Source organism: Phascolarctos cinereus, unplaced genomic scaffold, assembly GCF_003287225.1.
Source record: "Phascolarctos cinereus isolate Bilbo 61053 unplaced genomic scaffold, phaCin_HiC Scaffold_2;HRSCAF=192, whole genome shotgun sequence".
Lineage (NCBI taxonomy): Eukaryota > Metazoa > Chordata > Mammalia > Diprotodontia > Phascolarctidae > Phascolarctos > Phascolarctos cinereus.
Window position 1 is genome coordinate 225,916,521 of NW_027555625.1, and position 72,089 is coordinate 225,988,609.

At 39.3% G+C, this 72,089-nt stretch overlaps 2 protein-coding genes, 1 long non-coding RNA gene and 1 other non-coding gene across 5 annotated transcripts in view; 1 reads left to right on the forward strand and 3 right to left on the reverse strand.

The window, feature by feature from the left end:
- Positions 1–2,613: 2,613 nt before the first annotated feature.
- LOC144455861 (uncharacterized) lies at positions 2,614–10,988 on the reverse strand. Its single transcript, XR_013484672.1, has 2 exons — positions 10,149–10,988; positions 2,614–10,032 (listed from the first exon to the last, which is right to left on the reverse strand). It is a non-coding gene; the product is annotated as an uncharacterized LOC144455861 (long non-coding RNA).
- Positions 10,989–11,169: 181 nt separating this feature from the next.
- H2AZ2 (H2A.Z variant histone 2) lies at positions 11,170–33,139 on the forward strand. 2 transcript variants are annotated; one of them, XM_020984029.2, is made up of 5 exons: positions 11,186–11,285; positions 15,771–15,848; positions 21,382–21,495; positions 30,046–30,175; positions 32,810–33,139. In XM_020984029.2, the coding sequence occupies exons 1-5, from the start codon at positions 11,274–11,276 to the stop codon at positions 32,869–32,871; spliced, it is 396 nt and encodes a 131-aa protein (XP_020839688.1). In that variant the 5' UTR covers positions 11,186–11,273; the 3' UTR covers positions 32,872–33,139. The 2 variants fall into 2 exon arrangements, with proteins under 2 accessions (XP_078005962.1, XP_020839688.1); XM_078149836.1 differs by lacking the exons at positions 30,046–30,175; positions 32,810–33,139 and adding an exon at positions 22,638–23,051 and having other exon boundaries at positions 11,170–11,285.
- Positions 27,731–27,833, reverse strand: LOC144456024 (U6 spliceosomal RNA). Its single transcript, XR_013484933.1, has one exon. It is a non-coding gene; the product is annotated as a U6 spliceosomal RNA (small nuclear RNA).
- Positions 33,140–71,423: 38,284 nt separating the features above from the next.
- The window catches only part of PPIA (peptidylprolyl isomerase A), a 4,604-nt gene continuing 3,938 nt past the window's right edge, over positions 71,424–72,089 (reverse strand). The window contains exon 5 of the mRNA XM_020984031.2: positions 71,424–71,767. Within this exon, the coding sequence (XP_020839690.1) occupies positions 71,632–71,767 (136 nt within the window). The 3' untranslated portion in view covers positions 71,424–71,631. The remainder of the gene's footprint in view (positions 71,768–72,089) is intronic.

Consider the following 72,089-nt stretch of genomic DNA (forward strand, 5'->3'; position numbering starts at 1 on the left):
CCCTCTGCACTTGAAATTCTGTAAACCCAGTATGTCCAAATTACAGGGAGAAATTTGGGCTCCTGAAAGGGAAGGGAATCCAAGGTTCCAGCATTGTACTCTTCTTACCATACCATGATGCCTTAGGAAAAAAGAATCATGCCCTTTCAATCCCTGAGCATGTGCTTTGAGAGAACGCTAAGCAAAGTCCTGGGATTATTAAATGGGCTTCAGAAATTCTGCAGAATTTTCGTATGGATATTAAAGAAAAGAGACCAGATGCTGAAAGCTAAGATCATTCCTCTAAGGTCTTTAGAATAAAAAAAGGAGGGAAAATTACAGAATAAATAAATCTTGATCACAGAGTTCTGTCCTAAGAGGGGCAAAATGTTATATTCTTAGGAGATTATAAAGGCATTGTCAGTTATTATTATAAGTCAAGGTATAAGACTCTCCTTTGGATGACTGACAATGGTAGCCCTTCTGAGAAGTGAAATTAATTTTTCCCATTAATCTTCCTATCTTGTACTTATGAAACTGATTTTCTGAACCTAAGTACAAGCTTTTACTTTCATCTCTTCTATATTTCATATCATTAATAGACACATTTTCTAGCCTGTACCATCTTTTTTGAATCTTTATCCCAAGACCTAGACTTTCTCCTCTCTTCCACCCTCAAAATTAACTTATCTACCTACCCTATTTCCTATTCATGCAAAATCATATATTATAATGTGTGATGACTATTACATTGGGCATCCCTCCAAGGCTCTATCCTGGGTTCCTTTCTCTTGATGAGATTAACTTCCACAGGTTCACCTATATGTAGATGACTATCAAATCCATATATCCAAGCTCTGTATTTCTCCTGAGGTCCAGTCCCACATCACTTCTCCTATGAGATATCCCACAAGCACCTCAAATTTAACATGTCTAAACCAGAGCCTTAAATCTCCTGTCGCTCCAAATGTCACATTTATGCTTTTTTTATTTTATTTTTAAAAATTATTTATGTTTAGTTTTCAACATCCGCTTCCATAACATTGAGTTTTAAATATCCCCCCCTTTCCTCCCCAAGATTTCGTGCAATCTGATACAGGCTCTACTTATACATTTATATTAAGTATATTTTCATATTAGCCATGATATAAAGAAGAATTAGAACTAATGGGAGGAACCATGAGAAAGAAGAAATAAAACAAAACAAAAGGAGAGCAAATAATATGCTTCCATCTGCATTCAGACTCCATGGTTCTTTTTCTGGATGTGGATGACATTTTCCATCGTGAGTCTTTTGGAGTTGTCTTAGATTCTTGCATTGCTGAGAAGAGCCAAGTCTATCAAAGCCAGTCATCACACAATAGAAATAGTTAGCAATAACTGTGAAAAAAAATTTGAAGCAAGTTTCTCTGATAAAGGCCTCATTTCTCACACATATAGAGAACTGAATCAAATTTATAAAAATAAGAGCCATTCCCCAACTGATAAATAAGCAAAAGATATAATGAGTTTTCAGATGAAGTAATCAAATATTCTAACTCATTATTGATTGGAGAAATGCAAATTAAAACAATTCTCAGGTCACTCCTCTAATCAAAACCTCCAGTGGCTCCTTATTATTGCTAATAGAAATGCCTCAATTTGGCATCCACCTTCTGTCCTAGGCCTACTCTTCCAGAAATCCTTCATAATACTGCCCTCCACACATTCAGCATTCCAGCCAAATTGGCCTATTTGCCATTCAACCAAGCGCTCCTTCTCTTGCCTCCCTGCCTTTGTCCAGGTGCACCGGGGCCTGTCATTCACCACTTCCTCCCCCTCACCTCTTAGGAGCCTTTCCTTCCTCCAAGGCTAAGCTCATGTGCTCCATCTAATGGAAAGCATTCTTGGTCCCCCTAATTGTTCTCTTTCTTTCTCTTCAAATAATCATGAATGTACTTATCTGTTTATAGAGTTGTGTCATCTAAAAATGTAATAAGGATACCATCTATGGTATATATCCACCAAATCAGTGATAAAATCAAGCTGCAGAATCTTTTCCACAATGACCCTGAACTACTAATGACTATTCTTTGGGCCAGGCCATTTCAACTAGTTCCAATCCACCCAGCCTACATTTCTTCAACTTGTCCATAAGGACAGCCTGAGAAACTTTAGTAAATGTTTTGCTAAAATCTAGATAAAGCATATCTGTAGCATTCACTTGATCTACCAGTTTAGGGGTTACTTTTTAAAAAAAAAAAAGGGGAAAAAAATGAGGTTAGTCTGGCATGACCTGTTATTAGTGATGAAGCCAACCCTTTAATAAAATGTTTTAGAATTTTGTTAGGAATTAAAGTCAAGTGAAGTCACCAGCCTATAGTTTACAGTCTCCAATCTCTTTCCTTCTCTCAAAATTGGGACATTTATCCTTCCTTAATCCTGCTCTCCTTGTTCTTTCAGAAATTAGTGACAGTAGCTCAGTAATTATAGCTGCTAGTTCTTTGAGTACTCTGGAATATATTTTGCCTGGACCTGGTGACTTGAACTCCTTTCCTGGGAAATCGAGTCAAGTAGCAGTTATTAAGTTCCTACTATGTTCCAGGTACTGTGCTAAGTACTAAAGAAATACAAAAAAGGCAAAACCAAAACCAGTCCTCATTTGCAAGGAGCTCACAGTTTAATGGAGGAGACAACATGTAAAACGCTACGTACAAACAAGGTATATACAAGATAAATTGGAAATAATCTCAGAATGAGGGTACTAAGATTAAGAAGAGGGGCCACTAGGCGGCACAGTGGATAGAGCACCAGCCCCGAAGTCAGAAGGACCTGAGTTCAAATCTTGCCTCAGACCAAAACACTTGACACTTAATAGCCATGTGACCCTGGTCAAGTCACTTAACCCCAATTGCCTTTTAAAAAAAAAGATTAAAAACAGGAAACAATCTTTTTTTTTTTAAGGCAACTGGGGTTAAGTGACTTGCCCAGGGTCACACAGTTATTAAGTGTCAAGTGTGTGAGATTTGAACTCAGGTCCTCCTGACTTCAGGGCTGGTGCTCTATCCACTGCACCACCTAGCTGCCCCTAGGAAACAGCTGCTTTTAGAAGGTGAGACTTGAAGGTATCTCCAGAAGCCTGGAAGTAGAGATGAAGAGGGAGAAAGTTCCAGGTATGGAGGACAATACATATTGCTACCTGTTTTGTCACTACCTGTTTTTTCCACCTCAAACTCTCCATCTCTTTGCTCCAGGCACAATAATCAAATCAAAATCACTATTGAGTCTATAAAAAGCATATCAATCAATTGCCCTATAAAGGAGTTCAACATTGGACTCTACACCAAAACTTTCTTCCCAGGCCACCGCTCTCTTCTGTGTGTTGTCTCCCTTATTAAAATGTCTTCAGGGCAGGAACCATCTCATTTTTACATTAATATGTCCAGTAACTAATAGGTATCCATAGGTACCTCCAGTTCTTTTAGCCTGGCACATAGTGTTTAAAGGTTTTTTCATTCATTTATTCAGTGAGAGCAGAAATATGTTTACTTAATATTTTTTCATTCATCTTAGATTTCAATTCCTGTTAGTCATTTTGCTCTGTCCTTTACAATGTAAACATCATTCTCTTTGACAAAGAAATACTTTAATAATTAAAGTATATGCCAGGGGTGGAGAACCTGCAGCCTTAAGGCCACACGTGGCCCTCTAGGTCCTCAAGTGTGGCCCTTTGACTGAATCCAAACTTCACAGAATAAATCCCTTTAATAAAATGATTTGTTCTGTAAAATGTGCTATGGTCTTTTTTCTGCAAAAGGGCAGCTAGGTAGCTCAGTGAGTAGAGCACTGGGCTTAGAAACAGGAAGACATCTTCCTGAGTTCAAATCTGGCCTCAGACACTAACTTTGTGACCCTGGGCAAGTCATTTAACTCTGTTTGCCTCAGTTCCTCATTTGTAAAAATGAGCTGGAGAAGGAAACAGCAAACCACTCCAGTGTCTTTGCCAAAAAACATCCCAAATGGGGTCAAGAAGACTCGGACAGGACTGAACAGCAGTGATGACAACAACAACAAAAGTACATGAGCACAGTGGATAGAGAGCTGGCCCGAGTCAGGAAGACCTGGGTCCAAGACCTACCTCAGACACACACTGGCTGTGCTCCCTTGGCCACTGTCCAAGACTCTAAATTTCAGAGAACAGCCTGATCTTGGCAGGTCAAGTTCTTCACAAGAAGCTCCCTGAGAACACAGGTCTCCAAAAAAAAGTAGATGAATCTTCTGTGCCTTAATTTCCTCATTTATAAAATGGGGTATTTTTGAATATATATCCTTTACCTCATTATACCTTAGAAAAGGTCTGAAGACAGACTACCAGAGTGATAGAATATTCACCAGAATTCTGAAAGAAAAGTTTTACCTTTCAAAACCAGGGCATGTCATAGCTATGCTCTGTATTATGAAGGGCAGAGCTAATATTATATACCAACAAAAGTGACCTGGTATAAACCCTAACCTAACTAAATGGGAACCTAATTGGTTCCAGGCCACAGCTGCTCTTCTACTTTATATGACTGGTATAAATGTTTCTCTTCACAAACATAACTAATGGAGAATTTTCTTCTCTTTGGTGGCTGGTTATGTAGTATACTAGTGTCTTGAACAGGAAGACCAAAGAGCAATAAAAATTTTCATCAAAAAAAACCCAACTAGAATTAGTTTCTCCCAACCCAATTCTGAGAGAGGCATTGTGGAATAGTGGATAGAGGACCAACTTTGGAATGGGGAAGACCTGAATTCAACTTTTGATTTTGCTACATATTAGATAAGTGACCATGGGCAAGCCACTCTTAATGCCCCACTCAACTTTCTTCAGATAAATTTCCCATCTGCATCAAGTGGAAGAAGTTTCCATACCTGGAGTTCCCCAAATGAATGAAATCTCAAAGCTAGATTTTTAAAACAAAGACTATTTTTTAGGATTAATTTTTGAACTTTACAAACAAACATTTTCAAACACTAACAAGAGGAAAAAGATTGTATATGAAACAAAAAAATTAAACTTCAGTCTTGTTCTGCTGGATAGTTCCCAACTTGATCAGGATTCTCAAAGTGTTATCCCTTTTCCTAGACATTAGTTTCTAATTGGAAGTACAGTCAAAGGTTTTTCAATATAAAGATTTGTGTGCCCTGCTACAAAGCAAGGCAATGTATGGAGGCCAGCAATAACTTAGGGTTGAAAAATTTACGTAACAAGAGATTTTTTTTTCTTAGGCCCTGAAAGTATCTCAGTTTGGGAAAGGATAAATCAGCACCTACGTAGAAATCACTTCAACAAACATTTACCAAATGTCCGGAAGACACTGTACTAGGTAGACATACAAGAATGAAAAACAGCCCTAGCCCCTAAGGTAATATAATAGGGGAATGAGCAACATAGGAGGTAGACTGATAAAAGGATGAAAAAAGCATATAGACAAAACTACTCCAAGAAACCTTCGGGAAGGAGGGGGGTAAAACACTTTCACTTCTAACCCAATCAAACAAGCCTATCCTGCTGGATATTGTGAATGCAGAGACAAAAATGAAGCAGTTCTTGACCTCAACGACTTTACATTTTATTGAGGGAGAAATGTAAACATCTAATTGTAACTATTAAAAAAAAAACAACTTTGAAAGACTTTAAGAAATTTGGTTAATGAAAAAAAACAAGCACAGCCCCAAAGATACAGAGAAGACACTTTCCTCTAGTCCTTTGCAAAGGTAGGTGGTGAGAAAAATGCAGGTCTTGGGTGTGAAATACTGCATGTTAGGTTTTGTTGGATGTATTGATAATTTTGCTCAACTTTTCCCTCTCTCCTTAAACAAACAAAAAAACAAAAAAACCCTCCAAAAACCCAACCTTTTGATACATGGAATAAATTTCTGTAAGAGGGAGGGGCAGGATATGGACACAAAGGAATCTAGCAAAAAAAAAATTTTTTTTTACAAAAATGCCCAATCAGATTGCAGAGTACCAGTGATAAAAAAGAATACTACTGACAGAGAAGTAATGGACTCAAGATGCAGAATGAAACATGTAGTTGGGGTTTTTTTTGTGAGGCAGTTGAGGTTAAGTGACTTGCCCAGTCACACTGCTACTGAGAGTTGCGTGTCTGAGGTGGAATTTGAACTCAGGTCCTTCTGACTCCAAGGCTGGAGCTCTATCCACTGTGCCATCTAGCTGCCCCAAAACATATATTTTTTAACATGGGAAGATGAAATTTTGTTTGGCATATTTGTTTCAAGCAAATTTTTCTTTTTCTGTTTTTGCTCTTTTTTTACTTGGGAGGTGAGACAGGAGTTAGGGATATGGTTTCGCCTTCCTTTCCCCCCAAAATGAAAAAGGACAGAAGGAATCAGAGACAAGCAGGGTAAGGTTGAAAGTTACATGTTGAATTTATTATATACTGTACTATTCAAAAAAGTTCAAATTATATTGATTCATAGTTTCATGTATAATCCTCACCCTGTTCTATAATATATATGGAAATACTCATTTATTGTTAAATTCAGGATAAAAAATTTTTTAAAAAGTGTTGCACCCCTCTGGGGCTACTTTCCACTCATTTTGGTAGGTAGGGACCCCTACCTGCAGGAAGTGACTGACTTTTCCCTTCAAGATTCTAAGAGTAACCCTGAAAGGCTAGAGGGTTTCTAGTACTGTTGCTCATGAGTCCCCAACAATATGCTCCCCATTGATTATCCAGTTGTGATATTAATTTGCCAGCCAGAGTTAATTAGCTTTTAATACAAGATATATTAACTAAGGTGGCATAGTAAGAACTGAAGGTATAAATGTGGTGTTCCCCCCTCCCCCCAGCATGGCACAATTACATACCCTACAAATACATACATAGTCTAGGAAGAAAATAGGTACATACTCAGAGAGTATAGGAAACAAAGGAATAACTCACAATTCCTAGATCGATGGAAATCCTTTTCTCTTTTTTTGGCTTTCTCTTCAAAGCACTCCCAAAGCTTAGAAGACTTGCCTCTTGAAGCAGTTGCTAGCATGTCCTCACTGGAATCATCTTCTCTGATATACATAAGCCCAGATGTGTGTCTAATTCTTTCAACCAATCCCAGTACATTTCATCAACTCATTTCATCCAACAGATGAAATTCATTCCTTCTAGTTTACATGTTTGACTAATTCATGTGTAGGAATTGCTCACACTTCATTTAAACATCTGAATGACTGATTGGTTCTATAAGTCAAAATGACTTCTGACCAGATCAAAGTATCAGGGGTTGGGAGCAGTAAAAAATACCCTTTACCTAAATATATACAAAATAAGTATTTCTTCCAAGAAAGGAAGCATGGCTTAGTGGACAGAGAGCTGACTTTAGAGCCAGGAAGATGTGGGTTCAGGACCCACCTCAGACACAAGGGGTTTTTGTGACTCTGTGAAAGTCACCCAGGCTCTTAGTGTTCTAGGAACTTTGTAAATTTATAAGCTAACAAGAAGGTGCCAACTTGCATTAGTGTAAAGAGTTCCCTATGCCAATGAAATAATCCAGTACCTGTCTTTCTTCTAAGAAAGACTGTACAGAGAGGGAGCTATGCCTTGAAAATAATTTCTATAGGCAGAGATGGAGAGTCTGTTTGAAACACAGACTAATAACAATGGCTAGCATTTATATAGCACTAAGGTTTCCAAGGTGCTTTACAATATCTTATTTAACCTCACAATCTTGGGAGGGAGGTGCTATTGTTATCCCCATTTTACAGATAAGAAAACGGAGGCAGACAGAGGTTAACTTGTCCAAAAAACTAGTGAGTTTCTGAGGCAGGATTTGAACTCAGGTCATTCTCACCCCAAATTCAGCACTTTATCTACTCTGCAAATGGATGAACATGGAAGAGAAAAGCAAAAGGTAATCCAACAATTAGTAGATACACACTGTGTGCAGGGTAATACTGAAATAAGCCTGAAATGGAAACTGAGCCAGACTAATGAAAGTGGTAAATGCCAAGGTGAGAAGTTTATATTTTATTCTTTAAACATTTTCAGTATGGGAGTGACGGTTAGAATTGTAAATTTAAAAAATTTAGCAACTGGAGAACAGAGAAACTGAAGGCAAAGAGGCCAATTAGGAGCTCATTATGATTGTCCAGGAAAAAAAAGTGGGAAAGAACACATACAAGAACAATTATGTAAATTACAAATTTAAATAACAAAACTCACATCAAAGACAATAGACAAAGCTGGCAACTTCTATTTTATGTTGTCTTGCTAATCTATTTTTGGGGAATTATACTGTGTGTAGGGTTTTTGGGGGGAGGGAATTTTCTGTCAAAACAAAATTTATAGATACTGTAAAAATGAAGTCATGAGGGTCTCAGGGGTTGTGGAAGTGTGAGTAGATGTAGGGGTGGAAGGAGGGGAGCTATATTGTAGAGTTAAAAGCAAAAGGACTAGGGTCAGCTGGGTGGTGCAGTGGATAGAGCACCGGCCCTGGAGTCAGGAGGATCTGCGTTCAATTCCTGCCTCTGAAACCCTCTGAAACGTAACACTGACTTAGCTGTGTGACCCTGGGTAAGTCACTTAACCCCCTTACCTAGCCAAAAAAAAAAATTAAAAACAAAGGGCGTAGCTACTGATTAAATGTGTGAGGGAGGAAAAAAAAAGTAAAAGAGGTCATTCAACATCTGAAAAAATGGTGGTACCATTACCCCAAACAGGAAAATTTGGAGGAAAGGCATATTTTGAAGAAAAGCTCTGGACATGTTGAATTTGAAAAGCTGGTGAACCATGGCTGGAATAACCCAGCAGCCAGTTGGTTCTGTGGATACTAATGCCAGACTGATAAAGCAATGTGGTATAACAGAATTTTATCTAGATTCAGAAGTTATCAGGTTTTCAATTACAGCTCTATTACTTAGTAGCCTACGACCCTGAGCTACTCACTTCATGTCTTTAAGCAGTTTTCAAATCTGTAAAAGGGGTTGAATATTTGCATCAGTGCCTGACACATAGTATTTAACAAATCCTTGTCGCCTTGACTTGACCTAATGGTAAAGCTCTAAAGAAAGTCCTTTGTCGAACTTTTAAGTGTTATAAAAAATGGGTAATCATATGATTTAGGAGTTACCTCTACGACCAAATATAAACTCTTTTAAATGGCGTTTAAAAGCTTTCCCAACCTGGCTTTAACCTTTCCACTCTATCACATGCTGCATGGGATGTTCCAGGCAAACTGGCCTTCTTGCTATTCCTCAACCCGGACATTTCATCTCCTGTTCTCTGTGCTTTGATGGAATGCGAGCCTTCCTCATCTCGGTTCTTAAGACTCCCTAATTCGCTTCAGAGCTCAGTTCAAACACCACCTCCTTCCTACACAACAAGGCCTTTTCAAGCCTCCCAAAGACTGATACCTACCCCGCCCCACCGATTACCCCTCAAAGAACGAACAAAATAGACACACGTGATCCTCCGTGTAAACTTCTCCAAACGGTCCTTCCCCAGGGCCGAACACATTGTCCGCGATAAATAAATGCTCAATGAGAGATCCGCAACAGGTGAGAACTGAAGAAAGGGAAGGGCAGCAGCAGGAGCAAGCCCGGAGGAGCCCTAGGGGGAGACTGACTGGTGGGAAAGAGCGAGGCCCGAAGGCGGAGGGAGGGCGGGGGGAGGCCTAGGCCCAGGCTCGCCGGTGACCTCACACCCGGAAGTTTCGGCGGGGGAAGGGGTCAAAAAGCCGAGTTAATAATAAACAAATCAAGTAGGAAGGATACCCCGACTGGGAGGCTAAGGCGGGGCGCTTCCCTTTAGAGGAGCCAGGCCTGAGCGTGTACCTCGGGGCAAAAGGCTACGATGACTCTGGGTGGGTGGCTGCGGGAACAAGGAGAAGGAGACTGAGGAGCGCTAGCGGGGCAAGGCGCCGCCGGACAGAGGGAGCCTGGGAAGAGGAGCGAGCGAGGAAGGAGAAAGGGGCAGGACAGACGAAGAGGTAGAGGGCGGCGAGGCCCGACAGGCCAGTCCCCAGATTCGCGCGGAGCCTCCCCGGCAGCCGGACGTCTCTAGTGCAGTCCTGAAAGGAGAAGAGGAAGGCCTGAATGGAAAGTGGAGCTCGACCGCCATTTCCCTCCCAAACAAGTCAAGGAGTGGGGGGGGAAAGACCCGGAGAATGAGCGGGAAACCCACAACCTCCTCAATTAGCCTTAGCCATTGGACAGAATCTCAGTCCGTCTGGACAGCCCGCCTCTTTGCTCGCGGGCGCTGTCTTCATTGGCGGCCTTCCCACCAGCGTTAACATCCATTGGCCCGTCCTCTTGTCCGTTCCACTCTGGCGCTCAGAGGCAGGTGGAAAGTGGCTTCCATTCGCACCGCCCCCGTCCCGCGCAGAAATCTGTTGGGTGTTGGGCCGGTAGGCCCCGCCCTCGCGCGCCGTGTGCAAAAACAAACAGCCGTTAGCTAGGAGGCGAAGCGAGGCGGAGCCGTGTTAGAAGAGGACGCGCGATTGGGTGGCCGAGAGGGTTCAAACCAGCAAGGCGCGCGGGTATTGGCAGGGGTGAGCGCGCGGGGGGAGGCGGCTTATTGTCTGGGGCTCCGGTGGTGGCGGCGGTAGTTCCAGCGGCTGGAGCTAGGGATAGTGGCGGCGGCGGCGGATCGAGACTGCTGTCAGGATTGGTGCCGAGCACTCGGGCTGGGGTGAAGGAGATCGGGCGCCGCGTCCTAGCGGAGGGAGCGACAACTACGTAGTGTCAGGAGCAGCGCCAAGACCATGGTGAGGGCCGGGCTGGGCCGAGCCGGGCCGGAGGCGGGAGCGAAGCCGATCGGGGCGGGGCGAGAGCGAGTTGGCGCTTCCCCTCCCCCGGCGGAGGGCCGGGGCGCGCCGGGACGCAGGTGCCGGCGGCAGCCCGGACGGGTTGTGTGGGTTGGAGAGGGAGCCCCTAGAGGGCGGACGGGGACAGCGGAGGGTTTGTCCTCGGCGCTCGCCGCGCCAGACGGCCAGGGGACGCGCGCGTTACCTGTTGAGCCTGGAGTTTGCTGAGAGTCCCTGCCCGCCTCCGGGGCTGTGCGCGGAGCCCCAGCGGCCGGTCAGGACTTGGCCCAGGCCACGCCCCCTAGGGGGAGGGGGCTCCGGGAGCAGCCGCGGGGAAGAGCTGAAGGGCTGGAGGGATGTGACTCGGCTGTTAAATAAGCAAGTTGTTTTGAGTCAGTCCCAAGTGCTGGGGACGGATGCACTTTGTTGTTTCCCTCAGTCCCAGAGGTCCCCTGCCAAGCATTTGAAAAAGGCGCAGACTTGTAATTCACGCCTACCTTGTCGTCATGATAAATCACGTAAGCAACATACACAGCCTTTTTCCAACCAAATTCAGTCATTCTGTTTACATCCATGATCAGAATAATTTTGTTTTTAATGAAAAGTGAGGAAATGCAGGATGCGTGATTATGATCGAGATTTCAGATGGTTGGTTTTTTGTTGGGTTTTTGTTTTTAAGGAAACTTGGAGTTTGGACAAGGAGAGGATATGCATTTCTTTGCTCTTTGCCCGAAATTGAGCGTTTGTTTTTCAGCTGACAGATAACATCCTTTAAATGAACAAAACCACATTAGGTCTGTCATCAGAAAGGTGCTTGTATGCATACTGGCCCAGTATGGTTGGAGCTTATTCAGTGTCATTAGAAGATTTTTCTTGCAAAGGTGGAGGAAGGTATTGAGCTGGAAAAAGACATATGTATTTTTAAGAAAGGGAGAAGTGAATCTTGACCACCAAAAAAATGTACCTAAATTGATTTTATGGGATCATCAGATGAATTCTAAAAGGATACTGCTTTAGAAAATGAGGCCTCACACTTTTGTATTTTGATTGCTTAATTTTTCAAGAGTCCTTTGTGGAAGATGTTCTTTTCCTTCTCTTCCCTCCCCCCAAGACTAGAGGTCATGACTTTCTTTCAAAGCCAAGTTATTTTGCTTCATCGATATACAGAAATTACCCATCTCTTGAGTCCAAAAGCCATATCTTGGCAAGTGGTGTATGGTTTTAAAGTTGTCGTTTCAGCTTTATTAAGAAGCTAGACAGAAAGACTCTAGGGTAAAGTAGTTATGGCTTTTCAGTATTCATTATGTTAAGTAGTTACGGCTTTATGTATTCATTATTGTTGAGAATAAGTTTTTAGAGCAGCAGTAATAAAATATGCTGAAGCTACTAGCAGAGTGTGAGACCCTGGGCAAGTCCCTTTACTTCTCAATTACAAGTTGCAGAAAAATGCTGATCTGCATTGGCAGATGAAATTCCACATCAGGAGCTCTGTACACAGATGAAATCATAGATTTAATATCCTCTCCACCCCCAAATTGTAGTAGTGTTCTTACTATTTATATTTTAGAATCTTCTAAATTATTTTTCCATTTTGATCCTGGGTTGGAAAAGGAACTTCAATAGTTTCATTATGTTTGAATTTATTTTGAACAAATACTAAATAAGAAAAGAAAAAAATTGCCACGTACACAGCACATAGAACATAAGAGAGGATTCAACATAAAACAGTGAATTTCCATTTCAAGAAAACCTATATAATAAATCTGTAGGATTGTTTATTCTTAATGATGTTAGGTGACAGACTTATATGAGAATTTTGGAATATAATAAAGACAATTTTCACTATACAGAATTGATAGGGGGGAAGTATTTATAGTAATCATATACTTTTCGACCCAGAAAGTACTTTATTCCAGCTCCCTTGATGTTAGATATTTATACTTTATATTGACATAGCACTTTACTTAGTTTTCACAGAACTTTCATCGGTAGAAACCAAGGCCCAGTTTATATTAATCAGACATATTCAAGCTAGTAGTTTGGGTGATTATCTGACCTTTTTAGCTGATCTCTAGAGATGTAGGGTATATTGTAGTAGTTTATCAATATCAAATACATTAGTATTGCCAAATAATGAGGACTGTATTGAGTTGTCACTCTTGGTTTGGGCCATTTTTTCAAATCTGTGCTGTTTTGAGTTCTGAAACTTAAGGGAAAGAGGAAAAGGAAATCTAATATTTACAGTTTATTACCTGTGCTTTCTTTGGGATATGACTATAGCAAATTAAAACATCTTGGATCCTGTTTTCATGCTTAGAAGATCATATTCTGTTCAGTTTAACATATGAACTGTTTTGTGAAAAGGATCTTGTACCTACCTTAATGTTGGAATGTAAAGAAGCACAGTTATTGCAGAACTGATGTTCTGAACTAATTGCTAAAGTATAATTTTGTGTGCCCTTGATAATATAAAACTTCTTATTAGTTTTTCTAAATTTTTTAGGTTGGAATTAATATTCCATTTAACTTAGCTTTTCTCAAAATTAGCATTTGAGTGATACATAGTTCAACTAAAATGAGTTGTGTATACACCAAAATGTGCTTATTTAGTCTTAAGATAAAAAATTCCCTGTACTATTTTTGCAGCCATAGTAATCAACCTATATAAAAAGAGGTTTGAACAAAATAAGATTATACTGAGATTTTTGTAGCTGTTTCAAAATAAAAGTTTTACATATTATATAATTTTTATGTAACTTTTATGCAACTTCTAACTTTAAAAAGTTTGTATGATAATGTGGTGACGATAACTTTAAAATAAAAAGTTAACTTCAAGCAAATTTAGTACTAAAGGGGGGTCCCTTTATGTTTTGAAGTAGTAAAATAAAAATCAGTATGTGAGATTTTTACTAGATCTCTGACTCTCCAGAACTGATGAATCACTACAAAAACTTTATGAACAAACTTGCCTCCATACTTTCCTGGTACTAGAAAAAAATTAATGGACATTTTAGACACATCATACCTTGCCATCCTGTTGCAAACATAACAAAATAGGTGGCAACAATAGTTAATGGAGTCTCTGAAGGCACAGGTAAGCACAATTATCCAGGTACCCCACTGTACAACTTAAATTTATATTTTGTTAAATGGATACTTTGTGGTACAAATTGGGAAGAGAATTTGAAGATCAGTGCCATGAGTTAGTTAGTAAGTATAAATGCAAGTTTGTTGGATTCCTGTGCTTTGACAGTTTGAAGTTAATGCAGTTTAAGTTGTTCATTTACTTTGTTGTTGTCACTCAAATAATTTTATTACCAAAACAATAGGGTGACTCCTTTTGATTAGAATAGTAAAATTGCATTTGAAAGGAAAGTTAAAAGCTTTTTTCAGCTACAATAAAATAATGGTTTTGTGTCATATAAGGAAGGGGTGATAATATGTCATGTCCATGATAGTGTATAGTCCATGAGGTGACCTTAGATACAGGATGTTTTAAAGTCTTAGTGGGGCTTTAAGCTATTAAAGCATAAAACCTTATTAAGACTTTGAGGATAGTATATGTATATGTTGCAATTTCATTTTCATATGCTGTATCGCTTCAGTTTTAACAGTGGGATTTCTCCCTAATGGTACCCTAGTTGAAATTTTAATTAAATGATGGAACAGGATTGGAGGGGTGGAAGGAAGGCAGTGGGGCTGTAGAGACAGGGAAGAAACTTATCATAGAAGCTTAAATCTACCTGAAAGCCAGCCAAGGTTATTCAATTTTGGTAAGAAAATATGAATTAATGTTTGGGTTTTTAATTGCATCTGATCACAACCTCAACCTTCAACTCCCAAATGGCTATTTCTTTTGCTTATGTTAAGACTATAAACCTTAATTTATATTAGTGTAGGCAATCAAGATAAGCCAGACACTGTTTTGACGGATTTGCCTTAAAGTTTGATAGAAAGACATTGAATAACTTATATGAAATGAAAAATTCATGTATAAGTACAAAGAAAATAATAGAAGGAACATAGGGAGTAACTGGTAAGTTTTTATTTGTGTTTTGTTCATTTTTGAAAGTATAAATAATTGTGTATATATTTAAGTTTATTGCTTAAAACTAACCTTTTAAAAATGTCTTTTTTGTTTTGTTTTTTTTTTTGGTGAGGCAGTTGGGGTTAAGTGACTTGCTCAGGGTCACACAGCTAGTAAGTGCCAAGTGTCTGAGGCTGTAAAAAAGTCTTTTTTGAAGAAAGTATCATAAAGTAGTTTCAATTTTTATCTTAAGATTTAAAGTTCTTGAATGTCACGTATAATTAGTTACTTTAATATATTGCACCTTTTCTAATTTTGATTCTATTTTGATGATAGTTGTGTAAGGTAACACTTTAATAGAAATAGAGCTGCTTTTAGCAAGGAACACGCTTTTAGAATGTTTAATAATATTGCTTATTTTGGTTTTTGTTTTAAGTTTTTTTTTTAGTTCTTCAAGTCAATAGAAACATTTAAACAGTTTCTCTATGTAAATCCATGAGTTTAGTAAAACATTCAAGGAAGGATAGACCAATATTTTGAAATAATTTTAAGATTTAATCTTATTTTTGTCAAATTTTTAATCTTATTGATAACCTTTTGTTTTATCACCTCCATTTCCACATGTGTCCTTCCCCCCCCCACTAAAATAATCCTTGTAACAAAGAATAAAAAATAAAGAATGGGCAGGGGAATAGAGGGTCAGCAAAAGTAATCAACATATCACATGAGTATGTGGAATTTTCCATCCCTACCTTTGCAAGGAAGTGAGGGAAATAATTTGTAACTTTAATCTTAATGCAAGGTAGTTGTAATTTCATATTATCTAATATACCACTGTAAAGGGGATTGGGTGGGTAGGAGGGGAACGGGGACATTGTTTTAATAGCATAGAGTAAAACTATGTATAGGAGTTTTCTGCTTTAAATATTCAGAAACCATTCTTTCCAAGTAATCTTTACATTATTTTCACTTTTAGGCTGGAGGCAAAGCTGGAAAAGACAGTGGGAAGGCCAAGGCTAAGGCGGTGTCTCGCTCACAAAGAGCTGGACTACAGGTAATGTATGCAAAATTATTTTATTTTGGGCCAAAATTTTTTTATATTCATGAATGGTATAGTTATGAAACTTAATAAAGATGTATCTCTAATAATTACCCAGCAGACTTTTGGAAAGTCATGGTTGGAGATAATAGATTTGGGAAAATATTAGGGTATGATGAATAAGAGCATTGGACTTAGGAAGGCCTGGATTCTAGTCATACCTCAGTCACTGAGTCACTCAGTTATCACTCAGTCAATGCAAGTAGCATTGTGATCCTGGGATGTTACTGAACTTCAGTTTCTTCATCTCTAGATCAGAATGATAATAGTACCTATCTCATACATAGGGTTGTTGTATATATAAATGTCAGCTAATACTTTTTTTAAAAATTTTATTTTTAGGCAATTGGGATTAAGTGACTTGCCCAGGGTCACACAGCTAGTAAGTGTCAAGTGTTTGGTCTGAGACCTCATTTGAACTCAGGTCCTTCTGACTTCAGGGCCAGTGCTCTATCCACTGTGCCACCTAGCTGCCCCAAATGTCAGCTAATATTGCTACCATTATGAATTTAGAAGTAATAATTGAAGCCATGGGAAAATGATGAGAGCGCATACGTAAAAAAAAGCAGGAGGACAAGCATGGTGCCTTAGAGAAATTCACTTTTACGAGGAAGAAGAAAGAAGATTCAGGGAAGGATACTAAGACAGTAGGTCAGAGAGGAAACAGAAGAACCAGAGTGGTTAATGAAACCCAGGGAAAAGAATTTCAAGAGTGTGGTCCCATTTCTTTTTAAATCTTCCTTCCCTTAGTCTTTTTTTGAAAAAAAATAAATAAATAAACAAAAAACACTGTTTCTGAACTAAGGTAAAAAGAGAATTGATGCTCAGAATATTGGACCAGATATTGCAAAGCCATTGCAAGGCGCAAGGCCTGGTGACAGAGAGAGAAAACAACATCTAGAGCAGAGATGGGGGACCTGTGGTCTTGAAGCCATATGTGGCCATGTAGGTCCTCAAGTTTGGCCCTTCGACCGAATCCAAACTTCACAGAACCCTAACCCATCATTATATGCTAGATCCCTTAATAAAAAGATTTGTTCTGTGAAGTTTGGACCAGTTGACAGAATAGAATTGACAAGTTATAGAGCATGGGAATCTTATTTTAAAGTATCTTTAAACTATAAATGCCCTGCGTAACTTTCCAGACTGGTTCCTATTCCTATTTAACTATCATCTAAACCTGACCTTGACCATGTAGAGTTGGAGTATTTTGTTGGTTTTGGTTTGTTTATTTTCAGTTCCAAATTCCCTCCCTCTGGCCCCTCCCACGCCCCTTAAGAAGGCAAGAAGTACAGTACAAATTACACATATGAAGTCATGTAAAACTTTTCCACATCAGCCATGTTAGGAGAGGGGGAAGGGGAGAGGGCAAGAGAAAAAGGGAAAAAAATATGCTTCAGTTTGCACTCAAGAGTTATCAGTTTGTGATGGAGCACTATTGTGCTATAAGAAATGTTGAGCATGATGTTCTTAAAAACCTGTAAAGATTTGCATGAACTGATCCAAAGTGAGCAGAACCAGGAGAATATTGTACACAGTAACATCAGTATTGTACGATGATTAACTGTGAATGACTTAGCTATTCTCAGTCAAACAATGATGCAAGACAATTCTGAAGGACTTAGGATGAAAAATGCTGTCTGCCTTCAGAGAATGAACTGATGGACTCTGGATGAAAATCTAGGCAAATTTTTTTTCCTTTTATTTTTCTGGCCTCTGTTTTCTTTTACAATGTGACTAACATAGAAATATGTTTTGCATGACTGCACATGTGTAACCTATATCAAATTGCTTGCCTTCTCAATGCGGGGGGGAGGGGGGTGCACAAGGGAGGAAAGAGGAGAATTTAGAACTCAAAAATTTTTTAAATGAATGTTAAAAATTGTTTTTATATGTAATTGGGGGGGTTAAATAGTAAATTTTGTTTTTATTAACAGTTTCATTTCTCTCCTTGAAGTTTGATAGCATTTTTCACCATGAGACCTTTGAAATTGCTGTGGATCACAGTAGCCAGATCTTTCACAGTTAATTATTATAATATTGCTCTTACTATGTACAATGTTCTCCTAGTTCTGCTCACTTCAAAAAAAAATCTAGATTTTTCTGAAACCATCCTCTTCGTGATAGCGTTCCAACATAATCAAATACCACGACTTGTTCAGTCATTCACGAATTGATAAGCATCCCCTCAGTTTCCAAATTTTTGCCACCACAAAAAGAGCTGTTGTAAATATGAGTGCTTTTTCTTTTTTCTTTGATTTCTTTGGGGTACAGAACTAGTATTGGTTTTTACTGGGTCAAAGGGTATATACACAGTTTTATAGCCCATTGAGCATAGTTCCAAATTGTTCTCCACAGTGGTTGGACCAGCTCACAGTTCCACCAGAAGTATATTTATTTATTTATTTATTTGCTTGTTTGTTTATTGCTTTTTGCTTTTTGTTGAGGCAGTTGGGGTTAAGTAACTTACCCAGGGTCACACAGCTAGTAAGTGTCAAGTGTTTGGTCTGAGGTAAAATTTGAACTCAGGTCCTTCTGACTCCAGGGCCAATGCTCTATCCACTGTGCCACCTAGCTGTCCCACCAGCAGTATATTAGTGTCCCTGTTTTTTCCACATCCCTTTCAGCATTTGTCTTTCTTTTTTCTGTCATGTTAGCTAATCTGATAGGTGTGAGGTGGTACCTCAGAGTTGTTTTAATTTGCATTCTGTAATTACTAGTGATTTAAAGTATCTTTATATGACTTGACAGCTTTGATTTCTTCTTCGAGAACTACCTGTTTATATCCTTTTTATTTTCTATCAATTAGGGAATGGCTTTTTTAAAATAAATTTGGCTCAGTTCTCTATTTGAGAAATAAGGCCTTTATCAGAGAAGCTTCTATAAAGAATCCTTCTTTCCTTCTAATTTTGGCTGCATTAGTTGTGTATAAAACTTTTAAAATTTTAGGAAGTAAGAATCATCCATTTTACCTCCTGTGATCTTTTCTATCTCATTTGGTCATGAACTCTTACCTCACCCATAGATCTGACAGGAAAATTTTTCCGTGCTCTTCTAATTTGCTTATATCCCCCTTTATGTTTAATCATATACCTGTTTTGAATTTATTGTGGTATCTACAGTGAGATGCTGGTCTATGCCAGACTGCTTTTAATCTTTCCCAGCAGTTTTTATTGAATAGTGAGTTCTTAGCCCAGTTTTGTTTTTTTAAAGGAAGAGAAGAACCTTGAGTAGAATTGCATTTGGTATAGCTGTGAGTTGCCATCCTCTCCCTACTTGTCATTTCTTGATAAACTCTTCTTCCTCTGATGTAGGGGGAAAGACAGAATATGTGAAAACAATTCAGGCTAAAAAGGAGAGAAATTGAGAGGCCTTGTATGTGAGAACTCTGCTCAAAGAAACAATGTGGCAGAATGGAAAATGCACTAGATTTGCGATTAGTACAGCTGAATTCAGATCCTGGCTTTGCCTCTTACTAACCATGTGACCTTGGACAAGTCACTTAACCTCCCTCTGCTTTGGTTTCTACATCTGTAAAATTTAGAAGTTTGGACTAGATGACCTCCAAGATCCCTTCCAGATCTAAATCACAGATGCTGTGATATCTTCTAATATTAAATATATGTTCTCAGTGAAATATGTGGGAAATAAATAGGACAGGAAAAGCTTGGAAATGGTTACTCTAGAGTATGTGTTAGGGAATCAGTGAGAGATGACAGGGTTGTTGAGTGGTGTTCAGTGTCCTGTTTTCTGATAGCATGAATTTGTTCATGCATGTATGGAAGTCAGTCAACGTCAAGAGAGGGACAGCTAGGTGGTGCAGTTGGATGGAGCACCGGCCCTGGAGTCAGGTGGACCTGAGTTCAAATCCGGCCTCAGACACTTGAAACTTACTAGCTCTGTGACCCTGGGTAAGTCATGTAACCCCAATTGCATCACCAAAAAAAAAAAAGTCACTCAACAAATATTTGTTGAACACGCTGTGTTTGTCAAGCACTGTCCCAAGTGCTAGGGATATAAAGAAAGACTAAAACAGCCTTTGCCCTAAAGGAGCTTACTATAAAATATACATATAGAGTAAATAGAAGGTACCCTAGAGGACAAGACTTTTGTATTGAAAGGATCTAGAAAGGTACAGAAGGTGTCATTTACTCTGAGTCTTGAAGGAAGCTAGGGGCTTTAAGAGGCAGAAATTTGCAAGGGGGCAGCATTGTAAGCATGGAGGACAGCCAATTTAATGGCAGAGAGAAGGGAGATGGGCTGTCTTGTGAGGAATAACAAGTTATAGACTTTATGGGAGTAAAGTTTAAGACTAGAAAGGTAGGGGGGCCAAGTTGTGATGTTTAAATGTTAAATGATTTAAATGTTAAATGTTTAAATGTTAAAAGATTTCTTAGAGGATCCTGAGAAACTAAGCCGCTAGAGTATATTGAGTAAAGGGTGAGTTTTCATGATCAGACTAATCGTTTAGGGAAATCACTTCTAGCAACTGAGTGGAGGATGGATTGGATCAAGGAGAGACTTGAGACTAGGAGACACAATCAGAAGGCATTGCAGTAGGGGAGAAGTGAAAAAGGCCTGAACTAGAATAGTGGCCGTGAGAGAAGGGGGATTGGATATTTGGGTCACTGTGAGAGGTAGAAGATGGCACCAAACCTGAGTGGGAGGATGGTGGTACCCTTGGCAGAAAGAGGGGAGACTTTGGGCAAAAGAGAATGAATTCTGTTTTGGAGATGTTAAATTTGAGGTGCCTGTAGGATATCTAATTCAGGGTATCCACTGGGCAGTTGGTGATTTGGCACTAGCGCTCAAGAGAGCTGAATGTTTCAATCTCAGAATCTTCTACATAGAAATGATCACTGTACCAATGGAAGCTGATGAGATTTATTTCAATTCAACAAGTATTTATTGAACACCTAGTAATACACAGGTGCTAAAGATACCAAGACTAAAATGAAACTAGTCCCTGCCCTCAGAGGTCTTATAGCCTACCAGGCAAAATAGCATTGTTTCACAGATAAATAAATACAGAATAATTGGAAGAGAGAGAGAGGAAGAGGAGCAACAACTGAAGTGGTCAAGAAAGGCCTTGGTAGAAGAGGTTATTTATTTAATGATTAAAACTTTAAAGATTCTGCTCAAGTAATACTTACTTCTTAGAGCTTTACTACTTGTTAGAGAAATGTGGAACTCTCTACCATATGACTTTTTTTCTTTTCTATTTTTTTTCCTGTTCTCAGGAAGAAAAAGGTAAAATTTGTTCTCTTCTTGCCAGGAATTCAGTCTCTAGTCCAGACCTTAGGAGTTATGGTTCTAGGAATAATTAATTGCTGAAGAGATTAATCTGAAATAGTTAACTTTTTATAGCTGAGCTGTTTTCTCTTTTCATATTTTATTCCAATTATTGTTCTAACAGTTTATTCTAAATAAAATATTTAGTAACCTAACTTTTTAAAGTGCTTCATAATTGAGATTATTTCTATTTCAGTTCCCAGTGGGACGTATCCATAGACACTTGAAGACTCGTACCACAAGTCACGGACGAGTGGGTGCTACTGCTGCAGTATATAGTGCTGCAATTCTGGAGTATCTCACTGCTGAGGTTTGTGAAGGTTTTCTCTAATATTACTAGTTAGTTAATAAATATTTTTAGGTACTATATACTCATTTCTGGTACATCTGTAGTCTCTAAAAATGTTATCAATTAGGTGTTGGTAACCTAGAGCATATCTGCCAAATAAAGCATACATACAAGCTGATCTTCCCATTCCCCAATCATCAGAATGCTACCCACCCCCCCATTTCCCATGTGTACCCCCATGCAGACGTATCCCTCAGAACCCTCTTGCTCGAGCGTTGTTTGCTGCTGTTGTTGTTTGTCCTTCATTCTCTTGAAAAGGACCTTGACATCAGGGAGGTGGTGCCATGGCATGCAGATGAATTGGAATTAAGTGAAGGAAGGTTGTGCAAAGTCACCAGCCTCACTTTCTCCTCTGGGTCCAGTGGGCAAGGTATAGATCAGGATGATGGGAGATGGCCCTGGATGCAGTGGACCTTGGCCTTTTAAGTTAAGGTATTTCCCAGGTCTCAGTTTGACTGAGGCATTGCTGTTCAGTGATTAAAGCTAGGTAAGAAATGAGGCAGAGAATGGCCTGTTTTCCATACTTCAAAAAAAAATAAAATCTGGGAGGGGAAGACCCTTTGGGTTTTGGCCAAAACAGAAACAATTGCTATTTATATTCACTCTGAGCCAGTCAGGGCCCAAACAATAACCAAGTGGGGTTTGGCCTGGCACCTGTTGTTGGCCAGTCAGTGAGAGCCAGAGTGATTTGGGTTTAAGGCATGGTCCTTAAGGAAAAAAATCTATCCCATAAACCCCAAGATATATTGCAGGTTTCAGTGATCAGAATTTACCTTCCTTTGGGCAGAGTGCTGGCAAGTACTACTCTACTAAAAAGACCCCCAGCTCACAGGTGTTTCTGTTTGTTTGTAAGTCATTTGTTAGGATGTCATGAGATTCCAGGTTGCCCTACCAGATAGCTAATAACAACAACTACTAATCTTTATATAACACTTACTAGGTGTCAGGCGTGGTGCTAAAATACCTGTTTGGTTCACAGTTTAATGTTGGTGCTGTACATTTGTGATGGGGGGAAACAGTATTAAAATTGTTTTGAAATTAAATGTGAGGAATTATGTTTTATCTCAACCTGGTGCTTGAAGAAAGATTTAATTATTTTGCAGGTCAAATTCTGGGTACCTTCAATCTGCTGGAACATAACTATACACACTGAAGTGATCAAAGAAAAGGGGTTGCTCCTTGAGTTGATGAAATAGCTGCACTTCCTAGTACTGTTTCTGAGTCTGTTATTTAGGACTTTTGGTGGTTGGATTCTAGAGAAATGAGAGCTTGTTGTATAGCGTTTGAGACAACTATATTTGTGTAACCGTATAAGTTTCATAAATAGGGCATCACAAGCCATATTTTAAGGTATTCAAAGATTAATCCCTAGATTATTTTAAAGATTACAGATCACTCTAATCAGTATAAGGATATGTATGTTTGTGTGTAGTTTGATTTAGCTTATTAATCCCTTTTAGTAATTTCTCTTAAGTGTAACCATATTGTTGGATAATAAATATTTTTCATAGCTCAGATGTAGATGTTATCTTTAAAAAGTATTCACTACACTTTTTACTTAAGGAATTTATTTTGGTGAGCTTCTTTCCCACAAAATATATCTTGCAACTATATTAGAAAGTTAAGTTTGTTTATTTTGAAAAACTCTTTAGCGTAGTATATAAGGGCTGGACTTGGAACCAGGAAGAGCTTGAATTCAAATGTGGTCTCTGATGCTTGCTAGCTGTATAACAATGAGTAAATGAATCATTTAACCCTACTGACCCTTAGTTTTTTCTTCTGTAAAAAAAGCTATACCTATAGTATCCACCTCACAGTGTTGTGGGATTTAAATGAGGTAAATTTCTTAAGTGCTGTATAAATGTATAAATAATAACTATTACTGAAGCTTATTTAAGGCAAATGTGTATATGTGCCTAGAAAATCCAAAAAGTCATCTCACCCCATTAAAATTCACTCAACAAACATTTATTAAGCACCACTATATGCCAGGTACTGTGCTAAGTGCATGATAAATAAATTCAGTAAATCATGTAAAATGAACCCATAGAAACACAAATTTATAGTCACATTTACAGAAGAAGTTTTAGAAAGAGATGCTGTTTGTAAAAATGATTTTAAAAGATTATATATTTTAATATTAACCTAATCATAAATACATAATACACAAAGTGAACTATAAAACTTCAATGGCAGAAACAAAAGAAGGCCTGAATAAGTGGAGAGTGATTTCTTTTGTGGTTGAGAACATTAAACAGTAAAAATGACATTACTCCCTGGGGTAATTTTTGGCTCTACTACAGTACCAGTTAGAATAATAGAACCATGGAACAGTATAGAAATATAACTCATATAGCTCTTGAAGCTACATAAAATTTGCCTTTGCTCTAAGTTTTTTATACTTCAAAGTAACTTCCTCACAACAACCCTGTGAGGTCCAAGAATTACAGAGTTTTATACCTATTTTATAGAAGAGAAAATGGCTCAAGAGAGGTTAAGTGACTTGCCCAGGTTCACACAGACCTGGCATTGAACTCAGGTCCATCTTTGAAGACTTAGGTTCATCATCTATGCAACATGGTAAGAATTAGAGGGATTCCAGAAATAGATTCATATACATAGAACATCTTAGTATATAATAAAGCTGATTAAATTAGAGAAATGAATCTCATTTGAATTGTATTTTTGTGTTTTGCTTTTTGAAATTGCTTATGAATTTTTCCAGATGTAAATTTGTTAGCTATAGGCCACCTGCCAGCTCTAATGCTCAAAACTGAGAAACACAGGTTTTCCCATCTCTGCCCTGCATTAACCTTCTGGGCACCCCAGGCTTTCCTAGTAGGCCAGTGGCAAAGCAAGGGAGAGAAGCATAGAGGGGATCACATCTTGCTGGGGAGGACAAACACAGATCTTTTTATGTTTGCCATAAGCATTGCAGAAAAGGCTTAAAACCAGTAAATAGGCAAGTCCTTCCTTGTCCATGTGAAAGTAGTGTTATTGGGCTGCTTGCCTCAAATGATCATAGAGAAGAAATTATTAATTACTATAATAAATTCCAAGTGCAATTATTCTATGTGTGTATATGGGAAATTTTTCAGCATTCATTTTTATAAGATTTTGAGTTCTAAATTTTTCCCTCTCCCTCCACTCTCCACTCCCTAAGGCGGCATGCAATCTGATATAGGCTATACGTGTACTATCATTATTAAACATATTTGGGAGTGGATTTTTCACTATTGAAGCTCAGCAAAAGAAGTAAGGATAAGTTTTATTACGTGGAAAGTAATTGAACTAAAAGCAAAAATAATGTCTAAAAGCAAAATGGGAGAAATATATTTCCGATAAGCATGACTTAGAAAAGCATGTTTTCTACAATTAAAGATGAACTATTATAATTGTAATTCTAATAATGAGTCTGTAATGATCAAAAGTTGTGAACAGGCAATTCATAAATGCAAATAATAAGTAAACATTTTGAAAAATGTTTGTGGTACCCAGTAAATTGTCCCCCCAAAAAAGATATGTAAATTTCTGAGAGTCACTTTAATATAATGGTTAGAGTTCTATCTTCAGAGTTAGAAAGACCTGAGTTCAGGACCTGCCTTGGATACATACTGAGTATATATGACACTATGAAGATGTCCTAACCTCTTAATGCCCCGGCAGCTCTCAAAGAGTAGTTTTGAAGAGCCCATTGTTCATTGGTAGAGGGAGCTTAATTCACTTGGAGGTCCCTATACCAATGAAATCATAAGTCCAGGTCTTTCTTTCCCCAGCCTCTCCTCCCCGAAAATGAAAATATGACAGCCTGTGATTCAGATAGCTATGGAGAAAGAGGCACATTTACGTTGTAGTGACAGGTAAAAAAAAAAAGGTGGCACAGTCTTTTCAAAAAGCAATTAATAATATGAAGTAAGATCTGTGAAAACTCATTCTTTTTGACTGAGTAGTCTCACTATTGGAAATATAGTTCAAGGAAATAATTGAAAAGGATAAAAGACCTATTTGTACAGACATATTTATAGTTACTCTATTTATAATCATCAAAAACTGGAAACAACCCGATTGCCTGAAAGCTTGGAGATAGCAAAACTGGTATGTCAAAGCTGTGGAATATTTTATGATGATAAATAACAAAATATATAAAAACTCTGTGGAATGCAAAGTGGAAAAATTAGGAGTATTACATATACACTAACTTTTAAAAAAAGATTATTTAAACATTAAGATTGGATGAATTTAAGTTGGTTGTATAAAATTGTCTTAATTTTTATTTTTAAAAAGAGACTTTTTCAAATGTAGGTTATCAGTGAAAAGACTTGTATCATATTGCCTTATCTGACTAATCTTTGCCCCTTTCTATTGCTATTTATTCATAAATTGGAAAAGAAATTGTCTTGCCCTTCCAATTGGAATGGACTCATTAAAGGACAGAAAAAGTATATCTTTTCTACACGTGTGAGAAGAAAGCTGATTAAAAGCTGGATTATCTCCCATAAGAAATTCAGATGTTTGTGACTTTATTTAAACCCTTATTCATGAACACAATTTTTTTCCTTAAATAGTTCAGGTAGCCCTGATACTTTGTAGTTGGTATTACACTTGCAGAGATTGTATACTCAACTCTTCAGCTATTGAAGATTGACTCTAGATCCAGATATTGACAAGTATTACCAAGACCTGTGTTCAAATCCAGCCTCAGACACTTACTAGCTGTGTGACCCTGGGCAAGTCACTTAACCTCTGTTTCCCTCAGTTTCCTCATTTGTAAAATGACAGTAATAATAGCACCAACCTCCCAAGGTTGTTGTAAGGATCAAATGAGATAATAACTGTAAAGCACTTACCACAGTACCTGGCACATAATAAGCAACTATATAAATATTACCTATTATTATTAGAGTAAATCAACTTCACATATATAGTTATAGATCTTTTAGAAAGCTATTATGTGAATACATTGTCTCAAATAATGTATTCAGTTTTAAAGTCTTTAGCTTCTCTATATGCCTAGCAATATTCTGTCTTCTCTAGGGCTAAGCAAAAGAAAGCTATGATAAGACCTTATTCCTACTCTCAAGTAGCATACAAATTCCTTAGGGGTGGGGGGAGTTGTTTGTTTTTGTTCTTGCATTATCAGGCAGTGTATCATTGGATACCAGAAAGTTATAGGAGGAGTTTAGATTCAGAGTTAGAAGGGGTTTCAAGGCCTACCTTGTCCACCTTTCCTCTTATAGATAAATAAACTGAGGGGGGCGGGGGGAATGGAGGGAAGCAAGTGCCTTCTCAAGATCACTTGTGTATGTAGTGTCAGAGGGAGTAGATGATTTGAACCTGTCCCTAGATTTCATTGTATCATGATCCTAATATGATACATTTTGGCCAGCATAGTCAGACCTTAGACAATATGGGATTTGAATTAGACCCCCTTGAAGTTTGAGAAGGATTTGGGTAGATAAAGAAGGCATTTTAGAGGAGTTGGATGAGTGCATGTAGGTCTGTATGTGATTGAAATGAGAAGTTCAATAGGGAATAATCACTGGACCTGGGATTTCAGTAGTCTAGGGAACTTGTGGATGAGGAAACTACTTTTACTTATGAAAGTTGGTACCTTCTCTGCAACTTAAGAGTCTTAGGAAGTTGCCTAGAGTACTGAAAGGTTAAGTGACCTCCAGGGTTACACAGCCAGGATGTATCTGAGCTAGGACTTGAAATCAGGTCTTCCTGGCTCCAAGGCCAACTCTCTGTTCACTACAGTACCAGAGAGTACATATTGGGGGATAGTAGTGGAATGCTAGGTTGTGGGAGCATGATGGGACCTTGAATGTCAAGATGAGGAGATTTGTAGGCACTAGAAGAATCCGTGAGAACCGTGAGAGGGCTATTGTGATGATCCATATGTGAAGTGCTAGCTTTCGGTTAGGGTTGAGGTAGCAATAAGAAATGGACAGAAAAGAGATGTTTTAACAGAAAGAAATCAGCTAGACTGTGCAAGTTATTTGACATAGGCAATGATAGGAAGGCACCAAAAATCATTTTAAAGCTTTTAAGCTGTCATCACTGAGGAAATTAAGATATTAACAGAATTGAGCAAATTAAGGAGTTTGTGGGGCTATAGATTGTGATCTCTATTGCCTGATATAACACACCGTAAAACTCTTTATGTAGGTTCTCTCACACACATACAAATACATTTTTAAATGTGGAACACTTCACAAATTTATGTCAAGCTTGCCTAGGAGCCACGCTCATCTTCTCTATTGTTCCAATTTTAGTATATGTGCTGCCAAAGCAGGCACCAAAAATACATTTAAACAAGTTTGTGTGTATATATGTGTATATATATGTATATAATTTTTTAAAAATTAATTTATTCTTATCTGTGCTGGTACTAAGTCACTCTGGAAGATGCTATTAAGTTTCAAAGAGATGCTTAGTTCAGTTCAGTGGATTTATGCTGACAGATGTAGTGCTTGTTTAATATTATGCAGATAAAGAATCAACCTTATTGTCTCCTTGCAAGTGCAGAGTAAGTCTCTTATCTCTAGAAATTCAGAGATTCAAGTGAATAGAGGATTGTTTGGAATGGAATAGATCTGGTCAAATGGGTAGAGTGAGATAGGCTAGTGCACAAATTCCCCATTTGGAAGGACAGAAACCATTCTGTGTTCAGCGAGCCAACCCAGACTCTACCCAAGCAGTATCTCTCATTCAGTTACAGAATTCTCTTTAGTCCAAGTCCCATTGCTCTCCTTCCCTTTCTCTGTTTCCTGTCAATGAAGTACAACCAAAGAGCTCATACAATTACATTATTTATTGGTTTTTTGCTTTTTAAAGAAAAACATAATTAAATCCCACCACAAAGGTCTCTTCAGTTGAATGTAACTTCTCTTGGCAAATCACACATTTATAATATTGCCTATGGCAAACACTGCTTTCAGTAATTTTTCATCTAAAACCCTGTTTTATTGAAGGCACTGACTGTTAATCTGGGATGATGGTGACAGTATCAGGGATTCCAAAGGTCTGCAGGAAGTTCTATATGAAGTTAACAGACATTCATTTAAAATGCAGATAGGGCAAGGAAAAAGTACATCATCTGATTGTCAACTTGAAACATAAGAATTTCAGAAGATTCAAAACACATTTATTTAGCACTAAAATAATTGTCCTATGTTAGAGCAGAAGACTTTAGCAACCTCAATAAATAAAAAGAAATCATTGATATATAGCTTAAAAGAGCCTAATTTGGTTAACCAAAATTATTACAAACCAAATGGGGAAAATAGCCAGAGACTTCTAATTAAAGGTGATGTTTTTGACATGACTGTTTTAGTGTAAATTATCTATATGCCAAGAATTTTTAATATAGAGAATGCCAGTCTCCAGGATGGAGCTCAGCTTGTATAAGACAAATAGATACAACCTAGGGAATTGCCTGAAATACAGAAAGATTGTGACTTGTCCGGATCATACATCTAGGAAATAAATATCAGGAGTGGGGCTTGAGCCCAAGATTTTCTGATTAAATTTCAGTGTTCAGTCCACTACTCCTATTTGCCTGTTGTTCAGTAGTTTTTCAGTTGGAGCCAACCCCATTTGGGATTTTCTTGACAAAGATACTGGAGTAGTTTACCGTTTCCTTCTCCAGCTCATTTTACAGATGAGGAAACCAAGGCAAGCAAGATTAAGTGACTTGCTCAGGGTCACACAGTTAGTGTCTGAGGCCAGATTTGAACTCAGGAAGATGAGTCTTCCTGAGTCCCAGCCCAGCACTTGATCCACTGTGCCACCTGGCTGCCTCAATTTGCCTCAATGATGCAAATATGGAAAATAAAAAAATCTAGTTTGTCCATTTGTACTGAGTGAAAATAAACTGAATAAATAGGGGAATGAATATAGGCATTCATTTTAAAACATTGATCTTTAAGGTTGTTGAGTTAAAGGGATGGTAGGGTTTTTTTCCTTTTATTTTCTTTGAACATGCACTTCTTAGTTTTGCTAGAATTAATTACCTAGAGACTTAGGTGTTCTTTTTGTTGTTGTTGTTATTTTTGTGTTTTTTTGTTGGTGTTGTTTTTTTTTTTTTGTTAAACAACTAAGCATAGTGTAGTGGAAAAGGTGATGAAGGAGCCTGAGGACCTGAGTTCAGATTCTGGTTCTGCTACTACTTTGATAACTTCTTTGGGTCTCAGTTTCTTCATCTGTAAAATGAGAGCATTGGACTGGATGGCCTCTAAGGGCCGGCCCTTTCAGCTCTAAATCTTATTATTCTGTGGTTTTTCAAAGAATCAGATGAAATAATACATGTTAAAGAACTTTTGAAAGCATAAAGCCCTATGCAAAAAATAACAAAGCAAAATTTATTTTCTTAATTATGATTTTGTATTGTATGTCCAAATACTGTCATGATTTTTTTCCTAATATTTGTGCAAGTTGGCTTGTATGAATTGTTATAGCTGAAACTCTTGTTCAATTTTCCTTAAATTATTTCACGAACATTTTTTATAGGTGCTGGAACTGGCAGGAAATGCCTCTAAGGATCTCAAAGTAAAACGTATCACTCCTCGTCACTTACAGCTTGCAATCCGTGGTGATGAAGAGTTGGACTCCCTTATCAAGGCTACCATTGCTGGTGGTGGTATGTAGAACCTTTTTAAGTAGAGGAAGTTTTGGGGCATGTATACATAAATACATATATATATATATATATGACTGGCCATTAATCTAGTTGCATTTGAGTGACTGGTTGGAAACTCTAATCTAAGCAGCCCATTATTGCTGCTATTACTATTATTATTACTTCCAGAATTGGAAGTAATTTCATCTACATGGGGATTTTGTAGTAGAAACTCCCTTTAGCAATACCGATAAACAACTTAAAATCTTTGTTCCTGGGGCACTCAGAGGTTAAGTGATTTTTCCTGTGCTACATAACAGTTTGTCAGGGGCAGAGCTTGAACTTAATAAGTCTTGCTGACTTCAAGCCCTGCCCTTTCTCTGCTATGCCATGCTGTTCCTCACAGCCCATTAGGCCGAGCTTCTAACTAGGCACTGTTAAATCATTTTCCTTAAGTGTGGTTATATGTATGAGATCCCCTACTATCTAATCCAGTTACTTTCTGTTCCCTCTAGGATAAAATATAAATCCCTCTGTTGAACTTTTAAAATCCTTCACAACCTGGTACCACATATATCTGCAACCTCTTGTTTAGTACAGCCAAATTGGTCTTCTCTCTGTTCTTCATATGAACCCAACACTCCTCTGCCCTGAAATTTCTCATCTCTGTACTTTGCTTCTGGCTATGCCTCATGCCTAGAATTCATTTCCTCTTTACTTCTACCTTATACACTCTCTCTTCCTTTAAGACAGTTGTACTATTTTTTTTTGTTTAGGCAGTTGGGGTTAAGTGACTTGCCCAGGGTCACACAGCTAGTAAGTGTCAAGTGTTTGGTCTGAGGTTGGATTTGAACTCAGGTCCTTCTGACTTCAGGGCCGGTGCTCTATCCACTGCGCCACCTAGCTGCCCCCCTTTAAGACAATTCTTAAGCACCATCTATTGCATAAAACCATTTACAATCCCTTCTAAATACTAATGTCCTGTCTCCCAAACTACTTTCTACATAATTGTACTTTTTCACATTTATGCTATATGTTTATATATAAGTACTTATCTCCCCCATTAAAAAGTAAGCTTGTGAATATAGATTTTATTCTCTATATCTAGCACATAGTAGGTGCTTTAATAAATACTTCATAATCTTAGACTTTGGAACAGACCACACACAGCTATGCCTCACTACATCTCAATGCCTACAAATAGTGAGTTAGCTATTCAGCACACTTGCTGGAGAGTGTCTTCAGTTCTCTGTCTAGTGTTAGGGTAACTTGGGGTCTAAAAAGAGGAAGATTTAATGGTTATACCAGGACAGTGATGAGTGCATGAATGATGAATGACTATGAGGTGGCACATATACCACTCCCAAAATTCCCAGGCTTATTTTCGTGTTCTAAGCATTGATAGGCTGTGCCCTGCCTTGATGATGGTTAGAATTCTACCATCTGATGGTGTTAGTCAAATAACACCAGATGAAAAAGTGGAGCGAACCACTAGTCTTAACATCCATGCCACATGAGACATTGAATACACCATTTACAGAAATAGAGTTTGCATCCATCCACAGAATTGTGATACTCCATATGGATTGGAGGCAAAAATATCCTCAAAACCATAGACCCAGCATCACCACATACACAAACTATTTAAGACTTGCAGGTGGTAGAGAATATTCACATATTTGATGCAGCTGTTAAGAATGTCAGAAACTTTACTGGGAAAAACTTGGGAGTGTCCATTGGAACAATAAGATACCCAAAAGCAATAAATCTAGTTCCACTAAGGTCACTAAACAGTGACTAACTTCTAGAATAATAAACATAGTCTATCCTTCAGTACAAAGGAGCAGAAAAGGCACCAGCTTACTCTTGTCAGCATGGAGAATTGCCCAAAGGTTATCAAGGTTCCCCATCTATGATTCTTTGGATTTATACTTTGTGTGTACAGTTTTTCATAAAAATAAACATAACTTTGCTTCCATAAGTAAACATTCCTCTCTTTAACCTTGCCTTGTGGCTATATAATGATTTTTGTCAAATTGCCCAATTAATCAAATAGCAGTGTGACATAGTATATATAGGGCTAGCCTGTGAGTCAGGAAGTCCTGGGTTCAGGTCTCAACGCTGAAACACACTGGACTGCCACTTGTCTCTGGGACAAGTCATTTAAGCTGTCAATGTCCCAGGCATTTATTTACCTAAGACTAAAAGTTACAGAATAATTATTGCTCCTCATTGGTAAAGTGAGTTCCCTACACAGATGAAATCACAGGTCTGAACAACAAAAACTTTAAAAGCCCTAATCCTCAGAAGTGTGATAGAAATTTTAACTTACATAAACTATTTGTGTGTTTTTTTAAATAAATTTTTATTGATGTCTTTTGTATATTGCCTAAATTTCTTCTTGTTTTTCTCCTCTCCCCTCTTTCAGAGAGCCATTCCATATAGCCAAGAATAAAGCTAAGGAATTTTTAAATGTTTTCACTTTTATAAAGTATTTAAATGAAAAAGGTGTAGAATGACAACTTCAGAATAGAGAAAATAAAGTGACTAATTTAATAGTTTCTGTAATGTAACCACTTATCACTGAATTATAGAATAAAATTTATAAATACTAGAGAAGTCTTACCAATAATCTTGTTTTTTCTTTCAATTTAGGTGTGATTCCTCACATCCACAAATCTCTGATTGGAAAGAAGGGACAGCAGAAAACTGCATAGAGTGTTGTTTTAACCAACCCTCTTCCTCCCTGTCATTGTACTGTAACTGGGACAGAAGAAATAATGGGGATATGTGGAATTTTTTTAAATAGTTAAATGGAAAAGCATAGACAATTGACTGTAGACATGATAAAACATTTGTATGTTCTTTAGATTCCAAGTTTGACAAAGTATCTTGTCATGTGGCAGCAATTTGTGTGTTGATTGGCTAGGTTTCTTCCCATGTGTTTTATACAAAAATGGACTGATAAAACCATTTTTTACAAAATTGTCTCAACTGTTCTATTCATACTATGTTGACTTTGATCAGTTATTTAGTAGGGACTTTTTTGGTTTATTTTTAACAGAATCTCAAATGGACTCCCCAACCTAAGATGGAAATTGTTTATCTTTAAGACCATCAGGGCAATGGATATAGAGATATCCTCTGGCTTGTAGGAAAACTCTTTGAAGCTTAGTTTATCAAATGTTCTTATTACAGCTTCACTGAATTTTGAATGAAGATATGAGTTTAGACATAATTAGGCAAAAATAGTAGTCATAAGATCTTAGTGCTGAAAGATTTTAAGGACATCTGATCCATTCCCCTCATTTTACAGATGAGAACATTGAGCTTCCTAGACTTTAAATGAGGTCATCCATTTGATCACTGGCCTAGATTTAGGTAGGCCTTGGCTTCACGTGAAACTAACACATCATCCTCTCTGAGCAACTTGAAATGGTAATAATAATAGTGCCTAATTCATGTGGTTGTTTTGAGGCTCAAAATAGTTGCAAAATTCTTTGCAAACTATTTAAGTGTCAGCTATTACCTAATGCGCAATCTTTCTGTCCTCATTTGCTACGTCATAACATGGTCGTTTTACCTTTATTTCTTCAAAATTCTATCAGATATTCCTGCAGCAATCTCTATATACATACAGGGATGGATTATATAGGCAGTCTGTTTGTATGTCAGGGAGTAGGAAATGAGAATTCTCTACTTAAACTATACTTAACTTTAAAGCTTGTCTCTATTGCCTTTGATCTGCCTTGTCAATTGCAGAACACATTACCTAAATTACTTGTGATGCAACTGTTATACTTCAACATTCACAGTGTCCCAGGTATCCCTTTTTGAGAAGCAATTTTCTCAGTATAGTAATCTTTGACATTCTTCTCTAGTCCCTCTTAAGACTAGATAGTGTCTCAAGTGACCTTTAAATTTTGTCAGCCATGATGTAATTACTATCTAATAATTTGTAAAATGAAATACATTTTTTCCCTTTTTATTTCAATTATTTCAGTTCTTCAGTAACTTAAAAGAGTTGAATTAAGCAGATAGTTGAAAGCAGCAAATATTTACTAAGCACTTCCTGAGGGGCACTGAGTTAGGTGGGAGGGGTAATACAAAGTAAACTATTTTAAGCTGTCAAGCTTACATGCTACTGAAAGATACTATGGGTACACAGATAAGTAAACACTAGGTAGTTTGAGAAATGTAAGCAAACAAACTAGGAGGAATCAAGAAAGGCTTTGCAGACAAGAAGGTACCTGACCTGAGCCTTAAAAGAAGCTACGGATTCAAAGCCAAATGAGATGGGGAGTGTTGTATTCTGGATTCCGAGGATAGAGACCCAACCTGTACAAAGGCACAAAGAAAGATGGAAAGATTGGAGAACAGCAGTAGTTCAATTTGGCTTGAACTTTAGAAGTGCTGCAAAGAAAGGTGACAGATTTGGAAAGGTAGACTGGTGCCATATATTGTGAAGAGATTCAAATTTAAGTACTAATGAATAGCCCATTATGTAAGTCTGCCTTTTCTTAGAAGCCTTAAGATCACAAATCTGGAAGGGACTTCAGAGGCCAGTGCCCTCATTTTACAAATGAGAAAACTAAGATCTAGGGAGGTAAAATGACTTGCCTAAGGTCACACACAAAGCTTTTTAACAGGGATCTTACTGGAACTCCCATTTGTGGTTGAATCACTTTAAAAGTAACTCAGTTTTAACTGAAGTATTATGTCATGTATTAACTGTACTGTGCAAGTTTGGACCCATTTAATCATTCACCTTGAAACTAAACTCTTGTAGGTCAAGTTTCAAAAGTTTTTCATAAGTGGGTAAGCTCAAAAAAAGGAAATCAATAATTTGCCTGAGTTTACAGTATTTGAAGGCTGCATGATGTTATCAGTACTGGGATCTCCTTTACAGATGTCTATTGACAGATATCTGATCTAGTAGATAAATCCTAGGGAGTTGCCTGAGGTGTGGATAAATTAAGTCAGAATTACACAGCTTGGAGGAATATGAGCTGGGACTTAAACCCCGGTCTTCCTGTCTTCCTGACTCCAAGCCGAGTACCATCGCCACTACGCCAGGCTGCCGTTCTTTGTAATTTATAATTCAGTTATGTCCAACTCTGTGACCCCATTTGACGTTTTCTTGGTAAAGGCATTGGAATGGTTTGCCCTAAAGCTATGGTAGCTCACTGAAAGTGGCGCCTCTCCTACCATTACCTTCCTCTGCTGACACGGCATTTGGTTTAAATCAGGATATGTGGATGGATATTGGATAGAATCAGGCTAATACTATGGAAGCAGTCTTTATTATGAAAAAATAAAGGATCTGAAGAAATGATTCAGAATACATGGTAATGTCAGACTTGAGACCAAACAAGGTGATAACTCATGGTATTCATGTGTGAATTCCTTAGAGAAAGTCTAAAAAAACACATACTTTTAGATTCTACGCTTGTCAGTCACAGGGAAGGATCAATCATGTACCTTGTGATCACCCTGACAAAAAGGGGGCCCAGGTTCCTTTCAAAAGCTTGGATTTGGAAGGCAACTAGAGGCCATCTAATCCAACCAGTACCCAAACCAGAATGCCTTCTACATCATTCTCAACAAGTAGTCATCTAGAATTTCCTTGAAGACTGCTAGTCAAGAAAAAAAAGGTGGGGGGGGCATCTCCGTGGCAGCGTAGTAGATAAAGCACTAGACCTGGATTCAGGAGGACCTGAGTTCAAATCTAGCCTCTTGGACACTTTAGACACTTACTAGCTTTGTGACCCTGCGTCACTTAACCCCAATAGCCTAAAAAACAAAAATGCTAGTCAGATCCCTCCAGAGCTAACCTGTTTTTGGAAAGCACTAATTATTAGCAATATAAGCTCCATGTAGGTAAGGATGGTTTCTTTATCCTCAGTGCCTGGCACCTAGTAGGCACTTTAAAATAGTTGAATAGGAAGTTTTTATATGAAAAAATCTACTTATCCCCAAGGTGAATTTGCCTCAGTTTTTTTCAGAAGCAACTGCATACCGTACTTTACCACATAATCATCTCAGTTCTTATGCCTGTTTTTTTTCACAAAAAAGTGGGGTACAATCATTAGGTGAAGCTTTTTTTAAAAATTGTGCCAGAATTATTTAAAAGTCATTTATTACTAAACTCTCTTTAGTACAAGATTAGGATGCATGGAATACTCGTGAATATATGTTAAAATTGGTAAGATGCCAGTCTTACCATATCATGTGACTTACGGCAGCTCTGCCTGCCTCCAGCTCCCCTTTTGCCTACAGCTGTTCATTGGGTTCAGTGACAATACTGTTAGTACTGCAGCACTCTAAACAAACCACACAACTCGGCTTTCAGAAATACACTGTCAATGCTCCTGCACTGAGAATTCTAGGCTCAGGGCTCCCAATGTGCAAGAGATAAATACGTATCCGTCTGCTACTGGTGAATATGTTGCTGCTCTGTTTACCTTTTAAGCAGCATGACAAACAGAATTATACCATGCAACAATTACACGATGAAAGGTATAAACCAATTTTGGGACTGAAAAAATAGGTTGCAACAATTATGCAGTGAAACGAGCCTTTATGATGAAGCACCTGTGCATTTATCAAGGGCCTGAACAACTGACCGGGCATTCTCCTAGACAATGGGGATACAATGACAAATTTAAAACAATCTCTACTCTCAGTGGACTTAACTTTCTTGGGTGGGTGGAGACAGAGATGTCAGGGAAGAACTGACTACTGGGGGTAAGGTTTACTTAGCCTTTAAAGTAATTGGGAATTCCAAAAGGTAGTACTAAAGAGGGAGTATATTCAAGGTATCTACAAAAGTTTGAAGGCTGATGATAGAATGTCAATGCACGGGGAACAGCAAGCAGAGAGCTGGAGAGAGCCCTAAAGTCCTGGGACACTTCCTCGTGAGACCTAGTGCTTTTGGCCTCTAGATCTTAACACCATCACTGAAAACTTACCTGCTGCTTACTGCAGGAATTAGGATCATAGATGATAAGCATGAAAAAAGAAAGGCTTTTCCCAGATTGGCCCCTGTGAGTGACCAAAGGTGAGAAAGTGGAAGGAGGTGGCTGGTGTGCAGTTACCATGCTGCTTCTAGAAATCTGACTTCTTAACCAAGTGTGACCAAACCATACAGTTGTGCTGCCTGGGGCCATGAGTAGTGCTAGAAATTGTCAAGTTATCTGTGCAGTTTTAGCTGAGAATAGCTACTTATGACCTGGGAATTTGCAGAACAAGCATCTCTTCACTCCCTAAAATCTGCCTATCTAAATGAGAATGATGGCTGCCCCTTAAATTGTAGGGGCTTTCCACCTTCCCAATTGCCATTCAAAGGGAGTACATAATGTGAAATAAAATACATTTTCTGAGGAGAGGGTGCACTCCAAAAATGCACGTATGGCCTCAGGCCACAGGGGACACAAGGGAAGGGGGTGTAGTCCTGCTCTATTCTGTCTTAGACCACAATCTGAGGTGCTGTTTAGTCCTGGCTGGCATTTTAGGAAGGGTAATGGTAAATGACAGAGTAGAGCAACCTGGAGTATGAAGACCTTGAAGACTGGCTGAAGGAACCAGGGATGTTTAGCCTAGAGAAGAAAAGACTCAAAGAGTATGATAGGGCTATTGGGTGGAGGAGGCATTTGTCCTTCAGCCCCAGAGGACAGAATTAGGAGCGATGGTGGGATTAGTCATTTATGAAGTACCTACTATGTGCTGGGCACTACAGGGACACAGATAAAGGCAAGAGACCTTGCTCTCTGGAAACTTACATTGTAATGAGGATGATGTACATATGCAAACCAAATCCAGGTAACCTTAGAGGAGAAGGTGCCAGCAGCCAGAACAGGAAGGGCCTCTCCAAGAAGGTGGCACATGAGCTCAGTCTGCAAGGTTTTCAGAAGATGGAAATGAGGAGGGAGAACCTTCCACACATGGGAGACAGCCAGCGCAAAGACACAGAGGTGGAGTGTTTTGTGTGAGGAGCAGGAAGTAGGGGAATGAACCAGATCCCAGAGTGGGGGAGGTGAGAAAGCAAAGTATAAGAAAAGCAGAAAGGTAGGAGGGGGGCCAGCTTGTGAAGAAGAGCTTTACATGCCAAAGGACTTAATGTCATCATCCTGGACCTGATAAGGAGCCTTTGGAGTGACAGGATTAGGAAGATCACTTTGGCAGCTGAGTGAAGGATAGATTGATTGGGGAGCCCTAGAAGGTTATTACAATGGTTGAGGGAAGAAACTCCAAGGGCCTGGATTAGGATGGTGACGGTGTCAGTAGAGGGAAGGGAATGCTTGAGGTGGAGCTAGGAATGATGGGATTTGCCGGTAGATTGGATAAGTGGAGTGAGAGTGAGGATTAGTCCAGAATGGTCCCAAGGCTACAAATCTGGGTAACTGGGAGGATGGTGGTACCCTCAATAGAAACAGGGAAACTAAGAAGAAAGGAGGGTTGCAGAGGAGAGCAGAAGATCATGAGCTCTGTTTTGGACACGCTGAATTTGAGATGACTACCGGACATGCAGTTCACGACGTCCAATAGGCTGTTGACAGCACGGGACCAGAGCTCAGGAAAGAGATTTGGGCTGGATATATTAGATCTGAACTGATGAGGTCACCGAGTGAGAGGGTACAGGAAGAAAAGAGAAGAGGATCTAGGATAGAGGAAGATTTAGGTTTGGTACAGAAGAGCACCGGCTCTGGTACTAGGAGTCCTGGGGTCAGAATACTAGCTTTGTCACTTGCTGCATAGCTTCTCTGGGCCTTAGTTCCGTCAACTATAAAATGAGATGGCCTTCGAGGCTGCTTTCAAGTCTGAGATTCTGGGGCTTTGGGGGTTGGTTTTTTTGATGAGGCAATTGGGGTTAAGTGACTTGCCCAAGGTCACACAGCTAGTAAGTGAGATTCTGTTTTTGATTCACTGAGGTGTAAGATGTACCCATGCTGATAAAATAAACTCTCTGAAGTGTGGATGTGCTTTTTATGGGTAGATCCAGTAGGTAACTAATATGTTTTGTTTGAGGAAAAGAAAACAAGACACTTTCTTCACACCGTATATGGTATGAGGAAATCAGTGTCAGCGTTAGCACTATTTTGTAGGTGAAAAAACTGAGGATCAAAATGGTTAAATACTTTTTCCAGCATCACACAGCTAGAAAGTATTAAAGCTAGGATTCTAAAACCAGAATCTCCAGACTCCATCTAGTGTTCTTTCTCCTTCATAACATATGCCATCACCATCTTTCTGCTCAAGTGTAAAGGAATAACTAATTATGTGAATGTCAGTGTGGCCCTAGCAGCAGGAAGGCCCTGCTTCATGCTCACGTGGCACTCTACACTTGACAAAATGCTTTTCGCATAAACTCTTTAAGACAGCTGATTTTTTTTTATGCTCATCTTACAGATGAGGAAACTGAGACTCAACGAAGTTAAAGTCAGATTCATAAAGTATCTTTGGGAGCTGGGACCAAAGCCTGAAGCTCCAGACCCCAGCTCTGGTATTCTTTCTGCTATCCTATTGGTCAAGTCATGTGAATATCAGTCTGAAGGATACCTCTCTGGGCCTCATTTTCCTCATCTATAAAACTAGAGGCTGAATAGTAATAGAAAAAAAAATTGGCTTTGAAGTCAGAAAACCTGCCTCTCACTTATTAACTGTGTGTTTTAGGACAAGTTACTTAACCTCTGTGGGCCTCAGTTTCTTTTTCTGCAAGGTGAAAGAGCTGGAATAGATGACCTCTAAAATTTCTTTGAGCTTGAAACCTATGATTCTCTGATCCTAGATTATCTCTAAGGTCCTTGCCAGCTCTAAAAACTGTGGGTTTATAGGAAAACTATCAGCATAATTGACCACATCAATAACAAAAACAACAAAAATCATATTATTATATCAATAGATGCAGAAAAAGCCTTTGACAAAATACAGCAGCCATTCCAAATAAAAACACTAGAAAGCATAGGAATCAATGGAGCCTGTCTTTAAATGATAAGTAATATCTATCTAAAACCAAGAGCAAGCATTGTCTGAAATGGGTATAAAGTTGAAGCCTTCCCAGTAAGATCAGAGGTGAAGCAAGGATGTCCATTATCACCGCTATTATTCAATATTGTACCAGAAATCTTAGCTATAACAATAAGAGAAGAAAAAGAAATTGAAGGAATAAAAATATGCAATGAGGAAATAAAACTATCACTCTTTGCAGACAATATAATGATATACTTAGAGAATCCTAGAGAATCAACTAAAAAGCTAGTTGAAACAATTAACAACTTCAGCAAAGTTGCAGGATATAAAATATACCCATATAAGTCATTAACATTTCTATATACTACCAACAAAACCCAGCAGCAAGAGATATAAAGAGAAATTCCATTTAAAATAACTGCAGACAATATAAAATACTTTGGAGTCTATCTGCCAAGAAAAACCTAGGGATTATGTGAACACAATTACAAAACACAAAAACAGATCTAAACAATTGGAAAAAATATTAATTGCTCATGTGTAAGCCAAGCCAATATAACAAAAATGACAGTTCTACCTAAGTCACTTCACTTATTTAATCTACCAAAGTAGATTGAATCTACAAAATCAAACTACCGAAGTATTTTATAGAGCTAGAAAAAAAATAATAACAAAATTCATCTGAAAGAACAGAAGGTCAAGAATACCAAGGGAGTCAATATAAAAAATATGAAGGAAGGGGACTTAGCTTTTCCAGTTTTCAAACTCTATTACAAAGCAGTAATCATCAAAACAATCTGGTACTGGTTAAGAAATAGACTGGTGGATCAGTGAAATAGATGAGGTACATAATATACAACAGCCATAGTAATCTTGTGTTTGATGGACCCAAAGACCCAAGTGTTTGGGGTGAGAACTCACCATTTCACAAAAATTGCTAGGAAAACTGTAAAATAGTTTGGCAGAAACTAGGCATAGACCAAAATCTCATACCAAGATAAGGCAAAGATATACCAAGACAAGGTCAAAATGGATAATGATTTAGTCATAAAGGATGATATCATAAGCAAATTAGAGGAGCATGGAAAAATTTACCGGTGAGATCTATGGATAAGGGAAGAGTTTATTACCAAACAAGAGATAAAGAGGATCACAGGAAATACAATGAATAGTTTTGATTACATGAAATTAAAAAGGTTTTGCATAAACAAAACCAATGTAGCCAAAAATTAGGAGGAAAACAGGAAACTGGGGGAAATTTTACAGCAAGTTTCTCTGAAAAAGGCCTCATTTTTTCAACAATATAGGGAATTGAACCAAATTTATAAAAATAAGAGTCATTCCCCAGTTGATGAATCATGAAAGGATATGAACAGGCAGTTTTCAGAAGAAGGAATCAAAGCTATCAATAGTCACATGAAAAAAATGCTCTAAATCACTACTGATTAGAGAAATGCAAATTAAAATAACTTTGAGACACCACACCTACCAGATTGGCTAACATGACAGAAAAAGAAAACGATAAATGCTGGAGTGGATGTGGAAAAATTGGAACACTGAAGCACTCTTGGTGGAATTGTGTACTGATCTAACCATTTTGAAGAGCAATTTGGAACTATACCCAAAAAGCTATAAAATTGTGCATACCCTTTGGCCCAGCAATGCCACTACTAGATCTGTACCCCAAGGAGATCAAAGAAAAGCTAAAAGGATTTATATGCACAAAAATATTTATAGCAGCTTTTTGTGGTGGCAAAGAATTAGAAATTGAAGGGGATGCCCATTAACTGGGGAATGCCTGAACAAGTTGCAGTATATGATTGCGACATTATATTATTGTGCTATAAAAAATGACAAACAGGATGGTTTCAGAAAAACCTTGGAAGACTTATGTGAACTCAAGCAAAGTGAAGTGAGCAGAACCAGAAAAACGTTGTACACAGTAACAGCAATTTTGAAAGGATGATCAGCAGTAAAAGACTTAGCTACTCTGATCAAGGCAATGATCCAAGACAATTCCAAAGGACCCATGATGAAAAATGCTATCTACCTCCAGAGAGAGAAATGAACTCTGAGTACAAATTGAAGCATATTTTGTAAACTTTATTTTTCTTGTACTTGTGTGTGTGTGTGTGTGTGTGCTTTCTTTGGCAACATGGCTAATATGGAAATACGTTTTGTATGACTTCACATGTATAATCAATATAAAATTGCTTGCCTTCTCAGGGGGTGAGGGAGGGAAAAGAGGGAATGAGAGAATTTGGAACTCAAATTTTTAAAAAATGATTGTTCAAAATTTTGTTATGTGCAATTGGGAAGTACTTAATGTAATGTATTTTAAAAATCAATAAAGCCTGCGGGTTTGTATATTTCAAGGTAATTACTATCAGATAATTTTTTTAAAAATACCTAGAACAATGCCCGGTACATAGTTGGTGCTTTATAAATGCTTATTTCTTCCCCCTTCCCCCAGGTAGGGTGGGACTTTGGAGATTTGAAAAGCGTTATGGTGCCCCTTACTTCATACCACAAGACACCCACCTCTTATGTCTCCATGAAAGGCGAGCCCTGTCACCCTGTTGCATGGACCACAGGCCAGGCAGGGCAAAATGGGTAACACAGTGGGCATCTGAGTCTCACTAGACCAGCTTGAATGTGACCCTCAGCAGATACAGCTTCTACCCTCAAGGACACAGGCCACCTCACAAAAGGAGAAGTGGAGTGAAGGAATGGCCCATTTCTTCTGGACACTCATCTCTGACTGTGGAGAACACTGTCAAGCCTGGCATCTGTTTTACTCTCTTCCTGGACAGCTCTGGGAGGGGCAGGAATGGAGCCAACATCAGGCTTTGGCTTGGTATATCCATGAAAGGCCACTTGGGTCAACCCTTCTAGGCAGGAAGGGGGAGGTTAGCTCAGGCACATGGTCTAGAAGATAAAGCTGTACAGTATTTGAGGTAGTGCCAAGAGTATATGATCTATAAGAAGACCCAGCCTCAGATCCTGCCTCTTCTATTTAGTAGTTGTGTGACCTTAGAAGTCCTCATGGACCCTAGACTAGGTGGCTTCTAAGGGCTCTTCCAGCTCTAAATCCTGGCTGTTTCTAATCCACATCTTCCTTCTTAGAAGTAGGGGGATTTCAACAAAGCATGGATCGTTTCTGCTCTGCTTGTGCTAATTTTGGCCTAACAGTTAACACCAAGAAAACTCCATCAGTCAGCACCCATCCCACCATATATGGAACCACTGGTTATAGCAAATGGAGAAGTTTTGAGAACAAAGGACAACATCTAAGCAATGGGAGAGTTCAGCCACATAGCCCTGATGACAGTTTCTTCCTCAGTCAATTTCCAAGAGCTATTAAATTTTATGCAAACAAAGAGCCGGAGAAGAAAATGGCAAAACACTCAGCATCTTTGCCAAGAAAACCTCCAAAAAGGGGTGACAGAGTTGGAAATGACTGAGTAACAAAACTCCACACACAGACCAGTGCAATCTTAACTAGCCTCCCTGTTTCTAGTCTGCTACACTTACCTCATAGCCAAATTAATCTTCCTACTAAGGTCCTTAAGTTGTCTTTCAGGGTCCTGAATCTGTTCCCAACCCACCATTCCATCCTTATTTTTCTCACTACTGCCCTTGGGGAACCCTCTAATCTCAGAGATATTTATTCACTGTCTCCTCAACTAATTTAGTTCAATATACAAAAAACATTCATTAAGCGTCCACTCTGTGCCAGGCACTGTACTAAATGCTGGAGATTCAAAGATAAAAAGGAAACCTTCTGGAAGTTTACTTACCCCCTTCTTTTTATAAATGAGGAACAAAGTCCAGAGTCTGGCACATCCAGGGTCACAGAGGGAATAAGGGACTGAGACAAGATTTGAACCCAGGTTAAAAAATGAAGTGACCAGAGGTCTTCAAGTGCTAGCTCGATACCTACTTGGCTGGGATACTGCAGAAGGAAACGAAAAAACTACTTTACCCTTTCTCAACTACCTACATGTCTTTGCTCATAGTTTTCCAACCTCTTTTGTTCTTTGTGGCCTTCCTCCAGTTTCATATCCTCTGTTTAAACCTTTCCTGCCCACATTATCTGGATGGCAAGTCCCACCACCATGTGGTTGAGGCTTTGAATCTGTATATGTATATACACACACACATACACACATATACATATACATATACATATACACATGCATATATGTATATAAACATATAGCACATATATTCAATATATTATATAATTATATATAATTATCATATGTTAAATATGTATAGCAACAATAATAATAGCTAGCATTTCTATAGTGCCTAATACGTGCTGGGCAATCTGCAAGTCACTGGAGAGATGAATACAAAAACAAAACAATCCCCTACCCTCAAGCAGCTAATGTTCTAATGGATCATCCTAGTAGAATCCACATACCCAGACAAAGGCTTTTCCTGCCTTGTCTTGAAGGCCCCTAATAATGAGGTACTGGCTATATACTGAAGCTGTCAATTCCATTTGTGGACCTGGATCCAATACTGACCACTTAGTAACTTCATGATATTAAGCAATATGCCTACTCTCAGAGCCTCAGTTTCCTCATCTATAAAATAAAGGGATTAGCTGATTGCCAAGGTCCTTTCTAGATCTAAATCCTAGAGTTAGATGATTTGTTAGGAAGTTTTTTTCCAGATAATGAATTGAAATCTACCTCCCTGTAACTTCACTTACTTGTCTTAGTTCTATGCTCTAAGACAAAGCAAAACAAGTCTTCCAATTGTCCCACGTGAAAACCTTTCAAGTCCTGGAGCAGAGTAACAGTCTTCCTCTGGACCAAAGGTTCTTAATCTTTTTTGTCATGGATCCCTTGGGCAATTTGGTGAAATCTACCTATCCTTTTTCAGAATGATGTTTAAATAATTAAAGGAAATGCTAAATATCAGTCTGAGGTTAGTGAAAATCAAGAAGAAATTTTTTTTCCCCATCCAGGTTAAGAATTACTACTTGAGTTCTCTTTTCTCCAGGCTAACCCCCTTGTAGTTCTGATGAAAGAACAGTTTTTGGAAAATCTAGGAAGATTTGTATGAAATAATGTAAAGGGAAGTGAGCAGAACCAGGAAAATATTCTTATGATAACAGCAATAATATAAAGATAATCAACTTCGAAAGACTTAATAATTCAGATCAACACAATGACCAACCACAATTCCAAAGGACTAATGATGAAACACGCTGTCTACCCACCTCCAGTGAGCTGATGGACTTAGAGTACAGATCGAAGAATATTTTTTCTCTTTTTTCCATTTTCTTTCTTTCTTTTTTTTTTCTGGACATAGCATGGGTCATATGACCAACATGATATAAGACTAGACAATTTTTCTGATCCCCAGGACCTCTTAAATATCTCCAAAATCAAAATTAGGCAGCAAATATAAAGCAACTTCAAGTATCACCGTGGTCTAGAATACTGGGAATCTAACAGGAGGTTAAAAAAAAAAACATGAACTGACACCTACCCTAAGCTCACTCAGTGCTTCCTTCTGCCATCATCCACTAGGCTATCAGCAGAGAGACTACATTAGCTGACCCAAAGACCTGACACATGAGTTTTCAACAAAACCCAACCCCACGCTCCAGTCCTCCCTCCCTCTTTCTAGTGCCGTGGAGTTCTCAGTTCCAGGAAGGGGAAGTTTTCTCTGGACATGACAGACATTACTATGGTAGCTCCAGAATGGAAGGTTGCTGAAGCTACAATGGCCAGCCCACTGGCTGTGGGCAGCATTCTTCTCTACAAAAGATTTTTGCAGGAGAATGGAGGGACTGAGGGAAGGGGACATTGTTCTGGGAATAAGTAGAAAAGTGGAATGAGGATCAAGCTCTATAAGGCAGTGACAGAAAGTGCCTAGCCGGGAGAGCCCAGAATGGATACCTTGGGAGTTTGGATTGAAAGAGGAATGAATACAGGGGCAGCTAGGTGGCCCAGTGGATAGAGCTCTGGCCTTGGAGTCAGGAGGACCTGAGTTCAAATTCAGCCTCAGATACTTGACACTAGCTGTGTTATCCTGGGCAAGTCACTTAACCCCAATTGCCTCACCAAAAAAAAAAAAAAGCAAAAAAAAAAAGAGGAATACAGAGAAGAGAGGAGACTAGATAATTATGGGTATCATGAACCAGAAAACAAGAGTATAGAGTAGACAGAGAGGATGGATAATGAAGAAAGTAAGAGAAAGCTTCTCTGGAAAGGGGCATCAAAAATGAAACTTTAAAAACTAATGAATAGGACTAGTTGAAGGTGAGGAAAGGAAGGGGGAATCTACTTGACCAAGAAAGAAAAAAAAAAGGAAGCAGGGGAAGAATTATATAACAGATGAAAGCAGGAAAGAAAAAGAAATTAATACCCAAAGCCCCAAAGGGAAAAGAGTAAAAAAGAGATAGACGCAGAGGTCAAGGGCCAGAGAGTCTGTGGGAATAGGGCCACCTTTAAAAAGAGTAAGCTAATGTAACTAAAAGAACATAATATTGTATTTACAGCAGAAGACTCGTATAATGAAGATGTCAAGAGACCTTTACTTGGGGGAAAGACCATGCCCCAACCCAATGTTGTGTGCCTTGGAGTCAGGATAGACATTTATAGCCTCTTCTCCCCAGACCGTTCTCCAAGGGAGACTTCAATACCTGCCAAGGAAGGAGAAATGGGAAGTTGAGGCCAGGGGTCATTCTACTCTCTTCAGAGAGGGGTTACCAGGCTAGAATTATGTTTATCTGTTCCCTTGAATATTATTAGTTTGGAGAGCATGATCAAGTTCAATCCAATTTTTTTTTCAGTCTAACTACTGTTTCGCTAAATGGGAGGGAAGAAAGACCACAAGCTTTATATCCAAGGCCTGACCTTTCCCCTCTAAATTACCAGTTATTCAATGAACACACATGATGGAAAAAATAAAGAAAAACATTGTCCCAATCAGTAACAAAGCAGAAATCAGAGGTGTACATAGGAGAATATATTGCAGGCAATATAGAGTGAAGGGTCTCTCCCACTTGTAGTGAAATAACTCAGGTCAACCTTATAAGAAGAGGCCCTTCAGGCAGCTAGGTGAGGCTGTGGAGGACATGAGTTCAAATTAGGCCTCAGACCAAACACTTGACACTTACTAGCTATGTGACCCTAGGCAAGTCACTTAACCCCCAATTGCAAAAAAAGAAGAAGAAGAAGAAGAAGAAGAAGAGGCCCTTGATCTCTCCCCAAGGAGAAACTCTTCCAAGTCTCCACTGTAGGGATAGGGACGTGACAGAGACTACTGGCTCCTCTCACATCTTCCCAGTCTTTTCCTTCTGAAATGTGAAGGAAAAGCAATATCCCTTTGGAAGCTAGAAGCCAGATGCACCCAAAGAAAATCTAGGCAAGACCGAAGAAGGCTGGAGCTCTCCTGCTCTCCATTCTCACCAACTCTACCCAGCCCCTCACCTCACACAGGACAGGGCATTTATGTCTACCAATGAAGAGAGAGTCCTATACTAATGGGCTTTGGGATTGGGGGTACAAATCTAACAAAATTATAAAGGTCAAGCAGGCCACAGATGAAGAGATACGAGAGGACATAGCTAACTTACTCTTTCCTGGGGTAGGAGGTCCACAGGTTTTACACATTATACACGCTTTCAGACTTTTGCAATGTATCTATCAGTTGTGCTGATTTTTTTCCTTTTTTAAAAAACACTATTTATTATAGATGGATCTCTGGGAGGGGAGGGGGAAAGATGCTTGTGATAACTATGATGATATAAGAAACAAAAGCTATCAATAAAAGCTTGTTTGTAAGAAATTGAATAAAAAATAAATTTTAAAAAGAAAATAAGCATGTATCAATTGAAAAAAGAAAATGAAAAAAATTTTTAAAGAGATGAAAGCTGCTCTACTATCAAAAGGCTTTCAAGTTTATCAGATGAGGAAGATATTAGGTGACGAGGACAAAAAAAATGTAAAACTAAAGTGTCTTCAAAGTAAACAACCCACAGGGAGTTTTATGACCATTTCAAAGCCACTGATTCAAAGGCACAAATGTGTGCCCGAGCCGCAGAGAGCGCAGCTGGCTGGAGGCAGGCACAGAATTGCTAACAGGTCTTCAGGCCCTTGCATAGGGAAGCACATCTCACCAGCTACAAGGGTGGCATGAGGAAAGAAAACCGAGAAACTTGCCAAGTGGCCAGGTCAAGAGCCAAGCAGAAAGGAATATGATGGTCAAAAAAGTAACATGAAGAGCACCTGACAGGAGATTCCTAAGCCACACTTCTACAAATTGATACAATCTGAATTCTCCCTTCTTTTCCAGGTCCAGGCTGTGGTATTCCCACTCCTGGACTCTCTGTTCTGGTCATACAGGCCTCCTTATTGTTCCACATATAATACATTCCATCTCCTTTCTCTGTACCTTTCTATACTCTATCCCCCCATACCTGTACCTAAGTACCCAAACCTCCTCATCTCTGTCTGCCTCTTAGAATCCATAGTTTCTTTCAAGGCTCAACTCAGGTGTCACCCCTTGGACAAGGCATTTTCTGATCCCTGAAATTGCCAGTGGTCTCAAACCCACTCTGTAATTACTCTGACACCAGTGAACTTCACGGTACACTTTGTGTATATAAACTGACACCCTTGGGTGGGGATGTGGGGCATTGCTAATAGTGGCACTTTAGTGTGAGCAGTCCAGATTGACTCCTGGATTGCCCTCCTTAAGCCTACAGAAAAGGGGTTGACTTTTCCCTACAGGCACACCTCAGAGATACTGCAGGTTGGGTTCCAGACCACCACAATAAAGGGAATATTGCAATAAAGCAAGTCACATGATTTTTTTTGGTTTCCCAGTACACATAGAAGTTATGTTTACACTATACTGTAGTCAATTAAGTATGTAATAGTATTATGTCTAAAAAACAATGTATAGAGCAGCTAGGTGGCACAATGAATAGAGCACCAACCCTGGAGTCAGGAGGACCTGAGTTCAAATCTGGCCTCAGACACTTGACACTTACTTGCTTTGTGACTCTGGACAAGTCACTTAACCCCCTACTGACTCCTGCAAGAAAAAGAACGAAAGAAAACAATGAAGTTTGCTGCATTGATTGACTCTTCTATTCCCCAAGATTTTTCTTTAGTATGCAATGAATGCTGTTTGATAGTATTTTACCCACAGTAGAACTTCTTTCAAAATTGGAGTCAATCCTCTCAAATCCTGCTGCTGTTTTATCAGCTAAGTTTATGTAACATTCTTCAATATTATTGTGTCTCAGGGAACACGGAGGCCTGGGGAGAGGGAGACAGATGGGGAAACAGCCCATGGTGATGGCGGAGCAGTCAGAACATGCTCAACATTTAGCGATTAAGTTTGCTGTCTTACATGGGGGCGGTTTGTGGTGCCCCAAAAGGACTACAATAGTAACATCAAAGATCACTGATCACAGATCACCGTATCAGAGAATAATAATGATAAAGCTTGAACATTTTTGAGAACTACCAAAATGTGACACAGAGATACCATGTGAGCACATACTGTTGGAAAAAATGACTGATAAATTTGCTCTTTGAGGCAGGATTGCCACAAACCTTCAATTTGTTTAAAAAACCCCGCAATATCCATGAAGTGCAATAAAGTGAAGTATAATAAAATGAGTTATGCCTGTATATTAATCATTGTAAGAGTGCAATACCTGAGTTGTCCATGAGATGGCAACCTCCTTGAACCACTAACTTCGTAGTCACCTCAGTACCACATGCATGGTACCACCTCGAAATGTCGCAGTATTCCCACTGACCACCAGAGGGCATTTATCCTGCAAAGGTATAATCTGTGCCTGCCTCTCCTACCAATCCAGAGGTCTTTGAACTGTGGAGTTGGCTGCTTTTGAAATGTAATCATAGTAATAATATTAAATATTGATTCAAACTATTGCATATAAGCTCTAGCCAATACCTCACATCTAGAATTTCCTCTCTCATCTGGAGGCCAAGAATTATACATATACATTCACAGGACATATATACTAAAATACTGTAGTCACATAGTTTATTGAACGGAGCAAAAATGAAAGGAAAAAGGGCAGCCAGGTGGTGCAGTGGATAAAGTACTGGGCTCTGGAGTCAGGAGAACCTCAGTTCAAATCTGGCCTCAGACACTTACTAGCAGTGTGACCCTGGGCAAAGTCATTTAACCCCAATTACCTCCCCACAAAATAAAATTTAAAAAAAAAAAAAGGAAAATGCTGGCTCTTGCATTGAATCCTCTGCCTTTAACCACCATCTCCTGAAAGCCCAGCTTCTTCCCCTTCCTCAACTTTGGAATGCCAGCAGAACAGTCTCAAACCACCAACTCCCAGAAGTCATGGAAAGGATTTAGGAAGGGAGGGGCTGTGGGTCTGGGACCCCTCTTGGGGTCAAGGACCATACCAAAGGGAAACCAAGTTTAGTGTGGTAGAAGAGAGCTGTCTTCCCCTTTATTTCATTAACTGATGAGATTTTTCAGGAGCTGACAGTCCCTACCAGCCCAGACCTGTATTTTGCTGCACCGGTCTCTATCTTCTAGGTCATTAGACAACTTGAATTTGGGACACACCAACTGACTGTGACTCACGCTCCTCCTCCTCAGGTCCTCACCATGTGCAAACAGAACCTTGAGGTCCAGTAGTCCAGACCCCAGAGCCCACTATCAATGATTCATTAGTTAGTCAGCAGCCTCAGCTGTCATGGCAGCTGCCCAATTCCCCTCATGGCACCAGAAAGTCTCAGCTCTTAAGGGCTCAACCCAATAGCTAAAACTGCCCATTCCCTATGCCCTGAATGGCAAACAGGAAGGAGTCTCAAACTTGCGGGCCTGCGCCACAGATCTCAATACCTCCCTTTCCTCATTCCATTGAAAAAGAACAGTGTTTACTTTCCAACCTCTCACAGTTCTGTAGGGAAGAGTGCTAGAAGTCGAATCAGGAAGACCTGAGTCCAAATCCTGCATGAGAAACACACTAGCTATACAACCCTGGGCAAGTCACTTAATCTTTGCCTCTGTTTCCTGATTTGTAAAATAAAGATAATGGCATCTACCTTTCAGGATTGCTGTGATCATATATGTAAATGTTTTGCAAACCTTAAAGTGATAGATAAATCATTATTATTGTTAGTATTTCCCCCATGGGAACTTCCAGGACCCTCAGCTCCCCACAGAGATGAAAGGGCACTGAAACAAACACTTTTGATACACTCTGCATTTACTTATCAGTGTACAATTTGTATCCTCACAATGGAAGTATTCCTTGAAGATGAGACTGTTTCATTTTTATCTTTTTTTTTTTTAATTTTTAGGCAATGTGGGGCTAAGTGACTTGCCCAGTGTCACACAGCTACTAAGTGTCAAGTGTTTGATCTGAGGTCACATTTGAACTCAGGTCCTCCTGATTTCAGGGCTGGTGCTTTATCCACGGTGCCACCTAGCTGCCCCCATTTTTACCTTTGTATTGGTATATGGCGCCGAGGATAGAGCACCAGGCCTGGAGTCAGGAAGACCTGAATTCAAATTTGACCTCAGACACTTACTAGCTGTGTGACCCTGGGCAAGTCACTTAACTCTGTTGGTCTCAGTTTCCTCACCTGTGAAATGACCTGGAGAAACAAATGGCAAAATTCCAGCATCTTAGCCAAGAAAACCCCAAATGGGGTCATAAAGAGTCGGGTACCCCTGAATAAACTGAACAACAATCGATAGAACCTGGCACATATCAGGTGCCTAATCAACAAAAGTTCTTTGTTTTTGTTACAGCCAGCTGGACTGTAAAGAAACAGTTACAGAAACAAGTGCGTTGAATACTACCGAAAAGAAACAGCAGAAAAATGAAAAGAATGATTTGCCTCCATCTTTACTAAGAAAGCTGTTAGGGAGACTCTTGCTTTTCAGGAGCAGATAAGTCAGTGGTACCAAATCCTGGCTCTGCCACTTACTACCCTGGCAACGTAAGTCACTCAATCTTTCTGGGCCCTCAGTCTCTTCCACTGCAAAATGAGGGGGCTCAACAAGCTGGTTTCTTAAGGTCCCTTCTAACTCTAAGTCCATGACCCTATGAAATAGTAACTAATGAACAGGAAGACCTAGACTCCATTTGCAAACTAGATGTAGAGTAAATCACCGGGACCAGATGGTATCCACCACAGAGTCCCAAAGGAACTCAAGAGTGAAATTGGGAAAGAGAGAGCCAAAACCTGTCTGTGCCAAAGGACAGGTGAATTGTCCTTGTAACTCATTCATATGGAAGATTTCAAATACTCCCTGGGTACTAGAAACCAATCAATCTTACTTTCATGCTGTTGGAATCAGTAAAAGAGAGTAGGATCCTTCAGTAACTAAATAATAACAGAATCATTATGGGGAAGGAAGTGTGGTTCCTAGAAGGGGGGAGGGGGGGAAAATATGCCTAACAATAAACTGGAAGGAGTTCAGAGGAGGACCGCTAGGCTGGTGAAGGACCTAGAGTCCTTGCCAATTGAGAATTGATTGAAAGAACTGGGGATGTTTCACCTAAAGAAGACTTAGGGAAGACATGAATGAATGAAAAGGTGTTTATTAGATACTTACTATATGCTAAGCACTGGGGATAAAAATTTAAAAAGAGTATCATCCTTGCTCCTGAGGAGCTCATACTAATTCAGGGAGATAACATGTACAGGAGGGTTTAACTACTGGGCATATGGCAAGAACTAGGTATTCTTAGGGTACATCAAGGCGTCTGCCCCACAGGACAGCAAGCTGGAGGGAACTGGCTTGCCACTACAGGGAAGGAGGGAATGGACATCAGGGTCAAAGGAGAGCAGGGATTTGGAGTTCCCTCAAGAAAGGTGGGAATGGGGGTATCATTTTTTGAGAGCAGGGGAAAAGGAAAAGAGGTCATTAGAAAGGAGGTTGGGGTGGGGTCTGGGTGGCCTAAAATGGAAGAAGGCAGGCTGCTTTGTGCCAAATCCAGCTTGGGGGCCCCAAGTGCCCCATGGGTTCTGGGTAGTCTAGGGAGGGAAAGCTCAAGGACAGCCTTGCCAGGTGACATGATAGCTATATTTGGAAGACTGATTCTGTTTAACCCCCCAAAGGGCAGAACCAAGAGCAGTGTGTGAAAGTCACAGAAAAAGCTCATTTAGAGCTATCCCCAAAAGGAAATAGGTTTCCTTGGGGAGAAGGGGCTGCCCTGCTTTGGAGGATATGTTGTAGGGGGATTCTTCTGCTGGCATGGATTGCATTGGATGGCAGCTAAAGTCCCCTCCAGCTCTGAAATTCTGGAATCAACAGATATTCTGTGAGAAGGTCTGAGGACCAATCAAAGCTAGTAGGTACCATATGCTTGTTTTGTTTATGTAGCCCAGACCTGTAGTTTCGTTGGTCAGTGAGCTCCTGGTGAAGATTAGGGCCTTCTCTGCAGCTTACAATCTTAGATATTTTCCTGGAGTAATAACAGGCTAAGTGGCTTGCCCAGGGTCACCCAGCCAATATGTGGCAGAAGTGGAATTTGAACCTAGATCTTTCTGCTTCTAAGGCCAATTATCTATTCACTATCCTTATGCTGCCTCAGTTTATTTGGACTTTCAAAATCTCTTGGCAAGGTTCCACATGGTTTTATAACCAATCTGGAAAGCAGAAGTTACAAGGAGGGCACCATGGCCACCTGTAATCCTTAAGTTCTTCCCCAGGTAACTATTAAATAATATGTGGAACTCCAGGGCCTTCCCTTAATCACAAAATGAATGAGAGCATGAGAAGATCAACTGGTCCAACCTCTTTTCTCACTTTACAGATGAGGAAACTGAAACCCAGAGTAATAAAGGCACTTAGTCAAGACCAAAATAGTAGTAAACGGAAAGGCTAGGACTGGAACCCAGGTTTCTTGACTCCTAGTTTACAATCATGTTTAAATAGTCATTCCCCACAAATAGCCACATAATTATAATGACAATAATAATTTGTTGTAGTTGTTGTTCAATCATGGCCAACTCTTGTGTGACCCCATTTGGGGTTTTCTTGGCAAAGACATTAGATGGTTTGCCATTTCCTTCTTCATTCCATTTTACAGAGGAGCAAACAGAGTTAAGTGACTTACCCAGGGTCACACAGTTAATATGTGTCTGAGATTTGAAGTCAGGAAGATGAGCCTTTCTGACTCCAGACCCTGCACTGTATCCACTGTGCCACCTAGTTATCCTTAACAACAATAATAGCTAGCATTTATATAGTGATATAAGGTTCACAAAGAGCGATAAAAATATTTTATCCTCGCAATCATCCTGGGAGGTAGGTCCAATTACTATTCCTATTTTATATATATTTACATATATTATATATGTTTTATAGACAACTGAAGCAGACAGAAGTTAAGTGGCTTGCCCAGGGTCATACAGCTAACTCAGGTCTTCCTGACTCCAGGCCTAACACTATCCACTGAGCTACTTCACTGCTGTACACACCTTGGCCCTTTTCCCTGGAAATTTAGACTAACTGCCCATCATATCCTTTGGGGTAGTATGTCCTCCCCTTGTGTCTCTGCCCCTATTCTGGACTCAATAACTTTCTTTCTCCTCTCCCCCTTAACCCAAACAATCACTTGCCCTAGATCTCTACTCAACAGTCTGTGAAATGATCTGTGCACAGGGCCCTCCAGCAGCTCCCCAGCCTCTGGTCCCCCAGATCCATTATGCAGAACTGTTTCTTCCACTTGGGTTGGGCAAAAGGGAAGTCATTCCTAAGCCTGTCTTGATTTTCTTGTCTCATCCCTTCGGTTCTTGCTGGGGGCCTGGATTGCTAACGACCCATAATCTGCTTCACAAAAAATTGTTGATGGCTGGAACCTTAAAGGCCTCACCATGTATGTCCCAATACGCAGATTCAGCTTTTAAGATTTTCTCAGTCCTCAAATATCTGAATGGGAAATTAAGAGTGCACAACCACCAAGTGGCAGTAAGATGTCTAGCTTGCATGGTCTGAATGGCAGGGCTTAAATGATAAATTGGGATACTTGAGTGAGATAAACATGCTTTCCCTTTTATCCTTTTAAATTAAAAAAAAAAATTAGAGCAGATCTGTGATTTCATTGGTGTGGGGAATTCTGGGTAAGAAATTCTCTCTACCCATGCAGATGGAAGCCTATTTTGCTGTTTGTAGTCTGCACTACTGTGGAATTCCCTGAGACACCGAAAGTTTAAATTGTCCAGGGACACATTGCCAATACAATAGCTAACATTTCTATAACACCTACTACGTGCCAGGCATTAGGCTAGGCACTTTAGGTGCTATATCTCATTGGAGTCTCATAACAACCCTACAAATGTAGGTGCCATTATGATCCTCATTTTACAGATGAAAAAACTAAGACAAACAGAGGTTAAATGACCTACTCAGGGAAACGTTGCCAGTATGTTTCAGAAGTAGGACAGAAACCCAGGTCTTCGCTATGTACGACACGAGGTTTCCTCTCATAACTAAAAAACAAAACAAAACAAAAAAATAACTCTTGAACAGCAGAAGGCTTCATGACTGCCCTTAGACTTGACAAAAATGTCATCCCTTCATTGCCCTGAATCTCATACTTACATCTCTCATGATTCTGAGACTTCAGGCCACTTTAGTGTCAAAAGCCTTTGGAACTTTCACGGTAGTTGGTTGGAGGTTCCCTGTTGTAAAGCCTCCAATTATCTCTGGTAGCATGGAGGAGAGATTTTGAGGCGAGGCCTTTCCTTTTTTGTTGTTCAGTCATGTTCAACTTTGTGGTCACATTTAGAGGTGTTTTTTTTTTTTTTTGGTGAGGCAATCAGGGTTAAGTGACTTGCCCACGGTCACACAACTAGTAAGTGTCAAGTGTCTGAGGCCAGATTTGAACTCAGGTCTTCCTGACTCCAAGGCTGGTGCTCTATCCACTGTGCCCACCTAGCAGCCCCCATTTAGAGTTTTCTTGACAAAGACACTGGAGTGATTTGCCATTTCCTTCTCAGATGAAGAAACTAAGGCAAACAGGGTTAAGTGACTTGCCCAGGGTCACACAGCTAGTAAGTTTTGAGACAGGATTTGGACTCAGGTCCTCCTGACTTCAGACCTTGCCCTCCCTCCACTATGCCCCCTTAGATGCCCTTAAAGGGCCTTTCCCAGGACCCTTTAAACCTTGTCACTTATCTCCTCTGCTTGCATAAAGCCTGATTGCACAGTCTATCATCTGTAAGTGTGGTGAGCAATCTTTATTCAAACTTTTTTTAGAATAGTGTGCAGATGATAATGTTACATGAGCAATTATGAATACAGAGCATACATAAACAGAGTTAAATCTTGTCACCAAATAAAGCATATATAAGTTAATCGGATCCTTTTGATGAGATGCATGACTATGCACTTGCCACATGGTAATTACGTATAAATGGAAGGCAGCTGACAAAAATGACTGTAATTAGTTTGACTTTCATACAACCAAACTGAATTTCAAGGCTTTTTTTCCCCTTCTGTTAATTATCCAGTCAGTAGCAATGGTTTTTCCTTCATTTTAAGCTTTATCACATATTCACATATACATAAAGAGCTGATATATAAAGTGCTTTTTAAAATTTGATCTAGGCCTATGATTTCATTCCTGAGTGGAACTCTCTGTGTGGAAACTCCCCTCCTCCAATGCTGATCCTGATCAGCAATTTATCTGTAATTCATTGTCTTAGAGACTTTGCCTGGGGGTATTGAAAAGTTAAGTGAATTGCCCATTGTCCTGCAGTCAGTAGGTACCATAGGGAACACTTGAAACCATGAGTTCTGGACTCCAAGGCTACCTTTCTATTCACTGCACTATACTGCCTCTCTTTTTCATCCATGTCTCCATCTCTCTCTCTCTCTCTCTCTTTCTCTCTCTCTCTCTCTCTCTCTCTCTCTCTCTCTCTCTCTCTCTCTATATATATATATATATATATATATATATATATATATATATATATATGTATGCACAAGATATATAAACACACACACACACACACACACACACACACACACACGTGAAATGTTTCCTAATTTCCCATAAGGTTAATGTTTTCCTTCTATTCACTATCCTCGATTTCTCCTGTAGATATCATTTGTACATAGTTATTTTCATTTTGTCTCCCCCATTAGACGGAACTACTTGAGGTAGGGACTGTCTTTGACCTTTCTTTGTATCCCCAGCACTTGGTACATGCCAAGTAAGCACATAATAAATGCAATGTGACTGATATATGCATATATAAATATACACACATGTATCTCTTTAATTTGATTGACCAGAGCATCTTCTATGGAACTGGATACGTGCTTTGACTCTTGCTGTAAGATATACATCTTAATGAGATGACAGAGAACTACTGATTGGTCCCTAGTGACCAGTAGGGGTTAGCATATCAAAGACAATTAGCAACTAAGCAACCTCTTGTGGAGGGACCTTCCCCTACTGAGTTCTGTAAGAGCTATGGCAATGGTTTTGTATCATTGGGCCCCTCTCCCATGGTGCCCCCTTTCTCTCCTTGGACTTCCGGGAAGGAAGGTGGAAAGAATTTCTCTCTTCTCTTCCCTACTGATAAAATGGCAGCTTACAATATAAGCAAATGACATCAGGAAACATTCTTGCCTAGGTGGACTTGAGATTGGACCTTGAGTCTCTGGCTGTCTTTCTATGCCTTCCTGTTTCCTGTCCTGAGCACAGGTCAATGATTACTAATGTTCCCAGGAAAAGGATATTCCAAACCTTAAAGGAAACCTCAGAACCTTGTAGGTCAAGAGTTTCCTGAGTTACAGATTCAAATATCAGTCAATAAGAGGGGAAAGACTTTCCTTAAAAGGATGCTTCTAGGGGCAGCTAGATGGTGCAGTGGATAAAGCACCGGCCTTGAAGTCAGGAGAACCTGAGTTCAAATCCAGCCTCAGACCAAACACTTGACACTTACTAGCTGTGTGACCCTGGGCAAGTCACTTAACCCCAACTGCCTAAAAATAAAATTTTAGAAAAGAATGAAAAGGACACTTCTAGGAGATGACAATTGCTAGGATCACCTTGTGGCTAAAGGACCAAAGAAAGTCATGTCTTGGATGCTCTGCATCTCTAGACCTTGTGAGTTGCTCAAATGGTACAAACATAAAGTGAATTCAAAATAACTCTTCAGCAGTCCCATAATGTTGCCTTTACTTTCCAGGAAGAATACAATGAATATACTAATGGATCATGTAAGATGTTTTATGTTTTCATTATGTCTTCATGTACATTTGAGTCTTTCGTGTCTTAAGCATTTTCTGTAGTAGAGGAAATAAGCAATTATTTTACTTTTGATATCAATATTACATATTGAATACCTTTTCTAAAAGGGATCTTTTCCTCTTTGGGGAAAACCTTTGACACAAGCTCTACTAACCTTTGTTTTAGAAATTTCATTGAAGGGGCAGCTAGGTCGGGCAGTGGATAGAGCACTGGCCCTCAAGTCAGGAGGATCTGAGTTCAAATCTGGCCTCAGACCAAACACTTGACACTAGCTGTGTGACCCTGGGCAAGTCATTTAACCCCAATTGCCTTAAAAAAAAAAAAGAAATTTCATTGGAGATTTACTGAGGAATGAGGATATAGCAAGAGACAGGAAATTGACCATGTCTTTGGTGTCAGGCTCCCTCACGATTGAGCTAGATCTTTTTGAGCCCAGAATGCCTTATTAGGGCTTCCTGGGTCATAGGATATATCTATAATCATATATGATCTTTCCCATGTATCTGTAACCAATTTTTTTTCCTCATTTCTCCAAACTACTTGTTTCAGGGCTCAAGATAGTGATAGATATGCCCTTGATCCCAACCTCTTCCAACTTTTCTAATAAATTGTAAGCTCAACCATCCCATCTCTTTCTTTAACCTTCAACATATCCCTCTGAGCTGTTTTCTTTCCTTCAAACATGCCCAAGTCTCTCCACCTTTAAAAATCCTTAACTGGATCATACTGTCACCTCAACATATGTCTTCTTCTCTTCCTTTATCCGCCAAACTGAAAAAGTTGTCTACACTCTCTGCCTTCACTTCTTCTTCTCTTACTTCTCAACACTTTGCAATAATGATTTACAACTTCATCACTCAACTGAAAATACTCTATCCAAAATTACCAGTGATCTCTTAATTGCCAAACATCTTTTCTCAGTCCTAATCTTAACCTATCTATCACATTTGACACTGTTGACCACATCTCCTGCACATCCTCTCCTCTTTAAGTGATAAACTCACTAATCTCTCTGGGTTCTCCTTCTACCTGTCTGAAAACTACTTCTCAGTCTCCTTTGATTTATCATCTGTGGGTGTTTCCTAAGGTTATGTCCTGTTCTCTGTTCTCTTTTCTCTCTATACTCTCTCATCAACTCCCATAGGTTTAATTATAATTTCTATGCCCATGACTCACAGATATGTAAATCTATCCCTGGTCTCTCCCCTGAGTTTCAGAGCTGGATCACAATTTGCTTACTGGATGTCCTAGAGACATCTCAAACTCAACAAGTCTAAGACCAACCCTATCCCTCCTCTTCCATATGTTCATATTTCTGTTAAGGGTACCACCATTCTTCTAGCCCCCCAGGTTTGTAACCTTGACATTATTCTGAACTCCTTACTCTTCCTCATCCCACATGTGTAATCACCTTCTATTTTTTTAAACATTCTTTTTTTTTAATTTTAAGTTCCAAATTCTTTCCCTCCACCCCTCCCCACACTGAGAAGGCAACAATATGATACCCATTCTAATCAATTCCTATATCTTGCCTGTTTCTACCTGCACAGTGTTCTTTGGTTTGGGTTTGGGTTTTTTTTGCATCCAACCCCTTTTCTCTATTTATACAGGTACCACCTCAGTTCAAACCTTCACAACCTCTCATCTCCTAGATTATTGTAACAGTCTTCTAACTGGTCTCCCTGCCTTAAATCTCTCTCCAGTCCAGTCTGTTTTCCACACTATTGCCAAAGTAATTTTCCTCAAATGCAGATCTGACCATGTCACTCTCCGGCTCAATGAACTCTTGTTCAATCGTGTCCAACTTCATGAGCTCGAGGACTGTATCACGTCAATACTGTCCATGGAGTTTTCTTGGTGAAGACACTGGAGTGATTTGCCATTTCCTTCTCCAGAGGATTAAGGCAAACAGAGGTTAAGTGATTTACCCAGGGTCACACTAGTAAATATCTGAGGCCATTATTTAAACTCAGGTCTTCCTCACTCTAGGCCCAGTGCTCCATCCACTGAGCTACCTAGTGTCTTCCTATTTCCTCTAGAACAAAATATAAACTCCTCTGTTAAGCTTTTAGAGCTCTTATTATAATCATGGCTCACCCTCTTTGCAGCCTCATTATATATTGCTTCCCTCCTATGCTGTGATCCAGCCGAATGGGCTTCTGTTCTTCACAAAGGATCCTCCATCTACCATTTGCATATCTTTGCAATGGCAGTCCTCTATACCTAGAATTCACTGCTGCCTGACCTCTGATGCATAATTCCAACTCTTCCTTAAATATGTAACTTGAGTATCACCTTGTACCCAAAGCCCTTCCTGATCTCCCAAACTACTCACGTCCTCCCTCCCAAACTACTTTGTATTTATTCTCTTTATTTTTATTCTCTGTGTACTTATATATACAGGCAGCTAGGTATACAATTGATAGAGCACTGGACCTAGAGTCAGGAAGACCTGAGTTCATATCAGGCCCTAGACAATTTGTGTCGATTTTTGTGACCCTTGCAAAATCACCAACCTGGTGTCTGACTCAATTTCCTCAACTGTAAATGGAGATAATGACAGCACCTCCCTCCCTCCCTGAGTTGTTCTGAGGATTAAACGAGATAATGCTTGTAAAGGCCTTTGCTAACCTGAAAGTACTATGTAAATTCTAGCGATAATGATGAAGATAGACATGTGTGTGAGTCCATATAACATGACTGGGTCCCATATGATATCCCTGGAATCTAGCTTACCTGTCTGAAAAGGAGACTTTGATTTCAACCTTGAGAGGAGAAGGGAAAGGACTGCACGTGGCCATGAGGGATATTGAGCTAGAATTATATCTGTGCATATATTTATCTAGTCCAGGGTGTGAAGTTTAGGAAGACAGGCATCATCCTTGATTACTCTTAATGGGGAGGGTAGCCCTTGGCTTATAATCTCCAGCCTAATTAGCCTCTTCCACAAATGCTGGTTACACAAACACCATCAAATAACAAATAGAGAGCAAACCCATTTATAAAAAACAAAATTTAAAACAAAAATTAGAGAAACCATACAGATTAGAATATACTGAAGAATGAATATACACAAGAATGAATGAATTCATTAACTGGGAGTGAGATAAGGTCTCATCTCAACCAAGGAAAAAGGGAAAAATCTCACCTAGAGGAGATCCACTCTCAGCACTTTCCAGAATTTCGAATAAGTACAAAGAAGTGATGGCTTCCCAGAGCATATTCATCATTCCAAAATCTTTCTCTCTCTATTGTCTCACTGGAGCTCTCAGAAAGTATGGCCAACAATTCCAAAAGACTCATGATGAAAAATGCTATCCACCTCCAGAGAAAAAAATCGATGGACTTTGAATGCAGATTGGAGCATATTTTGTTTTCACTGTATTTACCTTTACTGTTTTATTTTGTATTTTCTTTTGCAACATGGCTAATATGGAAACATCTTTTGCATGAACTCACATGCTTGACTTCTCAAGGAGGTGGGAAGTGCAGGAGGAAGTACAGAATTTGCAACTCAAGCGTTTTAAAAATCATTTTTAAAAAGTTTTTTACATGTTATTGGAGAATATTTAACAAAATAAATAAAAGTAATTTGAAAGGAAAGAAAATATGTCTGGAACCAACTCACAGAGTCCCTTACATAGGTGTGCAACATGAACCTCATTCTCTCTATTGTTATTGTTGTTTTTCTTTCAAAAGAACCAGTGACATTCCCAGGGTGATGTCTTGACTTCTCTCTATCAGTTAGGAGTCATATCACCCTTCCCATATTCCAGATGCTTCACAGGACGCTTTTAGGGCACTGAACAAGAGAGAATTATACTTTTTGTTTTTGTTTTCACATCAGGCATGACGTATTTTTTAAATTATTTTTAGTTTTCAACATTCACTTCCACAAGCTTTTGAGTTTCAAATTTTTCTCCCCCTTTTCCCCCACCTCCCTCCCCAAAATGGTGTGCAATCTGATATAGGCTCTACATATACATTCCTACTAAACATATTTTCACATTAGTCATGTCGTAAAGAAGAATTAGAACCAATAGGAGGAAAGAGAAGAAAGAGGAAACAAAACAAAAGAGAAAAAAACAGCAAATAGCATGCTTCTATCTGCATTTAAACCCCATAGTTCTTTCTTTGGATAAGGATAGCATTTTCCATCATGGGACCTTTGGAGATGTCTTAGATCCTTGCATTGCTGAGAAGGGCTAAGTCTATCAAAGTTCGTCATTGTACAACGTAGCTGTTATTGTGTACAATGTTCTCCTTCTTCTGCTCATTTCACTCTGAATCAGTCCATACAAGTCTTTCCAGGTTTTTCTGAAGTCAGCCTGTTCATCATTTCTTATAGCACAATAGTATTCCATTACATTCATATACCACAACTTGTTCAGCCATTTCCCAATTGATGGGCATCCTCTCAATTTCCAATTCTTTGTCACTACAGAAAGAGCTGCTATAAATATTTTTGTATATGTGAATCCTTTTCCCGTTTGTATGATTTCTTTGGGATATAGCCTTAGAAGTGGTATTTCTGGGTCAAAGGGCATGCACAATTTTATAGCCCTTTGGGCATAGTTCCAAATTGCTCTCCAGAACGGTTGGATCATTTCACAACTCCACCAACAATGCATTAGTGTTCCAATTTTCCCACATCTTCCCCAGCATTTATTATTTTCCTGTTTTGTCATGTTGGTCAATATGATAGGTGTGATGTGGTACCTCAGAGTTGTTTTGATTTGTATTTCTCTAATCAATAGTGATTTAGAGCATTTTTTCATATGACTATAGGTGGCTTTAATTTCTTCATCTGAAAACTGCCTGTTCATATCCTTTGACCATTTATCAATTGGAGAATGACTTGTATTCTTATATAACTTAGCTCTCTACATATTTTAGAAATGAGGTTCTTATCAGAAATACTGGTTGTAAAAATTATTTCCCAGTTTTCTGCTTCCCTCCTAATCTTGGTTGCATTGGCTTTGTTTGTGCAAAAACTTTTCAATTTGATATAATCAAAATTATCCATTTTATATTTCATAATGTTCTCTATCTCCTGTTTGGTCATAAATTCTTCTGTTCTCCATAAATCTGACAGGTGAACTAACTATTCCTTGCTCTCCCAGTTTGCTTATTGTATCAGCCTTTATATCTAAATCATGAACCCATTTTGACTTTGTTTTGGTATATGGTCTAAGATTTTGATCTATGCCTAGTTTCTGCCATACTTTTTTCCAGTTTTCCCAGTAGTTTTTGTCAAATACTGGGGTTCTTATCCCAGAAGCTGGGATCTTTTAGTAATCTATAGATTACTATAGTCATTGACTACTGTGTCTTGCATACCTAACCTATTCCGCTGATCTACCACTCTATCTCTTAGCCAATACCAAGTAGTTTTGATAATTGCTGCTTTATAATTCAATTTAAGATCTGGAATGACTAGGCCACCTTCCCTCACATTTCTTTTCATTACAGAACTATACTTCTAAATGTGTTTATTCTATTCTCCATTAAAACGTAAGGTCCTAGAGCAGGGGTGGGGAACTAGCAGTCTCAAGGTTGCATGTCCTTGGTCCATTCCAGGTCTTTGGATGTGGTCTTCTGACTGAGTCCAAGTTTTACAGAACAAATCCTTTTATTAAGAGGATTTGTTCTGTGAAGTTTGGATTCAGTCAAAGGACCTAGAAGGCCACATGTGGCCTCAAGGCTGCAGGTTTTCCACCCTTGGGACCTAGAGGATATTGACTACTTAATTCTTTGTATTTGTATCCTAGCAGAATGCCTGAATAAATACTTAATAAATACTTACTGATTGACTGATCAATGCCATGATGATGAAAACCCAAAGAGGTAAAAGTATCCTGGAGGAGACAGAGCTCAGGTTTTTGTAGAGAGGTCAGAAAGGATGAGGAATGAAGAACTGGCTGTCAGATTTGGCCATAACAGATCTTTGGTCACTTTAGAGACACTGGCTTCAGGTGGTTGATGAGATCAGAAGTCAGATTGCAAAGGACTAAAAAGTGAATGAGAGGAGAAGTGGAGGTCATAAGAGAAAACAAGTTGGTTTTTTTCAAGAGGCAATGGGGTTTAGGACTTGCCCAGGGTCACACAGCCAGTAAGGGTCAAGTGTCTGGTTTGAGTTCACATTTGAACTCAGGTTCTCCTAATTTCAGGGCCAGTGATGTGTCCTCTGTGCCACCTGGCTGTCCCCCAAAACAGGTTTTTCTATGAGTTTGACTGTGAAAAAGAGGAAAGACATAGGATGATAGTTTGAGGGGATGGTGAGACCAATGCAGGGCTTTTTGTTTGTTTGTTTTTTGCTTTTATTAAAAGACTTCAGTATGTCTTTCTACAGGAAGGAAGAGATCAATAGCTAGGGTTACTCACCAAGAGCGCCTAATGTGGTGGGAGTGTTAGCTTAAGTCTCTTACCTTCCCTCCCCTTCCCATGCAAATTACACTACTTTTTCCTTTAAAAGTATTGATATTGATCTTGAGATTTAATTGGCTCAAAAGATTAAGGCTCTGGCCATTAATATAGCTCCTGACTACTTGAATACAAAAATAACCAAGATGAGGACCTAACTAGAGCTTCTCCCACAGGCTTCTGACAGTAGAACTGCAAGATAACCAACAGTCACACCTAGGAGCTTTACTCAGCTGCCTCAAGGGCATAGGCTGGTCTGAACATCCCTTGCCTTGCTCTGAGACAGACCAGTCTCATTTTGTTCCTTTTTTGGACCTAATCTACCTAAACTGACTGCTTGAGTCAGTCCCAGCACAAGATAGTGTGTGTGTGTGTGTGTGTGTGTGTGTGTGTGTGTGTGTGTGTGTGTGTGTGTGTAAAACACATATATGATTTGGTGTCTTATCCACCTAATTGTGTAAAGCTTGTCAATGTACGAGCTTAGCATGTCTAACACATAGAAGGTGAAATGGAAGGGAGCAAGCATTATTAAGCACTTTGTCTTAGTAAGCACTTTACAAAGGTGCTTAATAAATTCTTGTTGATTGAATTATTAATTGATTCCTGGGGTCAAGGACTTTGGGTTAGTGGGTGGTATGTTGGACCTGGAATCAGGAGGACCTGGATCCAAATCCCATTCCTGACATTTACTAGCTATAAATATATGGGCAAATAACTTAACCTCACTAAGTCTCAGTCTCCTCATCTGTAAAATGGACCTATCTCACAGGGTTGTTCTGAGGCTCTTACATAATCATATGTTGTCTTCCACAGTTAGATTGTGAGTTCCTTGTGGGCGAGGGCTGTCTTTTGCCTTTCTTTGTATCCTAGTGCTTAGTACAGTGCCTGTTACATAGTAAGATTTTAATAAATATTTATTGACTATTGACTAAAACACTTTGCCAATTTTAAAATACTATGTAAATGTAAGTTATTTGTTATTACTTACATTCTATTTTGTTACAACCCACCATCTAACCATGTTCTGCCCTAAATAATGTTTATGTCAGAACTCTGGTGTTAAAAAGGGAGCTAGGGGACACTATTCTAGTATCAGTTGAGCACTCACTAGCTATGAGGCCTTGTTAAGGACAAGAGTTAGTTGGATAAATCTCTGGGCTTTAGTTTCCTCATATGTAAAATGAGCACAGTCCTGGGCACACAGTAAGCTCTTAGTGCTTTTTCAGGGGGGCAGCTAGGTGGCGCAATGGATAGAGCTCTGGCCTTGGAGGCAGGAGGATCTGAGTTCAAATATGACCACAGACACATAACACTTACTAGCTGTGTGACCCTGGGCAAATCACTTAACCCCATTGCCTAACAACAACAAAAAAAATGCTTTTTCAGACTTAGGAACTCTGTTCAACACAATGTTCAACCACAATTCCAAAGGTCTCAGGAAACCTGCTACTCACTTCCAGATAGAAAGCTGGTGGACTCAGAGAGCAGACTGAAACTTTTCTTTTCTTCTTTGGATATGGCTAATGTGAAAATTTGTTTTGTATGACTATACATATTTGTAATGGGTTTTGTTTTGTTTTTTCTTGTCTTCTCAATGGGTAAGGGAGGGGGAGGAGGATTGGAGAGAATTCAGAACTGAAAATAAAACTGAATTTAAAAAAGTAAAAAAACCTTTTTCATTTATTCATTCATCCATCTATCCCTGAAGGAGCTGACTTGATCAGGGATCTCAAACTCCCTGACCTGCTGAATACTACCCCTCTCCAAGTCATATAATGCAGCCCTTTAGTCAGAGGGCTATGTAATTAGATAGCCTTGTACTCAGAAACAAAGCCTGAGTTAATAGCAGTCAAAAATAGATTTAAATGATGGGAAGTTAAATATTCTGTTTGAGTTTCAAGCCACTGGGGATTCTTTTTAGGGTCTCTTTAGGCTCTAATAATCTATGACTCTCTGTTACAATACAGGGGCAGCTAGGTGGCCCAGTGGATAGAGTGTCCAGCCTGGAGTCAGGAAGACTTATCTTCCCAAGTTCAGATCTGGCCTCAGACAATTACTAGCTGTGTGACGCTAGGCAAGTCACTTAACCCTGTTGCCTCAGTTTTCTCATCTGTAAAATGAGCTGGAAAAGGAAATGGTAAACCACCCCAGTATCTTTGCCAACAAAACCCCAAATGGGGTCACTAAGAGTTGGACAGAACTAAACAACAAATTACAACACAAATGATTTTCTTTGCCTCTAAACTCATTCTCTCGCTTTTCCATCACCCACAGTAAGGCTTCCTGTGCTCCTTCTATAGCTTTCCAGTTAAGAGGTTCAGCTTTCCCAGGCCCTCCTTGAAGACACACCTGATGCCCCAGTATCTTTGGTACTGAAGGCAGCAGGAACTCTGGATCCTGAGACCATGGATAGCTTAGCCAGAAGCAACAGCATACTTATCATACTTTGGTGAGAGAAGTTAGAATTGTGTAAGAGAAATTGTGTGGACTGAGTTCTTTTCATGCTGAGGTTTTACGGGAGGGAGCAAGACAGCCTGGAAGTACTGGAATTAGGCAAGGTAGACTCCACTTCTCAGGACTGTTATTTGTTAGGTCATCACACAACTCTCCACGTATATGTTCTTGAGAACATCATCCAGGAACCCTACTTTTTAAGTCAAGGTTATGCATGGATTGGAATTTATTCGCACTGATGATTCATCAGCGAATCTATAATCAAGTGATGAGAATCCTTTTCTATTTTGGGAGGCATGCACCATGCCTGGTAGTCTGCTGAGGCTGGAGGGAAGAACATAGGAAGGAATCTGGGAACATTTTTGTTTCCTGGACTTCATAATTTACCTCAATAATTACCAGAGTGATAAATGGAATTATGACTGGAGCAAAGGTTGAGGGATGGGGAACAGGAGGAGCTTACCTGGGATTTGAATGTGAAGAAGGGGCAGCTAGGTGGCGCAGTGGATAGAGCACTGGCCCTGGAGTCAGGAGGACCTGAGTTCAAATCCAGCCTCAAACCAAACACTTGACATTTACTAGCTGTGTGACCCTGGGCAAGTCACTTAACCCCAATTGCCTAAAAAGAAAAAAAAATGAATGTGAAGAGGAGAAACCAAGCTCCAGAACACTAGAAGAACTGGCTACTGCTGGGCTAAGGAAAGGGGGAGGAAAGGGAACTAGCCAGCTCCCAGGGGAAGGAAGTGTCATGGGATGAGATCACCCAAGGTTAGAGCCAGATAAAGAGGCATTCATCTTGTATGTGGCTGTGAAGTGGAGGGAAGAAAAACAACCCAGGTTGGTTATAGAACTCTAAATTTCATTACCTTCAATCCAAGCACTGGTTGCTTCAACCAAGTTATAAATGATCATCTCTCCTTCTGAATCCTCAGAGCATGTTTCTCATATTTAAATTCCAAATGTTCAGCAGTCCAGTGATGTCCAACCAATGCCAGAATGAAGATGAATCTCATTGTTTTTAAGTGTATGCATTTGAAGTAAAAATTTGAACTTAATGGTACTTAAATCATCATTTATGTAGCAGAATTTCAATTTCTGGAGATTAAAGGAAAAAAAGCCTGGTAGAGAAATCAGGCCCTCAGTCATTCAATTTAATTGAACATATGTCAGACACCTACTGTGTGTAAAGCACTATGTTGTATAAAGGAGAAAATATATAAAATCTCAATAAACTCAAATGGAGCTTACATTCTAGTAGGAATATATGAAATGCACATAAATAGCTACATATAGGTACATGAGAGGGGGAAACTAAGTAGTATATAATACATACGATGCAAAGGGAAGATCCTAATGAACACAGGTAGATGAGGGACGAGGCTTCTGCATGTTGCACCTCAGACAGGTCTTAAAGAATGATTTTAATAGACGGAAATTATGGGGGAAGCCATTCCAAGCACAAGAGCAAAAGTATATACATGAATACACACTCAACTGGATATAGAAATCTATCTTACCCCACAGGAAAATAGGGTGGAAGAGGATGAGAGCAGGGGGATGATAAAGGGGAGGGCAGATTGGGGGAGGGGGTAATTCTGAGGAGGGACAGGGTCAATAGAGAGAATAAACAGGGGGGCCCCCCCCAAGAGGGATAGGATTAAGGGAAACAGGGGGGCCCCCCAAGACAGATAGGATTAAGGGAAATATAGTTTTCCACACGACTACTATGAGTGTTTTGCATGACTACACATGTATAACCTGTATCAAGTTACTTGCCTTCTCAGTGAGGGTAGGTGGGGAGGCAGAGAGAAAATTTGGAACCCAGAGTCTTAAAAACAAATCTTAAAAATTGTTTTCATATGCAACTGGGTAATAAGATATACAGGCAATAGGGTACAGAAATCTATCCTACCCTACAAAAAAATAGAAGGGGAAAGGGATAAGAGAAAGGGAGGGGGAGATAGAAAGGAGCACAGAATTAGGTGAAGAGGTATTCAGAATGCATGCCATCTTGGGGTAGGGGGGAGGGAAGAGATGGGAGAGAAAATTTGGAATTCAAAACCTTGTGGAAGTGAATGTTGAAAGCTAAAAATAAATTACTAAAATTTAAAAAAAGTCTATATGTGAAAAATCTTAGAATTATTTATAGAGGGTAGTTCAGTGCTATTAGAGCAGAGTATATATAAAAGATTTCGTTTGGAAAAATGCAGACAGTACAATTGGGTGGGCCTTGAATGCCAGGCAAAGAAGTCTGTTGATTAAACAAATGATTGGATTTAGACTGGACTGGACCAACTGGACTGCCTATATAGTTAATAAGAAATGATTGTAGGGTTTGGGACAGCATAGCATCTACACTCGTGCTTCAATTTAATCTGTCCATAGTTTGGAGGACAGTAGGCTGTGCAGAGAAGCAGTACTGGATGGAGTGTTAGCCATGGGAAGATATAAACATTGCAGAGATAGGATGAATATGATTTGGAAACTGATTAGACAGAAGAGATAAAGGAGAGAGAATTTCAAAGATAATGCCCAACCTTAAAAAAACGAGAGTGAAGATTAGTAATGAGACCAGAAGAGTCTAAAAGGCCTAAACCCTGGAGAATGACCTACCCTCAAGCGTTTGGAAAATGAAGAATTAACCATTAGAAAGGTAGGATTAGGAGAGAGGTGTCTTTCAAGGTATGGGAGGAAAAGAGGTGGTGGTCAAGTGTCAGGTGCTTTGGTGAACAAAGAGGAGGACATGGATTCCAGGTACTCTCCTTGCATGTCAGGAAAAAGCAGAAGTCTGAAGTGAAATAGGTGAACTTCCCATGGGAAGACTTGGGCAATCACATGGAATGAATTAAGATTGGCTAGAAGTTGTAGGAACAGCCATACTAATGAAATCCATTGGAGTAACTAAAGCTTAATAGTCAAAGAACACGATCCATTTCCTGAGCATCTCTGTTCCCTCATCCGTGTCCCTCCAATGGCACAGCTTTGCTATGAAAAGGTAAATGGGACTTTTTTCACAATTAAACCCTAACGTAACCTAGAAGGAAAAGTGAGCTAAGGTAGGAGGAAGGGGTAGTACAGACCAGATCGTTTTTAACAGGTTAATTATAATTAACCACTGGGTGCCCTTGTGATAGCAGCCATGGAGATACAGGACTGGCAATACAAATGGCTCTTTTAAGAACCCTGATCTTGTTTGGCTGGAATAGAAACATGATGCACTTTCATTTACTGATTTTCCACTTCTGTATGTAACCCCTAAACAGGTTGACAAAAATAATGGAGTAATTTACCATTTTCTTTTCCAGCTCATTTTACAGATTAGGAAACTGAAGCTAAACATGGTTAAATGAGCCGTATGTTACTGAGGCCACATTTTAACTCAAGATAACGACTCCTCCAGTCTCCAGTAACTATCACCATGCCCCTAGACTGTAAACAGCCCCAAGAAAATTAACAGGTGGAAATGTTTTTAAAAAGTTTATATATATATATGTATATATATGTGAAAAATCAAAATATGTATAGACTATGAGGCTGCAGGACATCTTGGGAGGAGGAAAAACTTGGAACTCAAAAATCTTAATATTTAAAACTAGAAACAAAAAAACAGGCTGACCTCTTCTCATGCCCTGTACACTATCTACCTCATGCTAATAAGCAGCTGCCTCCATATTCAAACATATTCATCACCAACTTTTGTTTTATGATTTTAGTAAAAATATAGTGCCACTAAAGATGTAGCTATTGCTATGCAATGGGGCTTGAGGAAACATTTGTTTCCCCTTAAAAAAAAAACCCCAATGAGCAACAACTTCATGGAAAAGCATTAAAAGTACTTTTTAACCTATCCATTAGGAAATAGTGGCTATCAGATTTATTACTCACCAGATACTTAAAACAATCCCCATTTTCTTCAGATGAGTATATTCCAATAGACACATACTTAAAAGAAACCTTTTGGTCACATTTCAGGTCAGCTACTACCTCTTTTTATTAATTAGAGTCCTATTAGGAACATTTGCAAGTTGATTTCTAGCTCACTTCCTCCCACAATTAAGAAAAACTTGAGAAACATTTATTATTAATAAAGTTTGTTAAGAGCCTGTTGCCCACCTACATTTATATGCCAAGTTCCCCCCCAAATCAGAAAAAGGAGACTTCAGGTGTAGTTTAGCTTTTATTTCGTAATCATAAACTTAACTCTGTTGTCTAGCCAGACTTGTGGAAGGAAAAAGGTAATGAAATCCAGAGAATTGCAGCAAGTGAGAGCACAAGGATTATACGGTGTAAGAACAGATGGGGTTGGGGGTGCTCTCTCCAGCTACAGAGGAATGGTTTAATGGTTATTAAGACAAAAAACAAAACAAAAAACTTATGACAGCTGTCCACAGTCAGCGATGGTGATCTTCTTGCTGGTTTTGCCATCCCGAGAACCGAAACGTTCCATGGCTTCCACAATGTTCATGCCTTCTTTCACTTGGCCAAAGACCACATGCTTGCCATCCAACCTAGGGGAATAAATAGGGATCATCATGTAGTAAGATAATAACTGGTTTGCTTTGTTGCCTAGGAATCAGAACAGCTGTGCCACCATAAGCCAGCTACAACGCCCAATAGGTGGCTAAACAGGACTTATAGCTGAGTACTGTAGAGAAGCCACCAACTTTTGATGCTAGTTAATCAACTGACTACTGTAAACACTGGACAACGTACCTTCTATCTAAAAGCAATGGAAACACCATAAAGTTTACTATGAGCCAGTCAAAAGGGTGCATACTGCAATTGTAAAGTTTCTCCAACTGCTGTTAGTTCAGGAGTCATAAGTTTTAA

What these genes read in the sequence shown, in the direction of transcription:
- H2AZ2 (XM_020984029.2), top strand. An exon ending in CACAAAGAGCTGGACTACAG is followed by an intron (nt 15,849 to 21,381) that starts GTAATGTATGCA and finishes TTTCTATTTCAG; the next exon opens with TTCCCAGTGGGACGTATCCA. An exon ending in GGCTACCATTGCTGGTGGTG is followed by an intron (nt 30,176 to 32,809) that starts GTATGTAGAACC and finishes CTTTCAATTTAG; the next exon opens with GTGTGATTCCTCACATCCAC.